This window comes from Triticum urartu, chromosome 1A (assembly GCF_056163025.1).
Source record: "Triticum urartu cultivar PI428250 chromosome 1A, HENAU_Tu73, whole genome shotgun sequence".
NCBI lineage: Eukaryota > Viridiplantae > Streptophyta > Magnoliopsida > Poales > Poaceae > Triticum > Triticum urartu.
This window is the reverse complement of record NC_141873.1, coordinates 135,667,397-135,739,485: the sequence shown is the minus strand read 5'-3', so window position 1 is coordinate 135,739,485 and position 72,089 is coordinate 135,667,397.

The window sequence follows — 72,089 nt, the reverse complement described above, 5'->3', positions numbered from 1 at the left end:
CGTTTTCTTAGGCTGAATCCGCTGGTGTTTTCCAGTAGCACCGAGCCGATAGTAGCGGATGATTGGCTCCACAAGACAGCTAGGGAGTTGACCACAACAGGATGCACAGATGCGGAGAAGGTGATGTTTGCCGCACATCAGCTAGAAGGACCCGCAACTTCATGGTGGGAGAATTTCACAGCCACTTTCCCAGTTGGCACTGTCACATGGGATCAGTTTCAGTAGGCTTTTCGTACTGCACATGTTTCAGCAAGAGCTATGGCCATGAAGAAGCGTGAGTTTCGCAACTTGCGCCAAGGAGGAAGGAAAGTTGGCCAGTATGTGGAGGAATTTAGTAAGCTAGCACGTTATGCCCCAGATGACGTCGCTACGGATGCAGCTAAGCAGGAGAAGTTTCTGGAAGGATTGAATGATGAGTTGAGCATGAAGTTGATGGTAGCAACCTTCAACAACTACCAGGAGTTGGTAGATCGTGCTCTTATGATTGAAGGGAAGCAGCAGCAGATTGAGAACCGCAAGAGGAAGTATGGGCAAGGGAAGTACAATTCAGGAGCTCAGCAGAAGCCACGTTTTACCCCTAGACCGGGAGGACATTTTCAGCATACCCATGGAGGAGGTAGCTCGCACAATCACAATGGCACCAAGAATGGTAATGGCAATGGAGGAAGCAACGGCCAGAATCGCACCAACCCATCAACCCCAGCCAAGAAGGACTTAAGCCAAGTCACTTGTTTTAAGTGTTCGAAGACAGGACATTATGCAAATGAATGTCCTGAATTGCAAAATGGAAATAGCAATGGAAGTTCCGGGAAGAAGCCGAACCCTTTTAACAGGGGACAGGTGAACCACGTTAGCGTGGAGGAGGTTGAAGCTCAGCCCGATGCAGTAATAGGTAAGTTTTTGGTTAAGTCATTTACTGCACTCGTTCTTTTTGATACTGGTGCATCGCATTCATACATCTCAAGGGGATTTGTGGATAAGTATAACCTACCAACCCAAGCCCTTAGGTCACCCATGTTAGAAACCTCACCCGGAGCAGAGTATGTGGCTAGTCTATGGTGTGATCGGTGACCATTAAGGATTGGTAACTATGTTTTTCCCTCAGACCTAATAGTATTGGAATCCCAAGGATTGGATGTGATATTAGGCATGGATTGGTTATCAAAGTATGAAGGGAATATTGAATGTACTAGTAAGTCAATTTTGCTTACCACACCAGAAGGGAGAAGGATCAAGTATGTATCCCGGCATGAGCCAAAGAGGACTCAAGTAAATTTCCTAACAGGAGTTGTGCAGGAGGAAGTACCAGTGGTAAGGGATTTCCTGGATGTATTTCCAGAGGAGTTGCCAGGCATGCCATGGATAGAGATATTGAGTTTTTGATTGAGCTATTGCCAGGCACAGGTCCAATATCAAAGAGACCATATATGATGCCAGCAAAGGATTTGGTGGAAATTAAGAAGCAGATTAAGGAGTTACTGGATAAGGGATATATTCACCCAAGTTCTTCGCCTTGGGGATCGCCAGTACTTCTAGTGGAGAAGAAGGATGGATCGTTAAGGATGGTTGTTGATTATCGAGGATTGAATGAAGTAATGATCAAGAACAAGTACCCACTACCAATGATCAACGATCTGTTTGATCGATTGTAAGGAGCTAAGGTATTTTCCAAGATCGACCTGCAATCAGGATACCACCAGTTGAAGATTCGAGAACAGGATATTCCGAAGACAACTTTTACCACCAGGTATGGGCTGTACGAGTATACCGTTATGTCATTTGGTCTGACTAACGCACCTACCTATTTTATGAACATGATGAACAAAGTGTTTATGGAGTTTTGGATAAGTTCGTCGTAGTGTTCATTGATGATATCCTGGTTTATTCGAAGAATGAAGAGGAGCATAAGGAGCATTTGCGTTTGGTACTTGGAAAGGCTAATGTAGTAGCAGACGCATTAAGCCGCAAGAGCCATGTCAATACGTTAATGACGGGAGAAATACCCAAGTAGTTAGCAGAAAATCTTCGTGAACTATGTTTGGAAATAGTTCCGAGAGGCTATGTAGCAGCATTGGAGATTCAATCAACTTTGATGGATAGAATCAGAGAAGCTCAGAAAGCTGACAAAGAGATTGCCACTATAAAGGAGAAACTGAGCAAAGGAAAAGATAAAGGATTTTGTGAGGATGAGAACGACACCCTATGGTTTGAAGACCGTGTTTACATGCCCAATGACCCAGAGATCAGGAAGTTGATACTGCAAGAGGCACACGACTCACCATATTCGATTCACCCAGGAAACACTAAGATGTATTTGGATTTGAAGGATATTTTCTGGTGGACCGGAATGAAGAAGGATATTGCAGAGTATGTAGCAGTTTGTGATGTATGTCAGAGAGTAAAGGCAGAGCATCAGAAGCCAGCATGATTGTTACAACCATTGCCGATACCCGAATGGAAGTGGGATAAGTTAGGCATGGATTTTATCACGGGATTGCCCAGACTCGTTCAGGCTATGACTCGATTTGGGTTGTAGTCGATCGATTGACGAAAGTAGCTCATTTCATCCCAGTAAAGACCACTTACACCAGTGCTAAGTTGGCAAAGATATACATGACCAGGATCGTATGTCTGCATGGAGTTCCAAGGAGTATCAAATCAGATAGAGGAACCCAGTTTACCTCAAAGTTCTGGAAGCAGTTGCACGAAACTTTGGGTACCAGGCTAGAATTCAGTACAACTTTTCATCCACAGACAGATGGATAGACCGAGAGAGTCAATCAGATTTTGGAGGATATCCTGAGAGCTTGTGCACTAGATTACGGATCTAGTTGGGACGATAATTTGCCATATGTAGAGTTCTCTTACAACAATAGTTATCAAACCAGTTTAAAGATGGCCCCTTTCGAAGCTTTGTATGGAAGGAGGTGCAGGACACCGTTGTCATGGGACGAAGTTGGAGACCGCCAGTTGTTCGGGCCTGACTTGATTAAAGAGTCTGAACAGAAGGTGAAGTTGATTCGCGATAGGCTCAAGGTAGCCCAGTCCGGACAGAAGAGTTATGCAGATTCTAAACGTAAGGAGACAGTTTATGAAGTTGGAGATAGAGCTTATCTTCGAGTATCACCACTTCGGGGAACAAAGTGTTTTGGAGTTAAAGGGAAGTTAGCGCCACGATTTGTAGGACCATATCGAGTTTTGGAGCGTATGGGAGAAGTGGCCTACAAGTTGGAATTGCCCGAAGGATTGTCAGGAGTTCATGATGTGTTCCACGTTTCTCAGTTAAAGAAATGTCATGCGGAGATGGCTGACATACCGTTGAGAGATACAGTGCCTTTGGAAACTATTCAGTTGGATAACGATTTAACCTACGACGAGAAACCTGTCAAGATTCTCGAGTTTGCCAACCGAGTTACTCGCAGCAAGGTTATTAAGTTTTGCAAAGTTCAGTGGAGCCACCACACGGAGGATGAAGCCACCTGGGAGCGAGAGGAAGATTTGCTCAAAGACCACCCTCACCTATTTTCTAGCCAACCCGAATCTCGAGGGCGAGATTCATCTTAAGGGGGGTAGGTTTGTAACATCCCAAATTTTCAATTTGGAATGTTATACATTAGATCATCATTGCATATCATATTTTATTTTTGCATTTTGGTTGATCCTAGAAATTCTATGCAACTCAATGACCCACGGAGAGAGTTGGGGATTTCGTTATTTTCATAATTGAGTTTTCTCAAATTTTGAGAATAGGATCATTTGATTTTATTTATTTTATCGTCAATTATTTCTATTACAAAAATATGAGAGAGGGAATAAAATGACTTTCCCAAAATAAAGAAATATTGAGGATTTAATAATAAAATCAAATAAGATTTTATTTCGGAGTTTTTCGGTGTTTTATTTGAATTTAGGAAAAAAGTGCATTTTTCAAAATTGCATTTAGGTCCCAGATAAATGTTCACCTTGTGCGGCTTGATTTTAGAAGCCCGTGAAAATTTATTTCGGAATTTTTGGAGTCCGTTTAGTATTTCTTTTTATTTTTCTTCCGAGCGAAAAAAATGCGAACCGACTTAACGGGTCGTGTCTGACCTGGACACCGACCTGGGAGGCCTTTATAAGCCGAGGCCCGGCCCCGGGGGGAGAAACCCTAGCCAGCCCCAAACCCTAGCCCCGCCCTAGCCGCCGCCGCCACGCCGCCGCCGACGTCCGCCGCCGTCGCCGCCGGATCCCGCCGCCGAGATTCGTCGCGCCTCATTTTCTGTGCCAAAAAAAAGAGAGAAAAAAATTTGGCGTTCGTCGTTTTTCTTTTTCTCGGATTAAATCCGTGATTTTTCTGATCGCGATTCCTGATCCGATTTTCGTTTTAGTATAACTTTTCACTCGTTTATCGGAATCAGGCGATTCAAGCGCCTAGGGATTCGTCTCGAAACCCTCTATCCGTTTAACCAACTTAAACAGGATTTTGCTACTGTAAAATTTGCCCTAGATCCAGATTACTAGAACGAAGTTGTTTTCTTTCGCCGTTGGATTTTCGTTGCTTCGTTCGATTTGATTCTTTTGCCAACCGGAGTTCTTAAGTTGAACCTTCTGGTTAGATCCCTTATTTGAGTTTTACCTGTGCATTAGATGAGTGCTTATTGTATGCTTGTTTGTTTTTTTGCGATAGAATACCCGGAGTGCGCCGCATGTTACTTCGAATTGTTAGGTTTCGCGGATCATCAGCAAGGCAAGTAACACTTTGATCATACCTTTTCTACTACCTAGTTTTATTGCATTAGATCAATCCTCACACATTGCATGATTAGGATCTAATTAAATTGTGGGATGGGAAGTAGATGAGGTAGTACCTATTACCTGTTTATTATCAAACCTTTGGGAGTTACTTCTACGTTTGCTTATTATGCCACGCTATGCTAGTAGACGTGGATTGGGTGAGTGATATCCATGACAGATGTGAGATTTGTTAATTAATGGTTTATATAAGGTGGCAACTTAAACACACATCTAGGTGGATTGAGGCACCTGGGTATTCCAGGACTTGCCTGTTTTCTTTTGGACCGCCACCCAGGCTCAAAGGGATCATGAGACTATTCATACTAGAAACTTCCGTGTGTAGCCACAAGCTATTATGGGCTCTAGCATAGTTGACTAAGTTGTGTGAACTCTTACAGTGGTAGACTAGCAGATGTAGGGGATGTAGGTGGTACGGTCTACCCGATCGTAAGGTGCTAGCGCTTCTGAAAGACTATGTCTCGGTCATCCGTCTTCTCAAACACCATGTAGTGCGAGAAACCAAACGTTGGCGATCGAGTCTTGTGGGTAAAAGTGCGCGAACTTCTGCAGAGTGTAATAAACTAATCATGGTTAGCCGTGTCCCCGGTTATGGACATCTTGAGTATCTATTACTTGGATTTTCATGTGAATCTCAACATGTTACTCTAAATTAATTGTGTTGGGTTATGTTTAATGATGATGCTTAATTGGGATTGAGAATGTTGTTGGATTTCGGGTTTCGGCAGACCCTTGAGGTTCGAACACTGGGGTGCGCGCGGAGATTTCGCTTCCTACCTACCTGCACCCCTCCGCCTCGCTAAGGTCTAAACTATGGAAAGAACAACACAAGAGACACAGGGTTTATACTGGTTCGGGCCACCGTTGTGGTGTAACACCCTACTCCAGTGTGTGGTGTGGTGGATTGCCTCTTGGGCTGATGATGATGAACAATACAAGGAAGAACTGCCTCGCGAGGGTCTGTTCTTGGCTGGGGCGATGAACTGCTGGGAGGAGTTCAACCACCTTTCTCTCTCTCTCTCTCTCTCTCTCTCTGATCGAAACCCCTCTCTAGAGAACCTAATCTCCAGAACCCCCCTTTGCTCTGTGGGTGGCTGGTCCTATTTATAGAGGCCCTGGTCCTCTTCCCAAATATCGAGCGGGAAGGGAGCCAATAATGGCGGGCTAATTTGAAGGGGGACAGCTAGTACTAGCTACCTTGACAAAAGTAGTCTTCGCCTGCGCAAAGCTCTCGTGGTGACGCCGTCTTGGGCTCCACGATGACCTCCATCTTGCAGTCCTTCTGGTCTTGGTCTTGTTGCAGCGAAATGGCAACCTTTGCCTGATGCCTCGGTACTCCGCGGCTGCGCTTGCCCCCTTTGCACCAAAGAGGAAAGGAGGACACTGCGCGGGCTGGCACCCGCTTGGCGCCCTTGGTCGTCATGGCTTACGTCACGGGCACCTCGTGAGGTACCCCGCCTTGATCTCCCCGCCTTCTCGCGAGCCAGCCTGATGAGGCCTTGCCTGAGGAAGCTCTGCGTCGTCCGCCCCGCGAGGCTTGGCCCCTTGCGAGGGTCTTGGGTTTGTGTTGGTGAAGATGGGCCGTGCTGGGCCCCCTTTGAGCCACGCTGCAGGCCGCAGGCAGGCGAGTCTGGGGACCCCCGTTCCCAGAACGCCGACAATAGCCCCCGGGCCCAAGGCGCGCCTGGACTTGGCCGTGCAGGGAGGCGGAAGGGCAAGAGCGAAGCGCCGTGGGCCCTAGCAGCCTGCGGCCTTGGGCGCCGCGTGGCGGTTGATTGGACGTGGGCGGCTCTGTTCCCCCACGCCCTCCTTATTTTGCGCCATGCTAGGCGGACCCGTAGTCGTACATAGCCGTTCCCCTTTCTGTTGCTCGAGCGCCCTCTGTCCTTCCTCCGCTCGAACTCTGAATTCTGTTTTCAACCCAATCTTGAACCTTCCCCCCCTTCCCATCGCCATGGCACTGACGAAGATGGGAAGAGGGAAGAAACCCGTGTCTCTGTCTTGCCCGCCGGCGTTGGCGGCCCCCGCCGAGGGCTTGGGCAAGGTCAGCTCGGCTCTGGCCACCATCTTCAATGAATGCGGGAGGACGACGGCCTGGCCCGCGTCCCACTTCTCCATCGACAGGATAGTCACCGAGGTCCCGTATTTTGCCGATGCCCTGTGGGCGGGTCTGGTTCCTCCCTTTTCTGATTTCTTCAATGTCGTGCTTTCCCACTATCAGATCCACATGATGCATCTGGGTCCTGAATCCATCACTCTCCTTTCGGTCTTCGCCTTTGTTTGCGAGGCTATGATGGGCATCCTTCCTTCGGTTGCCTTGCTGCGCCACTTCTTCTCGATGCGCCTTGTTGAACCTACCCAATGCTGGGCGTATGTGAGCTTTTTCGCCGCATCTGAGACGGTGGCCTTTGGGATTGACTTCAAGCTCCCTCCGCCCGCGGCTGGGTTCCGCGAGCGGTGGCTGTATGTGGATGCTGGGGTGCCTAGCCCCTGCTGTCGAAGCCAACTTCGCCTGCTGTCCCCAATTCGGGCTGGGGCCAGGAGACGCTTGAGAGCCCCCGGCTCGTCTTCGTCTGGCACCGCTTCGCGTTCTTGAGGTCGCTTGGCGTGACAGCGCCCAAGGTGGTGAAGGAGTTCCTGCTATGCCGCGTTGCTCCTCTCCAACGCCACTCCCGCCGGATGTGGGCCTTCAGCGGGCGCGATGATCGTATGAGGCTCCAGGAAGAGGACCTGACGCCTGAAGTGCTGAGGACGGCACTCTTGACCCTGACGGGGGACCCCAATCCTGGTAGCATCCAGCAGGGAGGGTCCTTGTTGTACCTCTGCCAGAGCAGGGGCGATTTTGTGAGGCAGATGCCTATCTTTGATGAGTGGGGACCGCACCCCGCCGGCCTCCAGGGGCCTCGCGAGAACCCAGTGGTGGTGACTACCCTTTCAGTCGGCCAAGGCGACTCTTCCTCAAGTGGCGGAGTAGGGAGGCATGAGGCGCCAGAGGCCGAGGGGGCTCCCAGCGGGGTGACAGTGTCGGGCGATGCTCATGAGGAAGCAGTTATTGGGGCCCATGCCGCTGAGGCTAAGGGTGACAAGCAGCTGCCCTCTGCGCCTACGACCGAGGCCACTGAGGCTCCGGCGGCTTCTCTTGGCGAGGCGATTAGCGGTGCACATCAGGCAGGTGCCCCTGACACAGATCGCCTTGACGCTCCATCTTCGTCGCAGGTTGATCCCTGCGCCCAACTCTTAGGCTGCTTCCGCGTGGACTTTGAGGCCCTCCGGAAGAGAAGGGAGGCCCTGGGCGACGATTACGCTTGTCGCCTGCTGAAGCGTAGGAAGTACTTCGCCACTGATGAGTAAGCCTTCTCCTTTCCCAGCTCCCGATCCTTCTATTGCTCTTACTGACCCTTGCTCCGCAGGCCCCTTCCGGCCGAGCTTGCGGAGACGGCTGTGGAGTCGTCCCCCTTGGCTTCGCCCCTTCCACCGTCCTTAAGCGCTCCAAGCAATGGAGCCCTTGTGGTGAGGGCGATCGACGAGGCGAACCGTCCCGAGGCGTATCGTGGCCCCGCGTACCTCGCGATCCTTCGCGAGCCTTCTCGTGGCATAGCCAGCCTGCCGTGGGCTTCTCGCCTGGTCGTGGACTGCGATTGGCTGAGGCGCTTCCTGCGCTCTTCACCTGGGGACGGGCTGGCCCCAGGCCGGGCTTCTGACGCGGCATGCCCGGCTGTCGCGAGGGTGCCAGCCCCTAGCTCGGAGGGGGAGTGCTGACTCGCAGCCCCCGACGCTAGCTTGGGGCAGATGATGGTGTGGAAGACGTGCTCGAACGTGCTCGGGAGCGTCGCGCTCTCCGCCAAGGATTCCTTCGAAGGGCGACTGACGCGGTAAGCCTTCTTGGAGAGGAGCTTGCCGATGAAGACGCGCGCCTTGAGGCCGGGGGCCTGTGCCTGGCTGCAGAGAGGCGCGAGCTGAAGGGCGCCATCGCCCTTGCGCGCCGTCAGCGCGATCTTGATGATGCAGAGGCCAATGCGTCGCTGGTGGCCTCTCGGGAGGCCCGATCTTGGGCTGCTGAGGAGGCTCGGGAAGCTGACCGGCGGCGAACGGCGGCAGAGGAGCGGGTTCAGGAGCTCCTGGCCTGGTGCCACTCACTGGAGGAGCAGGTGGAGCTGCGCGAGGTAGCCCTCGCGTCGATGAAGGTGGCCTCCGGCGACTCAGCAGAGCTCCAGAAGCATGAGGAGGCGCTGACGCTGGAAGCCGCCGAACGTACCCGTGAGTACGAGCGTCTGGAGACGAGGGAGCGCTTGGTGACGCAGGCGGAGGATGATGTTGCTACACAGGAAGCCCGCGTCCTGGAGGAGGTCGGACGTCGAGTGGCGATGGCGCATTTGAACCTCAAGCACGAGTTCGAAGAGAAGCTGGGGTTGATCCAGGCCGAAGCTGAAGGCAGGACTGCTGCCTTGAGGGCCAAGCTGGAGGAGGCAACGTGGCGGGCCGACGCTTTCCGAGCCGCTCTTGAGGTGGCGCAAGGTGAGTTAACCGCCTCCCAGGCCGAGGTGCTCCTTCTTCGCCAGCGGGTGGAGGAGGCTGAGGTCGTCGCGGGCCAGAACGCGGACGAGATACGTCAGCGGCGGATCCTAGAGCATGAGCACGGCCCCATGCTCACCACGCTCCGGGAGAGAGCCAACACAGCCTTGGGCAATATCTGTGAGGCGGCCGTTGGCGAGCCGCACGTAGTCAACTATGCTGGCAATCTTCAGTTCTTCAGTGACGTGGTGACACAGCTGGAGGCGCGGTCGGTCATGGCTGACAGGTTGGTGGAGGAGAGGAGCCGCGCCCTGCTCGGGCGTGCCTTTTCTCGCGTCTTCAGCCACCTCTGGAACATGGATCCCCACTTTGATTTTGACGCCGCCATCGCCCCAGTCCCCCAGGCCGTCCGAGGCGATCTGGTGCACTGGGTGGAAGACAATGTGGATGCTCTTATCAGGGCCTTCGCTTCAGACAACGATGATGTGATCGTGGCGGCCGACGAGGGCGGCGTGGTGAACGGCCCTGACGCCGCTGGCGGCGACGCGGACAGCAATGGCGAGTTCAGCGACGCCAGCAACGGCTCAGGTGGTGCTCCTGAGAACGCATTGGGGGATTTATCCGACTGATTGTGCATCGTTCCTACTTCCTTACCCTGCATGAATAGAACTCAGGTTTCGGCCTGATGGTAGTGAGAACATTTTGGAGGGGGAGCCCCTTATGTAAAACTTGTGTTCATCGTATTAGTAGACACTACATTGCCCATGCGCCCGCGCCAAGTGGTTGGCCTAAGCAACGCGCTGGTCGGCTAGTTTACCTTTGTCCCATGCTGGCCCTGAGGCAGCCTGGGGGAGGTTGTGGTGTCTCGAGTGTTCCCTGATTGGGTTCGTAGGATCTGCAGTAAAACACCCTCCTGAGAGGACACGTCGGCGGCAGTCTAGGCTGCGCACAAGCTAGGCCTGACCCGGCTTGCGAGGGGCTCGCGAGGGGAGGCAGCTGAGGCGAAGTGGTAACCAAAACGCGAGAAATTGCTCGAACGAGACTAAGCACCCCTTCCCCGAACACACGCAAATCTCAAATTCGAATCCAACTTGAATCCAGCGGGGGAAAGCGACAACCAAAGGGAAAAGAAACAAAAGCAAACAAAAGGCCGCGTCCGGCACCTAGTCTAGTCTTGGACGTCTTCTCACCAGTGCGGAGGTAAGTGCTGCCACTTGGTGTGGGAGGGAGCCCCAGGGCCTGAGGCCGGCACCCCTGAGACTCCGGGGCGTGTACATCCCCACTCATTATTACGTGAGAGTGTCACGGGGCGGCGAGCTTCACAGGCACTGGGCCTTCTTCACAGGTACTGGCCTTGCTTCATATCGCCAAATGAGGGCCCCGCCTTGCGCCACACTCTAGTGCCATCAACGACGACCGGAAACCAGGATGCCACCGATGGGGTAGAGCGGTCGCCAGCGGTTCCCCCGACGACCACGGGTCCTCCGCCGGGGGCAGGCCCTGAGGCACCTCCCCAGCGGAGGGCCTACCTCCTGAGAACACCTTGCTCCGAACGCTGCGGTGGTGATGTCGGATCCCGGCCCCTCTCCTGCAGCCCCCTGCGCCCTCCTCCCGAGGGGTAGGAGACTGTGGGAGCGGGGCAGCTGCTCGCTATGGCGACCTGCACCTCCTGCGATCCATGGTTAGCGTATGCATGCTCCTGAAGAATTAGCGGTACCCGATAATCGTTGCCTCCAGTGTGGCCAGTGGGATCGTCCCGGGGCTCCCGGAAAGGCTCAGCTTCTGGTGCCACGTCCCCCCAGCTTGGGCCGAGGAGCGAGCCTTGTTCGCTCTCGTGACGGTGTCCTTGGTCCATCATGAGGGGCACGTATTCCTCTGGCGCCGCCATCCCGAAGGCCACGCCGCAGTGCCCCGCGTGCCACGCGGTCCTGCCTGACGCGCCCACCATGGGGTGGCAGAGCGGCTGTCCGCTGGGTCCGCGGGTCATGTCGAGTCCTTCTTCTTCGCGGACTGGGAGCGGGGGTGAGCACCCTCCTTCTTCTTCTTCGCAGCGCCGCCACCGGTCCGGTGCTGACAGCTTTGCTGGCGTTGGAGTAGCCTTGGAGCCCGCGGGCGCACGCGGAGCCCCCGCGCGGGCCGCCCTGGGCTTGAGATGGGAGCTGGGTGCAGAAGGGGTGAGCCCCCGAGGCGGCGAAGCCCAGGAGCTCCGCCACCCGCTCCAACAGCACGTCACGGCCGCCCTCTAGCAACCTGCACTGTAGAAGCTCTCGGGCCACCGTGAGCGCGGCCCTCGAGTTCGCCTGCTCCCGGCGGGTGTACGGTGTCGTGGTCGCGGCGTGATTGGAGGCCCTTGCTGCCGACCGCGCCTGCCGCGGTGTGGGAGCTGTCGTAGCCTGCCCGTGTCGCCCGCGGCCCGCAGCGCCCTGCGGACCGCGAGATGCCTGGGGCACGGGGTCGCCCGAGGCGAGCGGTTCTGTGTGAGCGGGCCACGCCGCCCATGGATCTGGGTTGCCCGCCTGGTCTCCGGACATGGTGATGACGACGCGACGGGGCACGAAGCGGTAGAAGGTGGATTCCGGTGCACCCCTACCTGGCGCGCCAAATGTCGGATTTCGCGTTTCGGCAGACCCTTGAGGTTCGAACACTGGGGTGCGCACGGAGATTTCGCTTCCTACCTACCTGCACCCCTCCGCCTCGCTAAGGTCTAAACTATGGAAAGAACAACACAAGAGACACAGGGTTTATACTGGTTCGGGCCACCGTTGTGGTGTAACACCCTACTCCAGTGTGTGGTGTGGTGGATTGCCTCTTGGGCTGATGATGATGAACAATACAAGGAAGAACAGCCTCGTGAGGGTCTGTTCTTGGCTGGGGCGATGAACTGCTGGGAAGAGTTCAGCCACCTTTCTCTCTCTCTCTCTCTCTCTCTCTCTCTCTCTCTCTGATCGAAACCCCTCTCTAGAGAACCTACTCTCCAGAACCCCCCTTTGCTCTATGGGTGGCTGGTCCTATTTATAGAGGCTCTGGTCCTCTTCCCAAATATCGAGCGGGAAGGGAGACAACAATGGCGGGCTAATTTGAAGGGGGACAGCTAGTACTAGCTACCCTGACAAAAGTAGTCTTCGCCTGCGCAAAGCTCTGGTGGTGACGCCGTCTTGGGCTCCACGATGACCTCCGTTTTGCAGTCCTTCTGGTCTTGGTCTTGTTGCACCGAAATGGTAACCTTTGCCTGATGCCTCGGTACTCCGCGGCTGCGCTTGCCCCCTTTGCACCAAAGAGGAAAGGAGGACACTGCGCGGGCTGGCACCCGCCTGGCGCCCTTGGTCGTCATGGCTTACGTCACGGGCACCTCGTGAGGTACCCCGCCTTGATCTCCCCGCCTCCTCGCGAGCCATCCCGATGAGGCCGTGCCTGAGGAAGCTCCACGTCATCCGCCCCGCGAGGCTTGGCCCCTCGCGAGGGTCTTGGGTTTGTGTTGGTGAAGATGGGCTGTGCTGGGCCCCCCTTTGAGCCACGCCGCAGGCCGCAGGCAGGCAAGTCTGGGGACCCCCGTTCCCAGAACACCGACAAATGCTGTCAACCATTCTCAATGTTTAACAACCACCATGATAGTTAAATAAATCTATTCCTTTGAAGTAGGGAAAAATTGTCTTTACGCAAAATTGTAACCATAGAGCTTTCCACCAGCCAAATATGCATATAGTATAGCTGTTTCATTCCATTACTCTCTATGTGTTACCTTGCCAGCATATTCCATGTGCTGACCCGTTTTCGGGCTGCAACGTTAATGTTGTAGACTTTTCAGATGACGATTAAGGAGTTTTTAGGTCGTGGTTCTATACTCAGTAATGCCGTTGGAGTTGATGGACTCACTTATCTTCCAAGCCTTCCGCTGTTATCGTTATTAGATGGCCTTAAGCCATACTTATTGTAATAAGTTCTCTTATGAGACACTCGATGTAATAAGTGTGTGATTGCTACTCTGCTATAAATCCTCCGAGTACTGTGTGGTGTCAGCATTACTGATCCAGGGATGACACCGGAGCACAGAGATCAGACTGTTTGAGGTCTGGTCGCTACATGAGTCCACGGATGCCGAACTTGATCGTTTATCGATCTTTGAGTTCAGTGCCACAGACATCTTCCAGCACTCACCCTTGGGGCGATGTGCTAAGCTCATTAAAGAACCTGTCCTTGGCGGGGGACTCATAGCCGAACTATATCTGGTTCGAACTAGAAGCTAATGACAGGGAATTTCGCTCCCCACCCGCCACCCACTTTATAGCCACTGTCGAAGACTTAACTGACATGCTCGATTACGGCTCCGATGACATCGACGGTATGGACGACGATGCCGGAGAAGAAGAGGCCCAGGACCCGTCATTCACTAGACGTTGGACGGCCACTTCCTCGTACAATGTGTACATGGTGGATGCACCAAAGGAGAATAGCGGCGATGACAAAGAAAATCCAGTTGAGAATAAACCTCCTGAGACACAGCAAAAACGCCGGCGTCCTCGGTGCCGCTCTAAGTCATGTCGTTCAAAGGACAGCAATACCGGCACCGGAGAAGGCAATACTCCAGACGATGCCGAAAACAATGAAGACCATGCTGAGGTAACATCCGAACAGGAGGAGCAAGAAAACGGGCAAGCCAGCCCCGACGAACAAGCCAGGCCCAACGACTCGGAGGACGATAGTTATCATCCGCTCTCTAAGGATGAGGAAAGACTCGGCAATGAAGATTTCATCGTGCTTGAGGAAGCTCTCGAGAAGGAGCGCTTCAAGCGCCAGCTAATAGCAACTACAAGGAGCCTGAAAAAGATGCAGCGGTAGCTTCAAGCTGACCAAGACCTGCTCGTCGACAGGTGGACTGACGTTCTGGCAGCCGAAGAATACAGCCTCAGACGCCCAACCAAGAGTTACCCAAAACGAAGATTGCTACCTCAGTTCGAAGAAGAGGCGTTGGATCCCATACTTCCCATGCGTAATGCGGCCGACCGAACACTATGCGGTCGGGACAGTGCGGCGGACCGACCACCTCATGGTCAGGATAGAGCGGCAACTCAAACCGAACAGCAGCCCGCCCCGCCGCCATGAAAAAACAAAGACAAAATAGTTTGGGGTCATACACACGACCTCCGGCATACCCTGGATAGTAGAGCAGGATATACCAGATCGATTTACGGATCACGAGGACGTTCCTCGAAACGTGATGATGGCTACCTATTCGGACGTGACAAACCTAGTCACACCCGAGCCGACAACCGCAGACGGACTCCATCGGAGCTACGTCGCGACGCGGCCCGATATAGAGGCGCCGCACACCCTCTTTTGTTCACCGATGAGGTAATGGATCACGAATTCCCCGAAGGGATCGAACCCGTTAACATTGAATCATATGACGGAACAACTGACCCCGCGGTATGGATCGAGGATTTTATTCTCCATGTCCACATGGCCCGCGGACATGACCTCCACGCTATCAAATACCTCCCACTAAAGCTCAAAGGGCCAGCTCAGCACTGGTTAAACAGCCTTCCTGAAAACTCTATTGGCAGCTGGGAGGACTTGGAAGAAGCCTTCCTTGACAACTTCCAAGGTACATATGTCCGGCCACCAGACGCCGATGACTTAAGCCACATAGTCCAACAACCTGGAGAGTCAGCGAGGAAATTTTGGACTAGGTTCCTAACCAAAAAGAACCAGATCGTCGACTGTCCGGATGCCGAAGCTCTAGCGGCAACATAGCATCCGCGACAAATGGCTCGCCCGCCACCTCGGCCAAGAAAAGTCAAAATCTATGGCAGCCCTCATGACACTTATGACCCGCTTTTGTGCGGGTGAGGATAGCTGGCTGGCTCGTAATAAAAATACGACCAGCGACACAGGCCCCTCTGAGGCCAAAAATAGCAACAACAAGCTCTGACGTAACAGACACAAACGCCGAATCAATGGTAATAATACTGATGACACTACAGTCAACGCTGAATTCATCGGCTCCAAGTCCAGCCTGCGGAAGAAACCGTACAAGAGAAACAATCAGGGACCATCCAGCCTGGACCACATACTCGACCGTCCGTGCAAAATCCATGGCACCCCAGACAAACCAGCCAACCATACCAATAGAGATTGCTGGGTTTTTAAGCAAGCCGGCAAGTTAAATGCCGAGAACAAGGAAAAGGGATCACAGAGCGAGGACGATGACGAGGAGCCCCTGCAGCCAAACACAGGGGGACAAAAGAAGTTTCCCCCTTAGGTCAAAACGATGAACATGATATATGCTACACACATCCCCAAGAGGGAGCGCAAGCGCGCACTCAGGGACATCTACGTGATAGAGCCAGTCGCCCCAAAATTTAATCCATGGTCGTCATGCCCGATCACTTTTGATCAGCGGGATCATCCGACCAGTATCCGTCACGGCGGTTCAGCCGCACTGGTGCTGGACCCAATAATTGATGGGTTCTACCTGACGCGAGTCCTGATGGACGATGGCAGTAGCCTCAACTTGCTCTATCAGGATACAATGCGCAAAATGGGCATTCATCCATCACCGATCAAACCCACAAAGACTACCTTCAAAGGAGTCATACCAGGTGTAGAGGCCCGTTGTACGGGCTCAATCACGCTCGAGGTTGTCTTCGGATCCCCGGACAATTTCCGAAGCAAGGAGTTAATCTTCGACATAGTCCCCTTTCGCAGTGGCTATCACACACTGCTCGGACGGACCGCATTCGCCCGATTCAACGCAGTGCCACACTATGCTTATCTCAAGCTCATGATGCCTGGTCCATGTGGCGTCATAACAGTCAATGGAAATACGGAACGCTCCCCCCGTATCGAAGAGCACATAGCTGCCTTAGCAGCAGAAGTACAAAGCGGCCTTCTCAAGCAGAACCTTAATTCGGCTACCGAGCCCTCGGACACCGTCAAGAGGGTCCAAACTACCCTGTAGCAGGACAGCTCGGCTTGTCAGGAGCTAGACTAGCAATTCGGCCTCCGTCTCAGTCATGGTCAAGTAGTGGCATTCACACCACGCGTGCATAACTACGCACTCAAAATTCCATGGGCATCGATGGAGGCATAGCTAGTTTATGATCTGCAATTTGGCTAGACCACCCCGGACACTCATACTTTCGCTATTCCCTTTTTTTCCTTTTTTACAGGCCTTTTTTGGTGGCTTGACCATCGACTCTTTTCGAAGGATAAAAACACCAAGACAACAAGAAGTATGGACGTACTGGAGAACTCTTAGGTGGTCTCTTTAACGATCCCTTTTACTATCTTCAGGACCCATACGCAGCTCTCTCTTGGTGAAGGCATAGTAAATAGCCTTTCTGCTTATTGCACTACCTGTATAAATGCACTTTAATGCACCAACGAAATTATAATAGAAACAATTTGCAGCCCAAATTTTCACAGCTCTAGCTTACCACTGGTTCTTCTTTTTCTTTATTTTTGTATTTTCCATTCTGGTAATTCTATCAGGTAACACCTGTACACCCGGGTGCGTTTCAATTTGCTAGGGGCTCCATAGCACCCCACACTATGGTAACAAAAGTCCGAACACTTTTTATAAGTATAGTTCGGCACCCTGAATTTAGCATTATATGCATTGGCTCCGAATCATGTCTTTTTTCAATAGTTGGGTTGCCCAGCTCCTGTGCTTGCTACCTTACGTTCCACTATATCGGCTAAGGTAGTAAAGGGAGAACTACTGCGATTGTGCCTTGGTTTATCCAAAGGAGCACCTTAGTAGAGAAAGCCGAAAACTGACTATCATGATGCGGTGAGAGCCGGTCAGCTATTCGGAGGTTGCAAATCGTTGGAGATTTCTTCTACATCACGCGAAGGATCGGTACTTCCCGATTAGACGCTTGCAGCACTCTAGCTCGGATACTAGGGGCTGCTCCCATGTTTTTATTGTAAAACTCCTATGGCTAAGTGAGGGCGTTAACGCCGCATAGTCTGATTGCCTGGTTCATTGCGCTAAACAACTCCTTCAAGGACCATATAATTGGATCAAGATTGTTTAGATTCCATCCCGAACATCTCTGTACTACCTACGTGGGGGCAGAAGCCGACGACTGGAAAACCCTTAGATTTCACATAACACGGCCGCACAGGAGGAAAATTTTGAAAACATAACAAGCATTATATTGCAAACCCTCTTTGTTCTATCATACAAGGTAGAAGGAACTTGAATACATTCATTCAAAGATAGTGTCCTGCGCACATTGTGTTGCTACAATGCGAGACCCCTCTAGGACATCTGCAAAATAGCGCTCGGGTGTGCGGTGCTCCTTGCCCTCCGGCGGCCCCTTGGTCAGCTCGACGGCGTCCATCTTCGCCCACCACATCTTGCAGCGGGCGAAGGCCATGCATGCACCTTCAATGCAGGCCGATCGCTTGATGACATCCAGCCGAGGACAGGCGTTCACCGGCCGCTTCATGAGCCCGAAGTAGATGTCGGGCATAGCTTCGGCTGGCCATAGCTGGATTATCAAATCCTTCATGGCTAGCTTGGCCACCTTATGCAGCTCCACCAGCTGTTTCAGCTGATCGGTGAAGGGCACGGGATGCTCTGGCGCAAGATACTGCGACCAGAACAATTTCTGCATGGAGCTCCCTTCTTCGGCTCGGAAGAACTCCACGGCGTCGGACACACTGCACGGCAGATCTCCGAAGGCCCCTGGAGAACTTAAAATCTGGGTTAGTAAGAAATACTACTTCTTTATATATTTGCTTTGCATGCTAAACGCCTTATCCGTCATGATCTTCCTGGCCGCTTGGATTTCCTAGAGGGCACCCTGGGCTTCAACTCGGGCCGCTTCCACGCTTTGATGAGCCTTGGAGAGTTCGGTCTCTCGAGATGAAACATCGCCCTCCAGGGTCTCGTACTTCTTCACCGCGTCCTGTAGCTCTTGCTGGACCTCGTTCAGCTGGGCCTTTAGCTTCTTGCAAGCGGCCTGCTCCTTGACGGCTCTCTCCTCGGCTTCGGCCAGGGCCGTTTTCAGGGCCTCGACCTTGGTCGTTGCCCCTACACATATAATGACACTACGGTCAGTATACATCATTTACTCTTTCCGAATATATCGCGAGCCATTGCATACCTTGCTGGTCTTCCAGCTGCTTCCCCGCATGGCCAAGCTCTTCTTCGGCCCGCTCTAGTTTCTGCTTTAGTCCAGAGACTTGGGCAGTATGAGAAGTCACGGCCAGCAGCGACGCCTGCTTATTAACATCAAACACAATTGGTTAGTTTCCTGCGAAATTTAATTGAACCTCTGTCCGGCTTGTCTTTCCGAACACCAGATAGTGTCTCAGGGGCTACTATCTATGTGGAGATTTTCTCGGTTAAACGCCGCTTACCTCAAAACCTGTCAGCAAGCCATTGCAGGCTTCGGTCAGTCCGCTCTTGACGGACTGAACCTTCTCAATCACCGTACCCATAAGGATACAGTGTTCTTCCACAATGGAAGCGCCTCGTAGCGCTTGCAACGGATTATCTGGTGCCTCTGGTTGGACATAGACCGCCGGTGGGACGGGCGCGTCTCCTTCTCTTGATGGAGGCTGCTTGTCGGACTCCGGGGCCATATGGGTCTCCGGATCCGCTCCCAAAGGGGGGCTGAATCGAGTACGACCCCCATCGTCAGTCTCCATGGGGACTTGTTCCCCCATGTGTCCTGCGGCCGAGGTATCACCCTCCAGCGCCGCCTTGACGGCCTCCCGAACCTCTCCCTGGCCTGGGAAGGTCCTCCGGGACAGCACCTCGACGTCTCCCTAGGCCTCGGGAGAGTAAGCAGTCGGCGGTGTCTCACTGGCCATCTCCTTTGAGTCCAACGAGCCTCTTGATGAGGATCGCTGGGAGCTGTCATGGGCCGGACTACAATAGCATAATTAATCATGTCAATACGACAAAGAGGAGAGGTTAGATTTATGGGCATGTACGAGTCTTAGCACTTACGATGCGGCCTGAGGCTTAGTGCGGGGGTGTCGCTCCGGACTGCTGTCGACGTCACATGCGGAGCTGCCCGCGAGCGGGCCTTTCCCCTTATTGGGCGCCTCTGCCTCCAGAATTGTGGAGTCCACCCTCTTCTTCCTCCCTCCATCAGAGGGAGAGTCACTCTTCTCCTCCTCATCGTTGTCATCTTCGGCGACGAAGAAACGGGTCTTGTCTTCGGACGTCGCGTTCGAAGCGCCCTTGCGGCAGGGGCCACTGTGGACCCCCTTGGCCTTCCCCGTGGCCTTCTTCACCAGCGTCGTATAGGGCGCCAGCACTAGCATCTTTGCTAAATACGGAATGACTGGTTCTTCAGGCAGCGGAGCTGGACACCGGATATGCTTCGCCCTCTCCATCCAGTCCTGAAGAAGAAATGATAATAATAGCTTAGATATCATCCTTGAAACAAGGAAGTAAGGGATGTGTTAAAATAACATACCTCATTGGCGAGGAGATTGATGTCGTGCCCGCGGTTCGAATCTGTGGCCGGCGGTGTCTCGTTGCCCTTGAAGAGAAACTTCCAGGCGTCTTCGTGGCAAGTTTCGAAGAGCCTCTTCAGGGTATGGTGCTTCTTCGGTTTAAACTCCCATAGAGGGTGGCTTCGGATTTGGCACGGGAGAATCCGGCGAACTAGCATCACCTGGATTATATCGACAAGCTTGATATCCTTGTCTACCATACTTTGAACATGCGTCTGCAGCGCTATCAGCTCGTTTGGCGAACACCAGTTCGGGCTCTTCTCGACCCAGGAGGTGAGCCGCATTGGAGCACCGTAGTTGAATTCGGCAGCTGCGGCCCAGTTGGTGCCGCGGGATTCTGTAATGTAGAACCATTGTTTCTGACATTCCTTGATAGTCTCCACGAAAGTGCCCTTCGGCCAGGAGACATTGGACAACTTACTCACCATGGCTCCTCCGCACTCCGCGTGCTGGCCATCCACCACCTTCAGCTTCACGTTGAAGACTTTGAGCCACAGCCCGAAGTGGGGTTGGATGCGGAGGAAGGCCTCACACACGACGATGAACGCCGAGATGTTGAGGAAGGAGTTCGGGGATAGATCATGGAAGTCTATCCCGTAATAGTACATCAACCCGCAGACGAAAGGGTGGAGTGGAAACCCTAGCCCACGGAGGAAATGAGGGATGAATACCACCCTCTCGTTGGGCTTCGGTGTAGGGACGACTTGTCCCTGGGCCAGAAGACAGTGGGCAATTTCCTTCGCCAAGTACTCGGCCGCCCAAAGCTCAGTAATGTCCTTCTCCTTAACGGAGGAGACCATCCACTTGCCTTGGCCTCCGGATCCGGACATGGTTGAGTGCTAACTTGAGTGGGAAGAAGATGAGAATTTGGGCGCTGGAGCTCAAGAGTGGAAGGGCAGAGGAAGAGAGAAGGCGTGGGAGAAGAAGGGGGAATCCTTATCCCCTTATAAAGGCAGTGAATATCGAACGCCTCCCCACTCGCCTATTCGCAAGGGCTGTGTAAACAGGCACGGTTGGGTTACCCACGCCTGAATTGATGAAAATCCCGCAATAAGGAGACACGATCTCTGCTTTGACAAGGCGTGCCAATGGCAAACGCGTCTCAAGACGTGGAGCGGTAAACGAAAAGCGGTTCAAAATTATGACCGGGCAAACGTGATGTCATATTACAAAAAGTTGTCAGCGGATTGGACTCGTGGAAGATTATATTCCCTCTGCGGTTGTGTGTGGTGCGTGTGTTACAGGTCTGGACACATTCAATACGTCCGAAGACTATCTTGTAGTTCGGAAGGAGGAACCCGCCAATGCTGAAGACAGATCTACGCGCCGGATATCTTGTCATTGAAGCCACGTTCAGGGGCTACTGAGGGAGTCCTGGGCTAAGGGGTCCTCGGGCGTCCGACCTGTTAGCCATGGGCCGGACTGATGGGTTGTGAAGAACACGAAGACCGAAGATTGCACCCGTGTCCGGATGGGACTCTCCTTGGCGTGGAAGGCAAGCTTGGCGACCGAATATGTAGATTCTTTTCTTTGTAACCGACCTTGTGTAACCCTAGATCCTCCCGGTGGCTATATAAACCGGAGGACTTAGTCCGAAGAGGAGAGATTCATTATCATAGTCATATAGGCTAGACCTCTAGGGTTTAGCCATTACGATCTTGTGGTAGATCAACTCTTGTAATACTCATATTCATCAAGATCAATCAGGAAGGACGTAGGGTATTACCTCCATACATAGGGCCCGAACCTGGGTAAACATCGTGTCCCCTGTCTCCTGTTACCATCGACCTTAGACGCACAGTTCGGGACCCCCTACCCGAGATCTGCCAATTTTTACACCGACAACATTCATATAGAATCATATTTTGTTCTAGTATCGAGTTGTAATTTTTGAGTTGTAAGTAAACAAAAGTGTGATGTTCATCATTATTAGAGCATTGTCCCAAGTGAGGAAAGGATGATGGAGACTATGATTCCCCCACAAGTCGGGATGAGACTCCGGACTAAAAAAGGGAGAAAAAAAAGAGAAGAGAAAAGGCCATAAGAAAAGAGAAGGCCCAAAAAATGAGAGAAAAAGAGAGAAGGGACAATGCTACTATCCTTTTACCACACCTGTGCTTCAAAGTAGCACCATGATCTTCATGATAGCGAGTCTCCTATGTTGTCACTTTCATATACTAGTGGGGATTTTACATTATAGAACTTGGCTTGTATATTCCAATGATGGGCTTCCTCAAAATGCCCTAGGTCTTTGTGAGTAAGGATGGCAATGGGTCGAGTTTGGATCGGGTTGAACAATATTAAATCCATATCCATATCCATGAAGACAATCTTTGTCCATCCACAAAAAAATCCATGGGTGATAAATCGTGTCCATGTGCAAACCCGATGGATATCCATACCCACTAGATATCCATTGGGTCCTCTCAAGACATATAAATTACACATAACACCGTGTTAACATAAGCTCCTCCATTCCTCACCTTGTGGCAGGCTAGGCCTCACTTATGCTAAACATCAACTTATGGTAAATCAACATCCACTAACAAGCTAAGATCATTTAGTATTTTTCTAATAGTTGTGAGTGACGAGTCATTTAACAAGGAGATAAAAATAAGGGAAGGTGCGTTGGAGTATGTTACAGAGGGGAATGAATGTCAACTAATAAAAGTTATGACGAAGATTGTGCAATTTCTTTTACATGTTTTAGATAACGAAGTGTAAAATTGCAGTGGGACATGTGACCATGGGGTAGGGATAGAAAATTTTGTCCCATTAAGTCACACTATCGGTTCGGGTTTGGATATATCCACGGGAACAAGATTATATCCATGCCCTACCCACGAGCAATCGGGTCAGGTTTGGGCGGCGTCCATGGACACAAAAGCCTATCCAGACCCTATCCATTCGGGTCGGATATCCATGTCCATGGGTAAAATTGCCATCCTTATTCGTTAGCAAGTGAATTGGATGCACACCCACTTAGTTCTTTTGTTGAGCTTTCATACACTTATAGCTATAGTGCATCCGTTGCATGGCAATCCCTACTCACTCACATTGATATCTATTGATGGGCATCTCCATAGCCCGTTGATACGCCTAGTTGATGTGAGACTGTCTTCTCCTTTTTGTCTTCTCCACAACCACCATTCTATCCCACCTATAGTGCTATGTCCATGGCTCACACTTATTTATTGTGTGAAGATTGAAAAAGTCTGAGAACATCAAAAGTATGAAACAATTGCTTGGCTTGTCATTGGGGTTGTGCATGATTTAAATATTTTGTGTGGTGAAGATAGAGCATAGCCAGACTATATGATTTTGTAGGGATAACTTTATGTGGCCAGGTTATTTTGAGAAGACATGATTGCTTTGCTAGTATGGCATAAGTATTATTATTTTTATGTCAAAATTAAACTTTTGTCTTGAATCTTTCGGATCTGAACATTCATGCCACAATAAAGAAAATTACATTGAGAATTATGCTAGGTAGCATTCCACATCAAAAATTCTATTTTTATCATTTACCTACTCGGGGATGAGCGGAAATTAAGCTTGGGGATGCTTGATACGTCTCCAACGTATCTATAATTTTTTAATGTTCCATGCTATTATATTATATGTTTTGAATGTTTAATGGACTTTAATATACCTTTTTATATTATTTTTGGGACTAACCTATTAACCACAGGCCCAGTGCAAATTGTTGTTTTTTGCCTATTTTAGTGTTTCGCAGAAAAGGAATATCAAACGGAATCCAAACGGAGTGAAACCTTCGGGGGAGTTATTTTTGGAACAAACGTGATCCAGGAGACTTGGAGTGGACGTCAAGAAAGAAGCAAGGAGGCCACGAGGCAGGGAGGCGCGCCCCCACCCTCGTGGGCCTCTCGCAGCTCCACCGGCGTACTTCTTCCTCCTATATATACCTATATACCCCCGAAAACATCTAGGAGCACGACGAAACCCTATTCCACCGCCGCAACCTTCTGTACCCGTGAGATCCCATCTTGGGGCCTTTTCCGGCGCTTCGCCGGAGGGGGAATCGATCATGGAGGGCTTCTACATCAACACAATAGCTTCTCCGATGATGTGTGTGTAGTTTACCATAGACCTTCGGGTCCATAGTTATTAGCTAGATGGCTTCTTCTCTCTCTTTGGATCTCAATACAAAGTTCTCCTCGATTCTCTTGGATATCTATTCAATGTAATTCTTTTTGCGGTGTGTTTGTCGAGATCCGATGAATCGTGGGTTTATGATCAAGATTATCTATGAACAATATTTGATTCTTCTCTAAAATCTTTTATGCATGATTTAAATATCTTTGCAAGTTTCTTTGAATTATCAGTTTGGTTTGGCCTACTAGATTGATCTTTCTTGCAATGGGAGAAGTGCTTAGCTTTGGGTTGAATCTTGCGGTGTCCTTTCCCAAAGACAGCAGGGGCAGCAAGGCACGTATTGTATTGTTGCCATCGAGGATAAAAAGATGGGGTTTATATCATATTGCTTGAGTTTATCCCTCTACATCATGTCATCTTGCCTAATGCGTTACTCTGTTCTTATGAACTTAATACTCTAGATGCATGCTGGATAGCGGTCGATGTGTGGAGTAATAGTAGTAGATGCAGAATCGTTTCGGTCTACTTGTCGCGGACGTGATGCCTATATACATGATCATGCCTAGATATTCTCATAATTATTCGCTTTTCTATCAATTGCTCGACAGTAATTTGTTCACCCACCGTAGAATTTGCTATCTTGAGAGAAGCCACTAGTGAAACCTATGGCCCCCAGGTCTATCTTCAGTCATATAATTTTCATATCAACTTGCTATTTCTATTACCGTTTATTTTGCTATCTTTATTTTCCAATCTATATCATAAAAATACCAAAAAAATTATCTTATTATCTCTATCAGATCACACTTTCGTAAGTGACCGTGAAGGGATTGACAACCCCTTTATCGTGTCTGTTGCGAGGTTCTTGTTTGTTTGTGCAGGTACTAGGTGACTTGCGTGTTACCTCCTACTGGATTGATACCTTGGTTCTAAAAAACTGAGGGAAATACTTACGCTACTGTGCTGCAACACCCTTTCCTCTTCAAGGGAAAACCAACATATGATCAAGAGGTAGCATGACCTCAAGAACAAAAGTAACTACTCACAAATGATAATCATGCTCAAGATCAAAGGGGTATTACATAGCATATTGGATCTGAACATTGCTACCTCTTGAGCACTGCGTTGGTTTTCCCCGAAGAGGAAGGGATGATGCAGCAAAGTAGCGTAAGTATTTCCCTCCGTTTTTGAGAACCAAGGTATCAATCCAGTAGGAGGCTATGCGCGAGTCCCTCGTACCTGCACAAAATAAATAAATCCTCGCAACCAGCGCAAATAGGGGTTGTCAATCCCTATAAGGCCACTTACGAGAGTGAGATATGATAGATATGATAAGATAATATTTTTGGTATTTTTATGATAAAGATGCAAAGTAAAATAAAGGCAAAGTAAATAGGAAAGGAAATAACTAAGTAGCAGGAGATTAATATGGTGAAGATAGACCCGGGGGCCATAGGTTTCACTAGTGGCTTCTCTCGAGAGCATACGTATTCTACGGTGGGTGAACAAATTACTGTTGAGCAATTGGCAGAATTGAGCATAGTTATGAGAATATCTAGGTATGATCATGTATATAGGCATCACGTCCGAGACAAATAGACTGACTCCTGCCTGCATCTACTACTATTACTCCACTCATCGACCGCTATCCAGCATGCATCTAGAGTATTAAGTTAAAAACAGAGTAATGCCTTAAGCAAGATGACATGATGTAGAGGGATAGACTCATGCAATATGAAGAAAACCTCATCTTGTTATCCTCGATGGCAACAATACAATATGTGCCTTGCTGCCCCTACTATCACTGGGAAAGGACACCGCAAGATTGAACCCAAAGCTAAGCACTTCTTCCATTGCAAGAAAGATCAATCTAGTAGGCCAAACCAAACTGATAATTCGAAGAGACTTGCAAAGATAACCAATCATACATAAAAGAATTCAGAGAAGATTCAAATATTATTCATAGATAGACTTGATGATAAACCCACAATTCATCGGTCTCAACAAACACACCGCAAAAACAAGATTACATCGAATAGTTCTCCACAAGAGAGGGGGAGAACATTGTAATGAGATCCAAAAAGAGAGAAGAAGCCATCTAGTTACTAACTATGGACCCGTTGGTCTGTGGTAAACTACTCACACTTCATCTGAGGGGCTGTGGTGTTGATGTAGAAGCCCTCCGTGATCGATGCCCCCTCCGGCGGAGCTCCGGAACAGGCCCCAAGATGGGATCTCGTGGATACAGAAAGTTATAGCGGTGGAATTAGGGTTTTGGCTCCGTTTCTGATCGTTTGGGGGTACGTAGGTATATATAGGAGGAATGAGTATGTCTGTGGAGCAACAGGGGGCCCACGAGGCTGGAGGGCGCGCCTGGGGGGGGGGGTAGGCATGCCCCCCTACCTCTTGGCCTCCTCTTTTCTTTCTTGACGTAGGTTCCAAGTCTCCCGGGTCTTGTTCGTTGAGAAAATCACGTTCCCGAAGGTTTCATTCCGTTTGGACTCCGTTTGATATTCCTTTTCTTCGAAACCCTAAACTAAGCTAAAAAACAACAATTCTGGGATGGGCCTCCGGTTAATAGGTTAGTCCCAAAAATAATGTAAAAGTGGATACTAAAGCCCAATAATGTCCAAAACAGTAGATAATATAGCATGGAGCAATCAAAAATTATAGATACATTGGAGACGTATCAAGCATCCCCAAGCTTAATTCCCGCTCGTCCTCGAGTAGGTAAATGATAAAAACAGAATTTTTGATGCGGAGTGCTACTTGGCATAATTTTAATGTAATTCATCTCAATTGTGGTATGAATATTCAGATCCGAAAGATTCGAGACAAATGTTCATATTGACATAAAAATAATAATACTTCAAGCATACTAACTAAGCAATTATGTCTTCTCAAAATAACATGGCCAAAGAAAGTTCATCCCTACAAAATCATATAGTTTAGTCATGTTTCATTTTCGTCACACAAGAATGCTCTCATCATGCACAACCCCGATGACAAGCCAAGCAATTGTTTCATTCTTTAGTAATCTCAAACCTATAAACTTTCATGCAATATATGAGCGCGAGCCATGGACATAGCACAATGGGTGGAATAGAATATAATGAGGGGGTTATGTGGAGAAGACAAAAAGGAGAAAGTCTCACATTAACGAGGCTAATCAATGGGCTATGGACATGCCCACCGATTGATGTTAATGCAAGGAGTAGGGATTGCCATGCAACGGATGCACTAGAGCTATAAATGTATGAAAGATCAATAAAAGAAACTAGTGGGTGTGCATCCAACTTGCTTGCTCACGAAGACCTAGGGCACTTGAGGAGGCCCATTGTTGGAATATACAAGCCAAGTTCTATAATGAAAAATTCCCACTAGTATATGAAAGTGACAAAATAAGAGACTCTCTATCATGAACATTACGGTGCTACTTTGAAGCACAAGTGTGGCAAAGGATAGTAACATTGTCCCTTCTCTCTTTTTCTCTCATTTTTTTGGGACTTCTCGCTCTGTCTTTTTTTATGGCCTTTCTCTTTTTTGGGGCCTTCTCTTTTTATGTCGTTTCTCTTTTTTTTATATTCCTCACTTGGGACAATGCTCTAGAAAATGATGATCATCACACTTCTATTTATTTCAACTCAATGGTTATAACTCGATACTAGAACAAAGATGACTCTATATGAATGCCTCCGGCGGTGTACCGGGATATGCAATGGACCAAGAGTGACATGTATGAAAGAATTATGAACGGTGGCTTTGCCACAAATACTATGTCAACTACATGATCATGCTAACCAATATGACAATAATGAATGTGTCATGATGAACGGAATGATGGAAAGTTGCATGGAAATATATCTCGGAATGGCCATGAAAATGCCATAATAGGTAGGTATGGTGGCTGTTTTGAGGAAGATATAAGGAGGTTTATGTGTGAAAGAGCGTATCATATCACGGGGTTTGGATGCACCGGTGAAGTTTGCGCCAACTCTCAATGTGAGAAAGGGTAATGCACGGTACCGAAGAGGCTAGCAAGGATGGAAGGGTGAGAGTGCGTATAATCCATGGACTCAACATTAGTCATAAAGAACTCACATACTTATTGCAAAAATCTACAAGTCATGAAAAACCTCGATACTACGCACATGCTCCTAGGGGGATAGATTGGTAGGAAAAGACCATCGCTCGTCCCCGACTGCCACTCATAAGGAAGACAATCAAATAACACCTCATGCTTCAAATTTGTTGCATAACGTTTACCATACGTGCATGCTACGGGACTTGCAAACTCCAACACAAGTATTTCTCAATTTCACAACTACCCAACTAGCACGACTTTGATATTATTACATCCATATCTCAAAACAATCATCAACCATCAAACTTCTCTTAGTATTCAAAACACTCTTAAGGAAATTTTACTAGCTTTGAATACCTAGAATATTAGGATTTTAAGCAAATTACCATGCTATTAAGACTCTCAAAATAATCTAAGTGAAGCATGAGAGATCAATAGTTTCTATAAAACAAATCCACCACCGTGCTCTAAGAGATACACTACAAAAAAATACACTTCCGTGATGATACGTGTTTGTCATAGTAGGTCACATTTTCTGTCATGCATGTACATCCATGACGATTTTATGACAGAATCAAGATAGTCATACCTGTGCTATCATAGAAGTGTTCCATGACATTACCAAAATTATCATCACGGAAGTGTCCACTTCCATGACGATAAATCCCGCGTCATAGAAGTGCTTTCGTCAAGGGTGACCGACACGTGGCATCCACCGTAACGGAACGCCATTAAGCTATCGGGTCGGGTTTTGGATCCGATAACCCGTTAACAGCCCCGACCAATGGGGATTTTCCACGTGTAAAATCATCATTGGCTGGAGGAAACACGTGTCGGCTCATCGTTGGGACAGATGTCATCCACTCATTGGACAGAAGGCACCTATGATACGTCGACACGTGGCACGGCCCAACAGAGGCCCATTCCTGTGAAAAGGCTGGCCCGTTTGACTTGGTCAAAAGGTGGCGGGCCGGCCCATGTAAAGCCTGTTAATGGCCTGTTCACATATAGCCCATTTACAGCCCGCTAACCCAAGGCCCGTTACGCCCTATCCGAATTAGGCCCAGTGGCGTCATCTGGGCCACCCAATATGATTCTAGCCCGTTTTCACTTCTGGCCCATGTATGGCCCATGACGTCTTTCAGCCCATATGAGGCCCTATGTAACTCTTGGCCTATTAACAGCCCGTGGTGAAACTGGCCCGTAATGAACAGTGTATCACTTTACACTCATTAATGACCCGTGGTGAAACTGGCCCGTAATGAATAGTGTATCACTTTATACCCATTAATGGCCCGTTATTCCGTTGGGCCGTTTCCAGCCCATGTTATCTTTCGGCCTTCTCAGAGCCCATTTATTCTTGGGCTCATTTCCAGCGTTCATTTACTTACAGCCCGTTACTGTCATTTTCTGCTTGTGGGCCAAATTCAGCCTGTGGTTACAGTCGGCCCGTTTGTGGTCCGTTAATACGTTGGGCCGTTTTCATAGCGTCATCAAATACGACCTATTAACGATGGCCCATTATGGTCGGCCCATGAACGGACGAATCCAACTCTAGCCCGTTTACGGCCATAATGCGGTCTGTTTGGCCCATGTTTGTCCAATCGATCATACGGCCCGTATAAGGCCCATTGATGATACGGCCCGCAGAAGGCCCATTGTTTCTATGGCCCGTAGAAGGCCCATTGTTTCTACGGCCCGTAGAAGGCCCACTGTTTCTACGGCCAGTAGGAGGCCCAGTGTCACTACAGTAAATATTAGCCCATGGTTATTGTGGCCTAGTTTTAAAAAATAGGTTATTGCAGCCACTAGCTAACCATGGAAAAAGAACTGCAATGACTACAAGCAAACAAATAAACAAGACAACAAGGAAATAAATAAGCAAGCAACTAACGCTAGGCTATCATGGCTATTACACATATTACATCCACTGGGCATCAAAGTTTGCCACCAGTGCAAATATAGGGAACAAAGCAGCATATCATATACACTGGTTGTCAAAGTTGGCGACCAGCGCAAATAAATGCCGCAGCAAAACAAATCCAGAACTGAAACCACTTTGGAAGATCTCAAGAAACAATATCCTGGGTACCCATAATGCTGGCAAGATGCTTAGCAAGCTTATTAACTTTCTCTTGTTTGGCGCTTAAATTCTCCAGCGCTTGCTGTTGCACCACAAAATATGCATCTGAATTCTGTAGGCACTTCCTCAGTCCTTCAGCTTCCTGTCGCAGCACATCTGATCGATGTCTTTCAACTGGAAGTTGAGACTCAAGAAGACGAACTGATTCAGGCAGCGAGTTCGAAGAGCTTGTGCCAGCAGTAGTGGCCAGTAACTCGAACACTACATCAAGACATGACTTTTGGGTTCCCTCACTGTCGGCAAGATAGTTTTTATCAGCTTTCTTGGAGACCAACAGGGATGTCTCACTATCTTGAACCTTATCTGCATTACTTCCTTTACAATTGGATAACGAGGTACTGTTCTCCAATATTTTGTCCGCATTCTAAAAGAGAAACAAGCAGACACATCACATGTTTACCATGTTGTATATGAAACTCATTTTGGTAAATGAGTTCAGTAGTAAAGTGGACAGGATAACAGCATGAAACAAACATATATCTATGTACCATGGTCACTTTATGGTCTATATCATTCTAGTTTTTGTTGCCAAATCAAGATAGAGACACAGTTCAAATAATATTTGTTCAAGACAAAGCAGAATAGACAGAATATAAGTGTGGGTAACTATAGAGCAATAACAACACTTGTAATGTGCATGACATGAGAACATAACTGTTTATTCAATTGAAACTGAAATCAACATAGAGCAGGTTACAATAGCAAACCATTTAAAGAAACAGGTTTAAAACATACCTGTTGCGCCATTGGAGTTTCAATTCCATCCTTCAAATTTGAAAATAGTTGGTATGAGTAAATACAGTAATGCAAGAGCAAAGGAGTATGAACCATAGCTACAGAACCTGACCTGAGAACAAATCTTCTTCTCCTTTAAGCATTGAGTTGGGATTCGGAGTGGTGGTCCTCGTGCTTTGGGCACTGCAGTTCCCTTACTAACTGCTCGTGTTTGGGTGCTCTGTGGTGGAGTGGTGCTATGTCAACTGGAACTGGGTTACTATCTGCCGGGGTTGGGGTTAGAAGGGGTGTAGCTGGTTCTCTGTCCAACTGGGTAGGGGTACAATCTGTAAGAGTCTAGGTTATGTGTGGTGGATCTGGTCCTTGGGCAAGTACAACTGTGGTTCTATCTGCATCAACTGGTAGCACTATCTTTTCTGAAGACCGTGTTGTTACTCCCTTAGATGATGCCATCACGCTCTCCAATTCAAATGGCTGATAAACAAGAAAAGTAATTGAAAGTATAGACATTGTATGATAGACAAGTGCAATGGATAGTGGGGAATAAAAGAGGGCATGAAATAATTCATATTTATGTTGTCTAACCAAACATGATAGCATGACACAATTTCACATATATGATGGCTAACTAAACAGGATAGCATGACACAATTTCACATTATGATGGCTAACTAAAAAAGATGGAAAGACATAGTTCAATATATGAGACTATGTAAACAGGATGACATGACATAACTATATAATGTGTTTATTAAATAGGTTGGCATCACTACAAAAAAAATACACTTCCGTGATGATACGTGTTTGTCACAGTAGGTCGCTTTTTTTGTCATGCATGTACATCCATGACAAATTTATGACAGAATCAAGATAGTCATACCTGTGTTGTCGTAGAAGTGTTCCATGACATTACCAAAATTATCATCATGGAAGTGTCCATTTCCATGATGATAAATCGCGCGTCACAGAAGTGCTTTCGTCAAGGGTGACCGACACGTGGCATCCACCTAACGGAACGTTGTTAAGCTATCGGGTCAGGTTTTGGATCCGATAACCCGATAACAGCCCCGACCAATGGGGATTTTCCATGTGTAAAATCATCATTGGCTAGAGGAAACACGTGTCGGCTCATCGTCGGGGCAGATGTCATCCACTCACTGGACAGAAGGCGCCTATGATACGTCGACACGTGGCATGGCCCAACAAGTTTAAATGGGCTGGCCCAACTAAAGGCCCACAAGATTTTGCGGACCATAATGGGCCGGCCCACCAAAGGCCCACGAGATTATGCGGACCATAATGGGCTGGCCCAGCTAAAGGCCCACAAGATTTTGCGGGCCATAATGGGACAGCCCAGTTAAAGGCCCACAAGATTTTGTGTGCCATAATGGGCCAACCCAGGTAAAGGCCCACAAGATTCTTGCGGGTCATAATGGGCCGGCCCAGCTAAAGGCCCACGAGATTTCGTCGACATTAATGGGCCGGCCCAGCTGTAGGTCCACAAGATTTGGAGGACCCTAGTAGGCCGGCCCATTAACTGGCTGCCATGTTTTGGGCCAAATGCCGGCCCATATTTGATCCGGTCCATTAATGGCCTGCCACGCTCCGGGCCTAATAGTGGCCCATATGAGATCCGGCCCGTTAAAAGCCTACCACGTTTTGGGCCAAATTACGTCCCAGATCAGGTCCGGCCCTTTAAGAGGCTTTGGGCTCAATTATGGCCCATATCAGATCCGGCCCGTCAACTGGACACTATGCTTTTGGGCCCACTTGCTAAAGGCCCACTTAGTAATTCGGCCTCATATTAGTTTTGGCCTATTAAGGGCCCATTTAACATTTCGGCCCTATATTAATTTCGGCCTGTTAAAATCCCGCCATATAGTTGGGCCTAACTACGGCCCGGTTTGCATCCGGCCTGCTCGCAGCCGATATGTGATTGGGCCAAATAAGGACCCGGACAATTTTGGCCTGTTAAAAGCCCGTGATTTGATTCGCACAATCATGGGCCGGGGTTCATTTCGGGCTGCTGCGTAACTAGTAGGAATTAAGAACAAACCTACTCTATACAATAAAGAAATTACGGCATAGTAACTAAGAATAAACCTACACTACACAATAAAGGATTTAAGGTATATTACATCCATTGGGCATCAAAGTTCGCCACCAGTGATCATAAAGCGCAACGAAGAAGCTGATTACAAAAACTGGGCAACATTGCAACGTAACAAAATAATACTAAGCCGACACCACTTCCAAGACAGTTCAAGAAAGGTTAGCCTTGCGGGGGAACTGCTGCGCAAGCTGCTGAGCAAGGCTGTGAGACCGGCCTAGCATGTCGGTCATAGCTTCCAGGTGTATCTGTTTAGCGATGAGGTTCTCATTGGTGTTCTCCGCAATCTTTCTTAGAGATAGGACTTCAAGTCGAAGTTGAGTTGCAGAATGCCTTTTTGCTAGAACTTGGGACTGAAGAAGTCAAACTGATTCAGACAACGAATTATGTGAGCTTGTCTGACTGTTAGTCTCAAGTAACTTGAACACTGCATCAAGACAAGACTTTGGGGTTGTCTCGCTATCTTCAAGATGTTTTGCCTTCTTTACTCCAATATATGTTGGGTTTGTCTCACAGCCTTCAGCAGACTTGTGCATGCCATCAGGCATATCACCCTAAAACAAAGCAGAGAGATGACAGGTTTTGCACGTGTATAAACAAAGATGATAACTGTTCTGTCAATTCTATCCAATTTCAAATTAGAAAATAAAGAGTATGTTCAAAATATCAATAGCATAATTTGGCATTGTTCATAATGCGGGGAGCTTCACCACACTATTGGATTACCATGTCAACATAACAAGCATAGATGAAGGGCAAAGAAAATCATTGTATCTATTTTGGATAATGTGCATGGCATATTGTTCATATCATCAGCCACATCAGTAAGATAAAACAGGAGATGACAAGGTGCAAACGTGGGCTGCTTCACCACACACTGGATTATAGGTCCACAAAAACAAGCATACATATAGGGAGTATTAAGTAATGTGCATGGTATGAATAAGGAATTTGGTTTTACAAGTAAAACTTAGAACTTACGGTTCTTACGAACATGCATTTTGGTAGAAACAGCAAGCTAAACAGCAGTAAACGATAGGGAGTATGAGCAAATTAAACAGGAGTTGAGGATAAAGGCTTTAGAAGGACTGACTTACATTAACAGTTAACACCGGCTTTATAATGCCCTTCTCCATGGCAAGGGAAGGATAACTCAAGAATTTCAGTACAAAATCTTCTTCATAAGCATTACTTGTACTCCACATTGTGTAGAGAGTAATTATAGATATGATAATACTGGAAGGGATAGAGGATAATGAAGATAAGATGCAGATTGATGTTACATAATCAACTACCAATCCCTGGAAGTACAAGCATTACAGGACAAAATGTACTGACAAGAGCAATGGGCTACACTTCTGCACTGGCATTGTCTGTGTATTCTACTTGTTGGTAAGATTAAATATTGATCTGATCTTTTTTAGTAAATGGTGGGCGAGGGAGATAAGATGCAGAATGCTACAAAATGAACCAATCCCTCTTCCCATAATACAAGAGTGTTTTGAACATTGGTGTACTGTACAAAACGTTCTGATATTATGGGATGGAGGGAGTAGCTATTAATGTAAGTACAGTGATAGACCACGTTCAGTCCTTACAAGAGGACTGCAGAGCTAAACCTCTTCAAAAGCATTGGGTTGATTCTAAATTTATGTAAGAGTCCATACGGATCTTATAATGTCCACCAATTGGACGATTACGAGGCTAACATGTGCAGTGATGCTACATAATCAAACAGCTATGAAAGTAAGTATGGTCATACAGGGCAAGAGGTACTCACAAGAGCAATGCAGTGTGCAGTATAGTTGCGAGATTCTGTGGTCCCTTGAGAACGAATGTTCTTCTGCTAACAGTTTTCGTACAAGTGAGACATTAAGGCAAATGCTGAAATGTAGTTCAAATTGTGATGTGATATCATAGACAGTACCTTACGTTGCAGCCAAGACCAATGTGTAACAAGATGATTCCAGTCACCGTCGGATAAATGTAGCACCGGAGACTTTAAAGAAATTTCGTTCAGAGGCTTTCCATCGAAGTGCGCTTGCCTCAGGTAGGAACGATACTTCATCAACGAGTGCTTGAAAAGCACAGCCAACCCTTGCTCGTCATCACAATCTAGTTTGCGCCTCGCCTATTTAAAAGAATGAAATCTTGTGTCTTCTGTTAGCAGAAACATATGTAGTAATGACCATGAATAACATTAGTACATTACTTACGCGTAAGTTGCAGAGGAAGACTGGAAATTGTTATGTGTCTGCGGTATAATCTTTCCATGAAGGAAAGATGCGCACAAAGTTCCTGACAACAACATAAGCTTCGTCTTCTAAACTGGGAAGAAATGGAACATGGGTCCTATTTGCTGCAATTGGGGCTCTCTCTGGTTCGAAAAGGGATTTGGCAACTGGATTTGGTGTACTCTTTGCTGGAATGGGGGTTTTGCGTCGTACAGCTGGTGCTATGTCAACTGGCATAATCATACTGTTTGCTGCAGTTGGGGTCTGCTGAGTTGGGGCATCAGAAATGACCAGTGTAGTAGGGCTAGAGTCTGCTAGAGTTGGGGTATTTTGTGGGTCAGGTGATATTGCAACTACACCTAATGGGCTATTTGATTTATCAGGTGCCACTACCTTTTCCAAATACTTTGCTTGTGCTCCTCCACGATCAGCAATCACCCTCTTCCTTTTGAACGTCTGATACACAAGAACAACATTTGAATGGATAAATATGGTATGATGACAGATGGAATATGTACTGAAAATGGATAGGCAGGGCGTATTCACATACACGATGTGTAAACTAAGCTAATGTCAGTTCAACAAAGTAGAAGCAATGCAAAGCATCAGTTGCAAGATATGTGCGAGCAATGTAACCTTGGAAAGTTAGAGCAAGTACCTTGATGGGTGAATAAGATAGGGCATCTTCCTCTGACTCCTCCACTAGGGAGCTACATTGACTTAGGTCTCCCTCTAGCTCAGAATCACTGTTAGGATCATATTCTGAGCATGAATCTGTAGGTGGAGAGTGTTTGCATTGCATTGCATCTAGACTTGATTTCAGTCCCTTAATGCCAAGTTTGACAGCCATGACATTGTTCTGCTTTATTCTTTTCATGCGTGCAAGATCATAATCATTATGATGCTGTTCAGAATCTGAGATTCATGGAAACATAAAAAGTAGTCAGATTATCTATGGAATGCATTGCGGTTTCAACTCGGAGAGTGTCTCCCTATAAACCCCTGCATACGCAAAGTTCACCTCCCCAACCGTGCTGACCAGACCACACACAGAGATACACACCCGAGCGGCGAACATGCATTTTTGGAACTAATTTAGGAACATTTAGCTGACCAATTAAACAACTCTGTTTTAATAATATCATATTCGTATTTGAACAACTAAGCTTGTTTAGCTTGATGGGTGGAGCAGTGTTATTATGAAAGGGGGAAACTCTAAGCATATATTTTTTAGCAAAAGAGGGTTTCCCCTCTGATTTCTATTAAAGAAACCACCACGGAACCAACATGATCAATTAAACCCTAATCATGATCAATTAAACCGTATTATGGTTGTGCCATGGCTGATTTGAAGCTGCAAACCGGAGAAATGATATTTAGCATCCATTGTTTGCTTCGAACTAAGAACTAAATTCTAAGAGCTGAAAAGAAAGTAGACTAACCAAGTTAAGATCTATTTTCTGGTTGAGATCAAAAAGTTGAGGAGATATGAAGTACCACCTATCTTGCGGTGCCGTGTAGGCATCGGGGTGCGATGGCTGTCGGTGGCGTTGAAGCAGATCTACGATGGTAGACGGGTGCATCGAGGGATAAGTCCCGTTGCGGTGTAAGAGAAGGTCGTGTGAGCGGCCTCGGCAAAGAGAACGACGGCGCCGATGAAGCGAGAGGACGCGATGCAAGGCTATTGGTATGTCGCCGTGGATGAGAAACGTCCATCTCTAGCAGTGGATGACGCGGTCTTGGTAGGCGCTTCGGCATGGTGGAGGACGGTGGCGATGGATGTGGTGGAGGACGGCGGCGATGGATGGGGTGGCGGACGGAGGCTGGTGTGGGAATGGGGTGTTCTAGCGCGGACGGTGTATGAATGGGAAAATGGAGGGTGAGGTACGGGGAACCATGTTTTTGGGACGCGCCTGTCTGAAATATGGGAAAGTTATGAACTTATCCCCCATTTCAAATTTGGACGTCTCGTAGGTTGGGGATAGGACGGTAATCTCGCATCTCCCAAATATTTGCCGGTAACTATTTCGGGCGAGGAGAGGGTGTTTTGTCGCCCACGGTGTATGAACGGGGCTGACAGGTAGGGCGGTTGTGTCACGTCTGATGGAAGTTACAATCTGCCCCTATTTAAAATATTAGCCTACATCTATTTTGGACAAGGAGAGGGTGTTTTGCCGCCCACCGTGTATGAATGGGGAATGGAGGGAGAAACAGAGGTCTTTCGGACGAGCTTGAATCAAATGAGTTTTGCCGCCCATGTTTGACGCCCACCGTGTCGGAATGGGCTCAGAGGCGGTCGTGTCACGTCTAATTGAAGTTACTAACCTACCCCTATTTAGAGCAGTGGAAATCGGGTCGATGGATTGTCCGTGTAATGGGTAGACAGTAATTTCCATCTCCCAAACACTTGGCTTCGGGCAGCCGATGTGGGAGTGAAAATTTTGCTGTTTCTTTCGAATTTTGGGATAATAAGCATCCACGTTTACCCTGGTAACTAAATTCGAATCCATTTTGTATTCCTATATGAATCTTTATAGATCATTCTATGTGTTTTTATATATCTTCAAAAGGACGACAAAGATGTATTCCACTGTCATATATGAATATGGTTTACAAATGCCGATACTCAAATTCAGAAACTAGAATCCAGTTTAAGGTGAATTCGAATATTTGGAACACTTCATGTCCAACTCAAATGTCACACACAGCATAATGTGTACTCCCATTTAGATATGTACACAAGCGATGTATCAAGATTCAAATACCGAGTCAATCAACCAAGAATGTATGGAACTAACAGACATATAAACACTTATAGAGTATATGGATCAATAATATCAACTAACATACATAAGCCAGGCTGCTATACTTTTTTGGCTACAATAGCATCCTTTTTTAGCCAGCATCTTGGCCCTTTCCAATGCGTGCCACTTATGGTCCATCTATACTACTATTGCTGAATGCACATTCAGCCCGATTGGCATATTTGTAGGTCTGGCACAGCAATCCAAATGAAATGTCTCCAAGTCTTATCAATTAATACAGACTTGTGCTCAAATAAAACTACAAACAAAAAACAATTATTACATGATCTCTAAAACAAATGGTTTGATTGATTACATGAACAGACAACACAAAGGTTATTCAACTATGGAAAGAACATTTCACCTATGAATTACCAAGTAGGAATTTAATTTCCTTTTTCCTTCAGGACCTTAACAATCTGGTCAGTCTCGGCTTGCTTCGTTTTGAAAACCACCAAATATTTAATGGTTGTCTTGAGTACTGCTTGTGATTGTGCTGTTTGCTTCCTCAACATGTCAACTTCATCTCTAAGTGCAGAAGCAAAATCTCTTTCTACCACTAGTTTAGCTTCTAGAGCATCAGCAGTTGGCAATTCATAATGCACGATTGGGCCGGTGCCACTGCTATGGGATGATGCAACGTCCATGGGGACTTCGCTCTTTGATCTTGGGCTAACCTGTTTTGCCATTAAAGTTCTGATTGGATTCAGGAAAGTTGAAGTTAGCAAAACATCTCAACTGGGAGTTATAACAGCAAACCAGTTAAACAAACAAGGAATTAAAGAGTTTCAATTGGATGCTGAAAAGTAGTTATTAACATCATTGTAACCCGCTGTTGCAGCAGCAAAGCAGTTAAACAAACAAGTAGATATTTAAGTTAAGGCAAATAGGTAATTCTTAACAGTAAGTATCAAACACATAGATAGGCGCAGTCTACAATATGATTAACAGGCTATGCCATTATGTAATCAGTAGCAAACTAAATTAAGCCAAGCAACATAATTGAACAATTTTGCAACAAGTGGCTAACTAAAATTCCGAGAAGCAGGTAACTGAACTTACGCTAGTTCTTTGTACAGGCACACTGCAACTTCTTTTTCACTTACAAGGTTGTACGAAGGAGTCCATGGCATCAATTGCTTGGATACGCAGTCCCAATACTTCTTTCTTCCCACACTGCATGGGTATGTCGAATGGTTAATTTGGTAAGATGGTGCGTCCTTGATATGTTATATGAGGACGTGTAGTCAGACTAGTTGTAGCCAAACACATCACACTGGCTTTTACTGTATATTTCATGCAATTACTTTTGGCATATCGAGATCTAAGCAATCTACAATAGGATGAAAACACTGGCATCCTTCACATTATTAGCTAACTCAGTTCATAGAAACAAGCAATTCAACCATTCTGTGGGTAAATCAAAAGCGCCACTGGAATATTTTTCACTATCCAATCATACACACAAAAGGGGCGACGCCACCATAGGGGCTAGTATGGGCGGCCGCCTCAGGTGGCTGGAAAGTGTGCACCTAGTTTGAGTCGTCCAGGTTGGCCCACGCTAGTTTTGTTCGTCCCAACGCACGAGCAGGCAATGTAAAAAATGAAGAAAAATGTTTCAATTTGGATGGGCCAACAACATAAGTGCAAGGCAGGCCATATAGCAGGCTCATGGCCCAAACGAGCGCCTCCCATATCGACCGACACCAGGAAAAATCCCAATTCATTCGCTCCAGCCTCCAGTCTGGTTCGCTCCTAACCTAGCCGCCGCGGGACAGACTGGCACAGCACTTCCTCGCGCCCTTGTTGGAGGGCGGTTGCCAGGCTTCAAGCGAACGGAAGGACAAGAAGATGAAGATCCAACCCTGGGTGTAGCTTGCGTGGGAGGCAGCGACGACAGCACGGGCATGGCATCGAGCTTGCGCAAACGGACAGTCGCAGCTTGCAAGAGTAGCATGCGCAACGAGTAGGTACATCACATCCCTGATTATATTTAATTCAACTGTTCAATTTCTGGCCAATAGTTAAAGCTGGCAGTGTTGTAAAACTGCTTGTATGTAGGGAATCTATGAGAAAATGAAACCAATTTCTACTTATTTTATAATCCCCTAATCAATACTGAACTGACTGAATCTGATATATCTAATCAAGTTTCCGGTGCAAACATACAAGCTCATGTTGTTGTTGAGCCTGAAGTGTCTAATGAACAGACTGCTAATGAAGGATTTGATGCAAACATTTTACATGCTCCTGGTGATGAACATATAGTGTCTAATGAGGGATCTAATGCAAGCATTTTGCAAGCTCATTGAAGGATTTAGTGTCTAATGATGATCTACTATGTTGAGAGAGACAGAGATTTGCAGGCATTGATGACAAGCAAATTATAGTGCATTTTCATAGCTTGAGGAAATGTCGAGGCCATCTACCAGAAAGTCACTGTATCATGACAACATAGCATAAATACTTTTCTAATCTGTTGTTTGAAACTATTGGCATACTTGTGCAGGATAGATATATTGATATGCAGTTTGCGCACTGGTTATACGTGCAATTACACTTCCATATTTTCAGACAGAGAATGAATAATTCAAGCAGGTACAGACCATGTTTGTAGTCCTTGTACACCATGTTACATTTCGTGTTTTTGGTGCTTGCATCATTTAGTGTTTATAATCTGAACTACTTTGGATCATTAGCTGGTTTTCAAAGTGCATGTAGCTTCACATTTCTCAAGTTATGTTGATTTCCGGAGTGCAAGTGCCTTCGTATTTTTTAAGTTAAATGTTCGCCCCTGGTAACTTGAATTCGTGGATCAGCCACTACACACAAATCATACACGAATGCCAGTACGAATTAAATGAAATGCAGGGACTTACGCTAGCTCATTGTACAGGCTCACTGCAGCTCTGCTTGCGCTTGGGATGTTCCATGTACAAGTCCATGTTACCACTTGCTTGGATGTGCAGGCCTTGTGCTCCTTGCATCCCCCTGTTTTTGACACGACGAATGGTTGATCAAATAAGAGGAATCGACCTTGATGTTGTACCGGAGGACAGATACTTACAAGGTTATACGGGTGTGCAGGATGTGTACCAGATCCCGTAGCTCCGTCATGCTTCGCTAAAATATGGATTTGCTTGTTTCAGATGATATCTCCAGAAGCAATAAGACTTAAGGTCAGAGTTGCATAGGCGTGTAAGCTAAGAGAGCAGTGAAAGGATATCCAAACATCATCAGAACAGTGCACAAGGGAGTGATGTGTGGATACCTAGTTCGGGCCGGCGTTTGGGCATGCTCGCCTAGCTAGAGTGTGGGTCACTTCAGAGCCGTTGAGGGTGATGCACTGGCGTTGGCTGGCCGCGCATAGATGCAGATCTTGAGTGGCAGCGGAGCGCTACGATGCAGTGGACGAGACCATTGGTGAAGCCCCAACGGCCTCGGGGGGCGGAGGTGCGACGATGTGCTCGGTGAAGTAGCCCCGGTGAGGTGGGAGACGGCGTCGGTCAAGCACACCTGATGCGGTGGAACTCGGTGTCTGTGAGGCACGTCGGTTGCGGCGGCTGACATTGTCGGTGGACCACCCGGTGCGGTGGACGAGGGCATAGATGAGGTAGCTCCAGTGCGGTGGTGAAGCACGACCGTCGTCTTCGTCGTCGTCGTCCGGCACATAGGTGGGGAACGGTGGGAAAAGAGACGAGACGAGGGGCGATTCGAGGGTTGGCGGCGAATTAGGGATTTGAGCAATCTGGGCGCGGAAGGGGACGATGGAGAAGAGAGATTTTGCAGGGCTGGAATTGGGGTCGCCAGATATTTCAATCCGAAACGTGGAAGCGCGAACTTATATTGTCGTCGTCCTTTTTGGGGGGGGTGAGTGGCTGGGTGCTACGCGTCCGTCCGACACACGCGACCACCCTGATAGGACTATGCTTCGGTGCCTTAAGGCACCTGCCTTTGTGTCCATGACATATGGGCCCAACAGGTGGCTGGCCCACATGTCAGTGACCCAAAGGCAGTTGCCTTTAAGGCACCGAAGCAGCGTCCACCCCGACACGACCCTAGTTTGCCTGGTGCGCCTACATTTGAGAATGCAAACGAATCTTCTTTCATTTGCAAACGAATCTGTATGTATTACCATGCCCGTGTTTTCCTTGCAATAATTAGTCATTCGAAACGAGATACTCCATCTGTTCACTTTTGTAAGTCGTTTCAGACAACTTAAAATGAACTGTTTTGCACATTGTCTGAAATGTCTTCAAGGTCTTATAAAAGTGAACAGAGGGAGTACTATAAATTAATTAATGAGGAGTTATTTGAAAAAAAATCGAAATGGTACCCACGCTAACGTGGATTAGAGTGTGTGTCACATAATTAGTTATTTGAATTAGAGTGTGTGTCACGTAGTTAGTTATTTGAATTAGAGTGTGTGTCACGTAGCGATCTCCAATTCTAACGTGGATTTCGCATTTCACTGTATCCACGCTACTTTTTTAATACAAATTCATATGTATATGATGAACACCATGGTAGTGAGAAAACTTTTGGATGGATTCAAACATATGACCTACAAAATAGCACAACAAACTGAGTCAATGTCAACTTTTCGAAACTTAGTATGGCACGAATTCGAAATAATTACCCGTATGCCTGGCCCTCGGTTCAAATCTTACAATGTACACCGAATTGAAACATCGATATTAAGTCTCGTACTATGTACATTCAAATGTTGTTTTTAGCCCCCCCCCGCACAAACGCTACATACTTCCTGTATCGGTCAATCTTCCTCTCTTAACAACCTTAGGAAGCTATCAGTTTCCAACACACGTTCATTCTTTCTCTCCATGTTTCGATCTCTAAGTCTCTCAACTACACAACCCCTTTTTCCACTCTGTTACCAAATGTATTTACCTCACACACCCGCCATTGCACCCCATGCCGAGCTCTCTCTCTCTCTCCCCCTCTCCCTCTCACCCTCTCGCGCTAAATACATGCATTGCCTATCTAGCCCCCAACCTCTCGTGCATGCGCACGCACGCACGTTGTATATCTAGGTCACTCCCTCGAGACTATCTCACTCTTTCTTCTGCACGGCGGGCCACACTCGCTCAATCTCGCTCTCTTTATCTGAGTCTCGTTTAACCTCGTTTTCTTTCACACACAAATGATATATCTCCCTGTTCGGGCCTCGATCGACACACTCTATACTCTCTCACGCAAATTGTCTATCTAGGCCAGTCCATCCAAGCCACCACCACTCTTTCGACCTCATGGTGGGCCACGCTCACTCAATCTCTCTCTCTCTCTCCGTATGTCTCGATTGACCTCGCTCTTTCTTGGACAAAAACATATATCACCATGTTTGAGCCCAATTCGACCTATTCACATTGTATACTCTCTCACGAACATCGTCTATCTAGGTCACTCTCTCCAACCCGTCTCACTCTTTCGATCGCACGGCTACCCTATGTGATCGGTTGACCTTGCTTCCTCCCACGCACAAAATATATCTACACGTCTGTGACTGGATCATCTCTCAAGCTCTATCTTACAGCCCTCACCCTTGCCAAAAAGCTCAATCGGACAATATCTCTCCAGAGCATATATATTTGTTCAATGAATGACGGACCACACTCACTTTGTCTCTCTATCTATATGTCTCTCGATTGACCTCGCTTTCTCACACCGTATCTTCCACGCGTTGAAGCTACTACCTCTCCATCCCTCGCAAAGCCGGAGCTATTTACATTGCGAGGGGCACTCCAACCTTGGATTAATTTGTGTAGGCATTTATTCTGATCGGTTTAGATTATATTTTCGTAGCATTCGGCCCACAACTACTCCAATCACCGTAGCGGGTAATTAAGCTACAGGAAGCACCTAATATGAGCACCGGGGAGCCGTTGGATCGAAGAAGCAGCGGCACACACGAGGCTTGAATGTTTTATTTGCAAAAAAACCTTTGGAGAGTTTGGAAATTGCGCATAATTACAAAGACTACTCCCAAGCCATTGGATCTCAGTTCCAACGGTGTAAAAACTCGTATCACCATAGTACCTAAGCTGCGGGGCGGATGTGATATTCTATGCCGCTGTCATTTTTGTTTGTAAACTTGCAAAAAACATGTAACTCATGTCGTTACTTTTCTAACCGCATAAAGTGTTTGTTCAAAAAAACCATCCTACATTGAAATATCGGAACAACACACGGGGGTCCCACTTGTCATTAATCAAATTTGGACCTGAAACTAACAAATCTGAAAGACGAGATTTGAACTGGCAACCTCGACTACAAAGCGTAAGTCGATAGCCTGAAAAAACAAACGGTTGTTGGCTTTGTCCCATAACTTGATTTTATACAGTACTTGCATTGAGTAGAGTAGAGGGAGTGCCTCGTCAACATGTGCATGACCGTTATCTCACTTACTGGTGGGTCCTAGGTCTGCGATCTCAATCTCTCTTCTCTCCATTGTCTAACCTTTGCACGGGCAAACACGAAGAGCGGTGCTAGCTTGCCGTGGTGTTATTACAACTAAAAAAACTTGGAAAATAGAAGAATCTCCTAGAACAAGAGACGTTGTGGCTGGTCGAGACGGAGCTAACCACATCTATCCTCCGTGCCACATTTGCATGATGAAGCTGTGTGGCTAGTGGGCTATTTTCAACCGACTGGCTGGGTCCGGAGGTCGAACCATAGGTACTACGTCTGATACAGTATATTTTTACACGCACATTTTTCCTCCGTGCCGAGACGTGCACACCCTACCGCGCGGTTTCGGCGTCCTCGCGGGTGGTGCACACATATATTCTTCCTGACGTGGGACACCCTATTGCGTGTTTTCTGGGTCCTCCTCGGTCGTAGCGCCGAAGCAAGTAAATGAGTCGTCAAATCACGAAAGACCACCTTTCCCACCGAGTACATCAGTGAAGCACGGTGGCTAGCTAGTTGGGCTAGTTTGACCGATTAGCTAGGCCGCCGCCACATTTGTTTTTTCACCCCTTTTTTATCTACTTGCCGGCAGGTAAATTTAAATATCCACCGCGGCGTTGCTCTGGTGTTTGGGTGCGGCAGGATTTTTAATTTTTTGATTGACGGGAGCAGGCGCGACAGGATTTTTAATTTTTTGATTGACGGGAGCAGGCGCGGCAGCAATTAGTCACGATGACTCCACCTGTACCCACTGCTCCATGATGTGAGAAGTCGTCGACTGGTGTTTTACCGTGGTGAAAACCAAAAGATTCTCCGCTCCCTCCGCCTTCCCGTAGATTGCATTGCCTTTCAGCCGTTTCGCCCCCTTTGCTTCCTCTCCCCATTGCTTCTACCATGTGCCATGGCGGCGCAGCAGACCACGGAGTCTGAGGTGAGGCTCCTGACACAGGAGCTCCATGCCAAGGATGCGGAGCTCAGGGCCAAGGACGTGGAGCTCCGTGAGCTCAAGGAGGAGAGGAGTGCCATGCTCCTCCGTTATGTGCGGGAGTTCACGGAGCTTCAAAAGCGGCAGGCGTCCACCACAAAGATGCTCGAGGCGTCGGCGGCGTTGCTGCAGAAAGCGGGAGATACGATAGGCCGTCAGGGGAGCCGGCTAGAGCGCGAGCGGGCCGATCATGACGAGGTCCAGGATCGCCTCAGCCACTTGGTGAACCAAGTTGCCACGCACGTGTTGCGGCTGCGCGATGCCTACCGTCGTGCCAGTGCGACGATGCCAGCCGTTAGGCTAAACCCGTTCGACCACCCGGTCGACTTCAACGAGCTGCGGCTTCCTGACCTGGTCTCCTTCTTCACCTATATCTCCGAGGAGCTGAGCCGTCTCTGCGCGATGGTGGGGGCTGAGCTGGACAAGGAGGGGTTGCGAGCTGCCATCGCCGTTGCTGGGCGAATCCTTTCAGGGCTCCGTCACCGGAATCCATTCGTGCCATTGGACGCCGTCTTTGACGAGCTGGCTCCCGTCGACCGGGAGCGGGCTCTGCGGGCGGTTGCACCCTGCATCACCAACGTCGTGCGCCTCGAGAAGCAGAGGGACTTCGGTGGTGTTTAGGAGCCCTCTGCATGGGCATGTCCATGTCTTGGCGCAACATGACCGTTGGATCAAACTCAGACGGTGCAGATCAGTCACTGTAGCACAAAGCGTGTGGGTGTGTTTGGTTGCATTCTCATCTCAATATAGTTGTTTCCTCTTCGTGTATTTTTGTCAACCTACTAGTGTGGACTCATGCACCCTTCATGCACTCTGCCAAACACCCAAAAGTGGGTCGAGAAGGGAACTTTTGCTCCCATCCCGTGCACCCTTCATACACCCTGCCTAACACTATTTGTGCTTCATATGGTTCATGTTTCGTGAGTACTGTAGCACCGTACTCTCCGTGTGCTGCGGACCTAGTTCTGTTAACATTGATTTCACCGTCCATTCTCGACCGGACAGTCGAAAAAGCGGTACTATGTTACATATAGGAGTAGTTGACATGCGCACAACATCATTTGTTATCGTCATATCTTACTACACTAGCAACAAGATTGTGTTGTACTGACGTATGAACCACTGCACATGCCTAGTAGTAGGAGCACTGTGTATGTTCAAGTGGCTGCCATGTTTCGCACTCCTCCGTCGTAAGAGTGGAAACGCTTGCTGTAATCATTTTTTTTCTTCTGAAAAACAGTGGACACGCTCTACCGTGCGGATCCTCCTCCAGCCATGCACTAAATTACTCACTTTCGCCGATGTGTGGGACATCCAGCATCGGGGTCCACAAGCCATGCACTAAATTACTCCATAGTAGAGTGACGGTAGACTACCCCGATCGAAGCACCGCAGTAATGCCCAATGAGCCATTAAATCACAAAACCCCCTCCTTTCCAGCAGTAAGTTGGACGGACGAAGCAACCATCATTTCACTCTTCTCTCTCAGCTTCCTCTCTACCCATCCCTTGCTTCTGCCTCATCTTGTTCCTCATTTCTTCAAGAAAAGCCCGACCTGCTTCTGCCATTGTTCTTCTCTCCCAAAGAAGGAAAGGTGAGCGCATCAATGGTGTTGATTCTGGCCAATGCCCGGTCTTGCAACCCCGAGACTGATCCTATAACTCCCTCTCTTTTCTTCTTTTGGGTTTGTGATTATGGTTTCTTTTCTTTTATTTCTATTTGACAGTTTCTTGATGGACGCTGGAGCACCGGCCGAAGTGATGTCTATGGCTCCGGCCAAAACCGTCGAGGTTCATGGTATGAAGAAGTGCAAGCACCCCGCCGAGACTACCGCAGACAAGCTCAAAGCCATCACCCTGTCCAAGCCCCTCTCCAGGATCCCTCATTAAGAAAGTCCAGGTAATATCTCTTCTTGACGATCTTTTTCTCGATCTTGATCGTGTTTTTTCATCTAACACGAAGTACTAGTACTAGTAGTACAACTTTCTGGGTGATCTTGCATGTGATTTTTGTGTGCCAAATGACGGTTCTAAATTCCTCTTTTGACCAAAACATGCGAGAGGTTGACACTGATTTCTTATAGATTACTTTCAACTACTCCCTCTATCCAAAATTTCTTGTCTTAGATTTGTCTACATACGGATGTATCTAATACTAAAATGTGACTTGATACATCTGTATCTAGACAAATCTAAGACAAGAATTTTGGGCGGAGGGAGTACTTTATGAACATCAATGCTACCTTTTAGAGGGTATATTTGCCTCAGTAACTTGTGTTATGGATATTGCATGTAATCCCTCTGCTCTCATGCCTTTGAAGACATGTTCTAGTGTCTTTGTTCACTCATTTCTGTGCGTATATGTATGACAGTCATATATGGAGTATAATATCAAAAATCATCTTATATTTCTGAACGGACGTAGTAATAAAATATGGTTTCTGTTTGAATTAGAACCAGGTCCGCGGTGGAGATGAAGTTCTCAAAGTCATGTCATGTGAACTGGAAGACCTGATGATGAGTTCTACTGCTGAACTATCCAGCTGCTGTGTCCTTGTCGCCACGTGTCCTGAACTAGTGTTTTCCTGTAGCATTGTTGTCAAGCGTGTTCTTGAGGCTGTACTTGACCACAACAATTTCCTGGCTATGCCTTCGATTACGAAGGGTGTGGTTCTTGTAAAGCTTCCCAACAAATTTGATGCGGCCTGTCTTCATCATCATGTTTATGAGTGGAAAGACCACTCTGTTAGGTTCTCCAAGGTTGACAAGATGGTGATGGTGCATGTAGACTTCTCATGCTAAGTCCATGGCCTAGTCAGTTATGCGGGGTTCATCCCATAGGTCGGTGGCAAAAAATAGTCTGCAGAGTTTAGTTAGTGCAACTTTGCTTGTCTGTAGTAAGTACTATTGTTCGGTACTTGATTTGTGTTTGTGAACCCTGTATTGTTTATTAGTACTGCCGCTTTTGGTGTGTGGTCAGTCCTGAGAACGGTCTATGTTAATGTCTATCCACTCAATTCAGTCTGTATATTTTGAAGTATCCATATCATTTTTTTGTGAGGACGGTCTATCAATTATGGTTACACTCCAATATCTGTATGCATTGCAGGGTTTATCGCACCCACTAGGATTTCCAGCCCCATGGATGTTTGGTCCATACGATTTGTCACGACCTTTGGACTATCCTGCATGTGGGAGTAGGCGGGGCCCCTGCATGCCACGCGTAGTTGGACGATCAATCTTCTGTTTAGTACTTCAACATAGTGATTTCCTGGTAAGGATTCACTCGTGTCACATCAAGTAAATCTTATTGATTTACTGTCTAAATCTTATTGATTTAATGTCATGTTTTCTTTCTTTTCCTGCAATTTTACGATGCAGGTTTTGCCATGTGACATTCATCAGAGAATAAACCGTTTGGTTTGCTCTACGATGGCTATTTTTGCAGGTTTCACTTCTTATGTCGTGTCAGTAACGAAGGCACTGTGCATCACTTATATTACTGGAAAAATTGGATCAGTCTGTTGTCTGAGTACAAACTGAATCCCTATGATGAACTGCAGTTTGGTTTAACAAAAACTCCACAATTAGTCCTTCTCGCGTTTAAAAGAAATGAAGAAAAAAACTAGATCACGGTCATGGATCCTAGTCAAGTTAGAAAGATGATCATAGCAGACCAGACACGATCGCCGCTATCTCGCACAGATCGAGCACCGACAGTTGCTCTAGCACTGACAGCGGCAGCAGCTCAGTCTGATCCAGCTAAGGATTGGGCACCGATCGCGTCAGCGGATCAGTCTGATCTACCGGAGGATCGGGCATCGGCACCGGCACCTGCTCCGACACCGGCACCAGCTCTACAAGGAGCACCATCTCCGGCAGCAGCAGCGACTTCGGCACCTGCACCAACACTTGCACTTGCATCTACTCTGGCCCGTGCAGTTGCACCGGCAACAGACTGGGCTGCAGTTCGCACTTCATATACCAAAGTCCTTACAAAAACCGACATGTCCACCTTCTTGGGAAGCATTGGCCGCCCAAGTGCTTCGTTCTTTTTTCTTTCCATGTTGTTTCACATGATTCACTATGTTGATCTAACTGTTTGGGTATGTCTTCTTGTTTGCAAACAAAGAATTCCTAGAGCAACGAGGGAGTCGTTCAACAATCCGGGCGACCGCGGCCAAGTTTCTCTTACCATGCGCAGCCTTGGTGTGAATGAACCTGCTCAATATATCGTAAGTACAAAGGATGGTCGCATGATGATTGATGCTAAAGGATGGTCAAGGTTCAAATCTAAATCATATCTTGCGGTAGGGGATGATGTCAAAATTGAACTTTCTCGGCAAGGAGAGCTGGTCCAAATCAACTTTGAAATTCTTCAGTAGTAGCACGCAACTGCCTAACTGATCTATCCTCCGAGAGATTTTGATGTAATAATCTGTCATGGTGAAACAAGTGTCCTGTGTGTATAAGTAGTACGATAGTATTATTTATCACATGGTATATCATTGATAGAATTGCAACTCTGATTGCTGGTTAGGAACTATCGTTCGATTTATTTCCAACAGCTGTCGTGCTTTATTCAATTTTGTGTATTCGCCTTGCGACAGCATCTAAAACCAGCGCCGTACCGATCGCTTGCAATATGAAAAGCGCCGAGGTAGAACACATGGGCCCCCAAACATGCAGGGTCGGCCTGCGGCCCAAAGTCCAGAACCTGATTTCGAGAAGCACTAGCTCAGTGCAGAAGTGGCGTCCTCCTCCTGCTGTGGGTTGGGCGAAGATGAATGTTGATGCTGCGTTATCTCGCAATGGTGAAAGGGAAGCCCTGGCAGTTGTGAGCCGGGATCATACAAGCTTCTTCCTTAGAGCATCGGCACTGGTGTGCGAAAGTGTTACTGATCCAGAGATCCTAGAGGCAATGGCATGTTGCGAGGGGCTATCTCTGGCTCTTAACTTAAACCTGCAACAAGTTCAGATTAGCACCGATTGTTCAGCAACAGTCAAGCATATCGGAGAGGCATACTTGGGGCCCAGCAAAGTTATTATGGACGAGATCAAGATGAAGAAGAATATGTTCCAAACCATGGAGATCATACATGAAAAACGCGAGTGTAATGTTGAAGCACATGTGCTCGCAAAAGCTACTACTTCTTTGCCCTGTGGACGCCATCTTTGGCTCACAAGAACCCCCGAAATTATTTGTATACCTATGACTGTTAATCTTCAATAAAGCAGCTTTTATCCCTCAAAAAAATTATGAATATTATATTCTCAGCTGAACCCCCATAATGCCCGTGCGTTGAAGAGGGAGTATATATCTCAGCAAGGTGAGCCTATGATATAAAAGATTTGTATATTTCTTTACAGAGGGAGTATCTCTTTATCAAAAAATATATTTATGTGTAACTAGTTACTCCTGTCTTTCTACTTCCTTTCGCTGATATGTGGGGCAACCGGCAACGGGGTCCACGTGTCATATGCACAAATTAGAGTGCACAACTTCACAGTAGACACACCCCGGTCGTAGCACTGCAGTAATGCCTAATGAGCCGTCAAATCACAACCCCCTTTCCAACTTTACCAGTAAGCTGGACGGACGAAGCGGCAATATTTCACTGGGCCTGAATCCCCTTCTCCCTCGTCTGCTTGTTCAGAGAAAACCCTCTCTCGGCGATTGCATAGGGTTTTCTCAGGTAATCCTAGGATGGCAGCCGCCGCCGTTGATGCATTTTTCTTCCTACTGAATCTAGTGTGTTTCATTTGTAGTGCCCGAAGTGCGAGTACCCTACAGGTTTCTGCGCCCTCAGTGAGACGCCACACTTGTTCCTTCTCATCCTAACATAGCATTTTGAAATGCGCACAGTATGTTCCTAGAATCCTCTTTTCTATCCGGGAGGGTGGGGTTTTTTTGAGCATGCTGTGTTCTCATATTATTTTTCCTGCAGTGTATCATTTGCTATGCCAGAACACATGTACTCAAGATGCTCGGCCTTGCCATAACTGAATACACTAGTTTAATGGTCACAGTGAAGACAAGCCATGGATATAAGTTCCGAGTTGGGTTCATGAACCAAGAAGACCGCTGCTTTTTTATGGCCGAACTTGGATAAACTTTCTCAAGTGTTACGGACTGAAAGTTGGCGCACGAATGTTGATGGAAATAGCAGAACCTAGTCTCATCTTCACTGCGATCTTCCACCCCGACGTCGTTCCAATTGTTCATCCATGTTAGTTTTGTATCTGGTTCTTGCTTGTTGCCTCGATTACTTCTTAATCCACCTATTCTGTCTAACTAATCACAATTTAACTTTAGAAGTAGCAACGAATCTCTCACGAAGATGCTACTTCTAACTAATATTTTCTTATAATTGGTGGCATGTGTAAGTTTTTTCAGAGTTAAGTAGTCTGCTCGTTTGTTACTCTGTAATAACTCGGCTATTACTAATGGCACTGAAGTTGACTGGATCGACATCCACAAGTTCCTACACTTTATTGATCGTCTTGAGGTCCTTGTGGGGCGTTTCAATGGTGGAAGGCCACGTGGGATATGTGTGCCACTGCTGCACTCATTGAACAGGTCCAATTGTGTCGAGAAACTTATGGTACGAGCTGTTTTCTGTTATATATGTTGTTCATAAACTATTGCTTATACACAGTTTTACAGCTGTGATCTTCTTGAAATAGGAATTGCCGAGTTCTATTGTTCCTATACAGATGCTTGGCCATGGTCGGGTCAGACTTGCGCTTGGTCACAACATGATGTTTATGTCGACCTACTCAATTCCCCTTGGAGGTGAAAAGATACTTATTCATGGGTGGTCTCAAATAATGAAGGCCCGTCCATCTTGGAGAATAGGACAGAAGATTATGTTCTTGGTTTTCCATGGCTCTAAAGCGAATATCCTATTTATTGACCACGTTGCGAGATGAAGCCGCTTTTAGAAGGTTGTGGATGCGCGGGGTGGCGCTTGGGCCTTGTCCTGGGGCTTGGCGGCCTCACCCTTGGTTAACTGTAGGCAAAGTAGCACTGTTCGAGGCGTGCTTTGTACGGTTGAACCTGTATAAGTACTCATACCGCTTTCAGCTTTGGTTGTTAAGTGCCCCTGCTAGTTTCAGTTAAGGTTGTTAAGTACTCCTGCTGCTTTTACAGTCTGTCGTGTTTCTTCAGTCCTGTCTTCCTCCAGCCGCCAAAACCAAACCAGCGCCGGCGGGGCCGCCTGCTTCCGCCTCCCACGGCTGGCTGCGCCTCAGCGCACGGATCGCCACCCCACCGTCTCCTAAATCGTTAATGCCGACGTCCTCCGCGCGCTTTGGTGCACTCACCGCGGCGCCGCCCTCTCGCGTTGTCAACATGGTCAACAAACAACAGGAATCGGCAGAAGTACATGGAGAGGATGACAGTAGGGGCCCACCATGTCAGCGTATGGAAAAATAAAATGCTTCCTCCTAGTGTTTTCCTGACATCTGGGACCCACGACATTGTGAGCGTATATAGTCAATAGACAAGAGAACAACACAAGATCGGCTGACACCTGTTACGTAGCTACTCGAGAAGTATTTTTTTGTTTGGTATTGTTGAGACAGAGCAGGGTTTGAACTGGGCTGTGGCCCGTCTAGACCAGGCTTATATTTTATGTTCACCATGTGACCAGCCCAGCTATTTTTTCTTTGTGAAAATTAGCCTAGTTTATTTTTTCTGAAGAATACCCAATCCAGGCCTACTTATTTTTCTATGCCCTGATGGGCTGCAACTCTTTCAAGACGCCTGCAAATCTTGAAAGTAATATGAAGTGGGTTGTAAATATAAAAATAGATGACAAATTGGCAATTACTTTATAATTTCTGAATTTTATTACATTTTCAGATTCCTATTTCACTGGGCATTAACCTAATTTAAATATATCTTCAAAGTACTTTAAATCTAGCTGGACATTTCGGTATTAAAAATAGTTTGGAACCCACAGAAATTTGTGAAATTGGCCCTGGCCAACCAAAAAAATGACTACAATAAATTGCATAAGAAGTTGCCATGAGCTATATATAAATTATTAAAAAAAGAGGGAGTGGCCTGACTTGTGGGCCTGTTTAGTTGACGCGTATGCAAGATTTTTTAGTTAGTATATACATCAACAAACGATTATAGCAGACGTAACCGTTGGATGTCAATCCAACGGCCGTCGTGTTTCTTCAATCTCTGATCTTCTTGCTCCATCCGCCAAAGCAGCGCCGGCGGGACCGCCTACTCCCGCCTCCCGTGGCCGGCTGTGCTGCCGCGCAGGCCTCAACGCCCCCTACTACTCCCACCGCTGGCCAGGGCATCCCTCCACTCACCCACACCCCCTGTTATTCTGCGGCGATGGCAGCCTCACACCGCAGCCGAACCGGTGAACACTCATACTCCTCTCCGCGTGGGCATCCACTACCGCGTCTTCCCCGGCTCCGCGTCGTCCCCTTCCTATGCCACGCCGTCGTCCACCGCCGTGGTGCTCTCGACGCGGCGTGGTCAATGTGGTCAACGACCGACTTCCATCAGAAGAGTAATGTACATGGAGAGGCTGACAGTTGGATCCACGGCAGCCGTAAGGAAGTGCCTCCTTATTACGCGGAAAATAATTATTCCTCCACCTGACAGCGGGGACCCACCGGACGGGCCACCAGTATTTTGCGAAAAAAATGTTCCCGCCGCTGTCAGCTCGGACCCACCGGAAGTGCCTCCTTATTACGCATAAAAAAATGAATACTCCCCCAGCTAGCTGGGACCCACCTTGGTGGGAGGCTGACTTGTGAGCCTACTAAGTTGGCGGGGATGAAGGGCTTTGTCAACTTAGTTAATATGAACGATTCTAGCTCAAGTGGCCGTACGATGTCCATCCAACGGCCGTAGTGCTTCTTCAACCTCTGGTCTTCTTGCTCCAGCCGCCCAAAGCAGCGCCGGTCATGCCGCATGCTCCTGCCTCCCGTGGCCGGGTGTGCTGCCGTGGAGGCCTCACCGCCCCTACTATTCCCACCGCTGGCCAGGCCCTACGGCGACGGTAGCCTCACACCGCAGCCGAACCAGTGAACCCTCATACTCCTCTCCGCGTGGGATTCCACTGCCGCATCTTCCCCGACTCCGCGTTGTGCCCTTCCTAGGCCTCGCCGTGTCCACCGCTGTGGTGCTCTCGGCGTGACGTGGTCAATGTGGTCAATGACCGACTTCCATCGGAAGAGTACTGTGTGTGGAGACGCTGACAGCTGGGTCCATGGCCGCAGCAAGGAAGTGCTTCCTTATTACGCGCAAAATAATTATTCCTCCACCTGACAGCGGGGACCCACCGGACGGGCCACCGTATTTCGCGAAAAAAATGTTTGCCGCTGACTTCTAGGAACCACCAGCTACATGTTCGCACGCAAGGAAGTGCCGGACAGTCGGGACCCACCTGGTCGAAGTGTACATAGCGTTGTCATTCTGGTCGCGAACGTGTATGTACATATATACTGGTCGATGTAGAGGCGCGCACGTGTCATAATAGAGGCGCGCACGTAGCATGTACACGTACATACAATAGCCAGGGTGCAAGAAAGAAAATACGGCCACATATGTGTACATACGGGCGGGGTCTCGAACGCCTACTCGCGCATACGTACGGCTAGGGCTCGTGTACATGGCTGGGTCAGAATGGAGAAACAGCGTCGTCGTCGTGTTCATGGGGAGCTAACAAAATGCGTCGTGTTCATGGGGAGGCAATGGAATGCGTCGTGTTCATCGGGAGGGCTTGGACGGAACAGGCGATGGAAACGAGGCCTGGCGTACCGCAGAACGAAGGAAACGGCCTTGTGTTCGACCGGCCATGTTCGAAACGGGATCCTGTTCATCGGGAGGGGTCTGGCGTACCGTAAAACGGAGGAAACGGACCTCCTACGGTCGAAACGGGGTCCTGTTGATCGGGAGGGGTGTGGCATACCGCAAAACGGATGAAACAGACTTGTTTTGGAGCGCTATGGTCAAAACGGGGGTCCTGTTCATCAGGAGGGGTGTGGCGTACCGCAAAACGGGACTCCACGGGATACTGTTCATCTCCACCGTCGACCCCCTCCAGCTTCCACGAGCTACTGTTCATCCACCGTCGACCTCCTCCAGCCACCACCTGCGACTGTTCATCCACGAGCTCCTGTTCATCCAGCCTCCACCGCGCGCTACTCCACCGGCTACTGTTCAACCACCCCTCTCCACGGGCTCCTGTTCAACCACCCCTCCATGGGCTACTGTTCATCCTGCCCTCCATCGTCTACTATTCATCCTGCCCTCCACGGGGTGGTCCTGTTCATCCAGCCCTCCACGGGATCCTGTTCATCCAGCCCCAACCGGCTCGATCGATCGGGGTCCTGTTCATCCAGAGGCAACACCACGGGGTCTTGTTTATCCACCCCCACCGGGAACTGTTCATCCAAACCTCCCCCCATGCAACGCTCACTGTTCATCCAAAGGCAGCATCGATCGGCTTCAGTTAGCAGCATTAGCGAAGGAATCGCTCGATCGGGTTCAGTTAACAGCCATCAATCGATCGCTCTTGTTCAGTAATGCGTAGCCTGCAGTGCAATTGCTCGGGTTCAGTTAGAGTCCAACGCCTCGCTCGGGTTTAGTTAGAGCCAACGCCTCGCACACACGCGCGTACGTGTACGAGAGAAATGCGCATCGCTCGGCCCCCGACCTCCCACCGTAACCGGGAACTCCCTGAAATTTTTCTCGCCCTCGCTTCTACCATGGTTTTTTCCGTCATGGACGGCCCAAAGAATGTCATGCAGCTGCGTCTCCGGCCTGCCCAGGATGAAAAGCCCATTTTCTGTCATGATTTTTTCTCATAGAAGTAGGAGCCCACCACATCTATGATGATACTGGGTTTTATCACAATTATCGTCATAGAAGTGTCATATGTATGACAGAAATTTTTTTCGTTTGGCCCAAAATGTCACGGGTGTGTCTTTTTTTGTAGTGCATGCCATAATTCACATACATTCACAGATAGAATGCCATAATTCAAAATATGATGACTGTAAACACTAAACAGGATGAGATGATATAACTACATGATGTCTTTATTAAATGGGTTGCCATGCCATAATTCAGATAGATGATGTGTATGTACTATGTAAACATGATGGCATGATATAATTCAAATATATGATTTATATAGTAAGCAAGTAAGCAGATGGCAATCCATATATGATGTAAAAACTAAGCAATGTAAGACAACATGCATGACATGGGTAATATAACCCTGCCAATTTTGAGCATAGACCTCAGGGGGGAAATAGGACTGGTCATCAGTCTCTGAATCCTCCTCTGAGGAGCTCTCTGTAACCAGCAAGATGTCTGCTTCAGCAGGTAGCATTGTCTGCTCTGAATACCTTGTTTTCACTCCAGATACTTCCATCACCGCTTCAAATAGCTGATGCACAGGAAGAGTAGTTGAATATACAAACGTTGTCGACAAATGGAACACGTAATACAAAAAAATGATAGCATGATATAATTGACATACATGATGATTGGCTAAACAGCATGGCATTGCATAATTCACATATATAATGCCTTTGCAACAATATAGCATTGTATAATTCACATATATAATGTCTTGCAACAAGATGGCAATGCATAATTCACATATATGGTAATTAGACACTGAACAGATGGCATTCACACAAAGCATGTCTAAACTAATCAAATGACATAGCAATGCGAAACACCATACGCACGATATGAGCAACATAACCCTGCCAAGTTAGAGCATACACCTCGGGGGGGATAGGACTGGTCATCTATCTCTGAATCCTCCTCTGAGGAGCTATCCGTAACCAGCGAGATATGCACTTCGTCAGATAGCATAGTCTGCTCTGAAGACCTTGTTTTCACTCCAGAATTTGCCATCACCGTGTCAAATGGCTGATGCACATGAAGACCAGTTGAATGTACTAACATTGTTGACAAATGTAATATGTAACGAAAAAAGGATGGCCTGATATAATTTACATATAAGATGACTGGCTAAGCAGGATGGCATTGCAAAATTCACATATATGATGCTTGGCTAAACAGGATGGCGTTGTATAATTCACATAAACGATGAATAAACTAAACAGATGGCATTCACACAAAGGATGTCTAAACTAAGCAGATGACATATTTGATGTATAAAGTAAGCAATGCAAGACACCATATGCATGATATAACCAACATCAGCATGCCAAGTTAGAGCGAAGACCTCAGGGGGTAAATAGGAGTTGTCTTCTCATTCTGAATCCCCCTCAGAACAGATATCTTCCTCTCGATTACAATCCGAAATGCGTGGAGGGGGGCTGCCTTTGCGCCTACCATGGAGCAACGTCTGCATGAAATTTTATTGCCACACAAGGCTCGTCTCTTTTCGTCTACATGTTCAGTTCCATTGTTTACAATAACTGTCATGCATAGGAATAAAACATAGTGAGATTATGTAAGGAGCGCATGCAGAAATCCAGAGTGATGGTAGCAACATGTGGATAGACCCAAAACCAATGATAGCAGGCAGATAATGGCTTCAGTTAAAAAATACAGATAATGGCTTCTTTACTGTTTTTTTCCCACCCAACATGAAACTCATAGTAGACATCAGAGATTATCCATATAATAGATAGATACTATTGATAGCGGCCCCGATATGTACCCCACAACCATTTAAAAACTCAAGTTTGACCATTAGTTTGGAGCTGACTCAGAGTCTAATCGGTGAACATGACGATAAAGTAGCATGTAATGTTAAGCGATGCATAACGTAAGCAGACACGAAAGAGTGCGACCTCTCTTGCGGACCCGTGTAGTCCTTGAGGTCATCTGCTCGGTTGATGATGGTAATGCAGTTTTCATGGCTGCCAGCGGCGGGGAAGAAGATCTGAGGCGGCGAAAGACAGGCTGGAGGCCGGATCCCTGCTATGCTAGACCCTTCTGTCGTTGGAGCAGCTGAGCTAGGGTGGACGACGGCGCAACAGGAGCAGGACAAACCACGCAAGGTTTTCTTTGACAACTATCTGTTAGAGAAGAAATTCTGTAAGGGCTCGTTTGAATTGGAGGATTCCAACAATGCAGGGATAGGAAATAGACAGGAATAGGATAGGAATGCACGTGCAAAACAGAGAATTTAAAAACACAGGATTTCTGCCAATCTGGGTGTTTGATTCACAACAATTGGAAGATCACAGGATGCAAAGAAGCATGGTGAGATTAAGTCAAACCACAAGAAAATGTATGGTTATAATGCTATTATGCTACTATCACTTAGTCTTGTGCTTCATGAATAAGAATTTGAAAAGGAGGACAAGTGAAAATTAAAATTCCTATGTTTTTTCTTTCAAGGAGACACTAAAGGAACAAATCCGCGTGCTCAGTGGACTATATATATATATAACATGTAGAGTAAAAAAGAGATGCAACAAGTGTACAACCTCTTTGGCGAAGCCATGTCGATCTCCGCGTGATTGGGTTGGCCGGTGAGGATGCTCCAGCTGGCTTTGCTGTCGGAGGAGGGGAAGAAGATCTTAGGCGTCTGGAGATGGAGCCCGAGGTACTGCTCCGCTGTGATGGAGGGTTTCATCGTTGGAGCGGCTCCGCTGAGTTGTACGACACCGAGGCTGAAGCAGGACAAGAGAGACAACGAACAACGTTAACCTGAGTGGAATTCTAATAGCATCTCCAATACATGACGTAAAATACATAACCACAAAGTGCTAGATGTAAAATACACCAGCCGCTCATCTCTGAACTTAACTGTCCAAACTGAACGTAACTATCGAAACTGAACTTAACTAACGAAACTGAACTTAACTGTCGAAATTGAATTTTGCTGTCGAAACTGAACGCACTAGCAAGGTGAGGCTACACGTTGGTCGACTGACTTTTCATCTCTGGTCAGTCGATTTTGCAGCCGTTGGATACGAAATCAAGGGCCTGCGGTTCATCTTCAACCTCCACCCCCTGAGCCGCCAGCCACCACCGGCCAAACAGCAGCCCCCCGCCACCCGCGGCCGGTGATGTGCCGCCCCGCCCGCCCCGAAAACACTCCCCACCGCCGGTCCGCCGCCGCCCCGGCCATCCCTCTAGCCCCCCCCCCCATGCCGAGCTTTTTCTCCGGCGATCCCCATGCCACCGCCCCGCCAATGCCCCGCCATCGCCGGCGACCACCGCCCCCATCCTGAACCCTAAGATAGATAGTGGGGTACCTCTCCGGCAAGCCCCCCACCCCGCTGTGGCTGGTTCTTCCTTCACCCCGGCGAGCCCCCCCACCCCCTGAAAATCGACTAACCCAAAAGTCGATTCAGTCGACTGAAGTGTAGCTAAATCGGAGCAACATCGCAAGAAAGAGCAAGAGCAAGAGCAGAAGCGCGAGCAAGAGCAATAGCAAGGGCAGACCAGGCAGGGGACCGAGAACAAGAGCAGAGCAGCAGCGCGAGTGAGAGCTAAAGCAGCAGCAACTCCTACTAATGTGGAAGTCGCCGCCGAGGGAGCGACGCCGTGGAGGAAGTGGCCGGCGACGCTGCCGTTGATGGAGTCGCGCCGTGTCGGCTCGGGACCGAGCGCCGGCAGCACCGTGAGATCGGATCAAGAAGAAAATGTGGCGATTAGTGTACGACCTCTTTGGTGGCGCCGATTAGGCCGCAGCTTCATCTGAGGAAACGGTGATGATGATGCTCTTCCGGTGGTGCCGGTGAAGACGGCAGTGTGGGAATGGAGGTGGCGCGAAAGACGAGGGGAACATCGGGGCAGCTCCTTGGAGGTGGAGGACGGGGTGGATGAACCGGCAGGATGATGAGATCGACGACGGATCCCCATCCAGTGCGGTGGATGAGGGACGTCGAGGTGTTGTTGTGGACGACGTCGTCGGGGAAGAGGCTCCGGCTGGGTGGCGGATGGAGCAGGATGTGGGGTTTCGTCACGGGTTTTCGTGGCCTTGGTGTATGAATGGGTGGGAGGATGGGATGGGAGTGGAGAACCATGGCTTAGAGACGCGCTTGTCCGAAATGTGGGGTAAGTTACGAAAGTACCCCCACCGATTTGAGGCGGTTCTTTCAGTTTAGGGGTACCACGGGCATTTCGCGTGTCGGGATTTCACAGGAGGTGGGAGTTTTCGCGCGCGTTGTAATTTCGGAATTGCAAGGCGCGGGTTGAGATGGGGGGAGTTGTCGGAGCACAATGAGACAAAGATATATCTTAAATATTTCGGGCTAACAAGGAGCGGGTTGAAATTTCCGGACAAGCCTAACGTGTACTGTACCAAATCAATGCGCACTACAAATGTCATTCGAAACTTTGAATTCATGTTATGTTCAATTAAAATATTTCGCTACGTGTATAATGCATGCAACCTACTACTCAAATGAACGTTTTAGTGCATTCCAAACGTATATACTACCGCTTCAATATGAACTAAATTTGAATTCGTTTCTCTATTTGAATAAGATCTACAGTAATGATTTTTGTGAAGTCAAAGCATTTGAATTCGTTTCTATGTTTTAATAAGATCTACAATCATCATTATTGTCAAGTTAAACCATCGTTTGTGTATTATCTTCACAGCACACCACATGATTAGTCTCGAGTTACATATGAACTATGTGTACTATATGAACTCGAACTACATTTTTTGAATCCACTTTATTTTGATTTCAAATCACATTACATTTCTAGCTCTAGCTAGATCTTCATAATCTAAACCATGTCTCATATGTATAATGTGTTTATCACACTATGTATGGTGCCCCGCCCCCTATGCCTACAAGTATTTAGATGTGAGTTGCGAACACCACACATTACCACAAATTCAAATAAAATGTGAGAATGTTCGATATATACTATTGTTTAGATTGTTCGATATTTAGTTGTAAGCTGCAAACGCCACACATTATCACAAATTCAAATAAAATGTGAGATTGTTTGATGTATAGTATGGTTTAGATTGTTCGGCATTTAGCTGTGAGTTGCAAATGCCATGCATTATCACATTATGGTATAACATGTACACAGCACGTGTATCACCGCTATATTCATGCATGCAATGTTTAAAACACTATGATCTCCTATTCAAATATATGAATCTGCTTTCATATCAAATAATGATCTTTGTTAGTCTCTTACACCCACACAATCCTCTAACCTTTGTAGCTACCACTAACTTTCTCTCATGCATGCACACGCCCTCCTCGCCCTCCCCCTCCCTCGGCATTCTATACACCGGGCACATTCATTTTTTCTTTAGGTCGTTCTCCCAGAGTCTCCACAACTCCTTTCCGACACACACCGATCGATAAACCTCTCCAGCGATGCCTGCCTACAACATACACACACACCTTCAATCTCCTCCTTTATGTGTCCTTGCCTCGTGTCTCTCATACGGTCAGACACACGTGTAAACTCTCGCCCCTCTTTTCATCGATCTCACAACCGCACACTCCTCCCCCTATCTAGCTAGTAGTTGGGCCTCTCGCACCACCCCCTAGCTCCATTCTCTCTGTCTATCCGTCTCGCTGGGCCTTATTTGCCTCTAACAAATGGACGTACACCGACCGATCTCTCGCTATACATATAGCTAGCTAGGTCCTTATAACTCGTTTTACCCACACGTCAATCGATCTACCTCATTAGTTGTATCTCTCCCTTCCTCCGACAAACAACAATTGATCTACCGATCTAGTTAGGTTTGCTTACCAAACACATGGTTCCCCTTCATCATCCATGGATGCGTCCCGACAGATCTATCACGAACAGGCACACACAGAAACACATCCCCACTCTTATTGATAACATTGTAGTTCCACCCTCAGTTTGTCTAGTAGGCCTCTCCCACCATCTTCGAGAAGCAACTCCATCACCCATCCAGCACTCTACCCCTCTCCCTCCCTCTCCATCCCTCTCTCTCCTCTCTCTCTCTCTCTGTCCCATCATATTTCGCGTCCTTCAGTTATGTATGGATGTCGACCGATCTCCCTCAAGACATAGCTGGGTCTCTCCTTCTCAACACATATACGAGTCGTTCTACCTCTATAGTTAGACCTCTGCCTACCCCTCCCCCCACCCCTCCCCCCCCACACACACCGATACATCGAGCGCTCTAGTCATGTCTCCCTGCCACACACAAACTTGACATGTGCCCTCTAACGTTCCGGTAGGCCAGTCACCCTATATCTTTGACTTGTACACACACACACAATTTCGATGGCTCTCTTCATCGATCACGCACCCACCCACTTGATCCTCTCTTCGACTCTATCGATAGCTATGACCCCTCCCTCTCTTCTCGTGGATTGCCCAACCCTCTATGTATGATACGGATAGGCCTCCATTTCACACACATTGCATGCAAAATTTTGTTTGAGATGTCATCGACACATATTCCCACAAATAATTCACGAAATCAACCCCCCACCCCACCCCCACCCCAAAACAAAAAACACTCACGAACGCGGTTTGTATCTCTCACACACACCCACGTAGGTGGGGGACGTGCACGAAGAGAAGAGGTGCATGCACGGCGCACGTACTCCCGTCTCTTTCCCAACCACACCCGTGCGGGTACACGGTGGAGCTCATTTCTGTACGAAAAAGGCAGCCCACGTGGTAATTTGGCACGTGTACTGGTTGTCCACTTGGTGGAGGGAGGATCGTCTACCACGGGTGAACAAACAAATTGTGACTTGACGTGTTATGTTAAAAAAAGAGGCAAACCATGTGGGGTCTACCTTAGATGCAAGGCTCTATACACTGGAGTACTTTTGATGTGTCCCGTCAACTCGCAGAACGAGGAGAAGCTTTCTTAGTACGCCGTCTCCCCCGTTCCTAAATATAAGTCTTTGTAGATATTTCACCATGAACCACATGCGGATGTATATAGATGCATTTTAAGTGTAGATTCATTCATTTTGTTCCGTATGTAGTGGAATGTCTACAAAGACTTATCTACTAGTAATAGCTAGCCCCCACTACTAGGAATTCTCTATCCTCTCCTTGAGCCACATCATCAAAATTGATGTAGCCATTAGATGAAGTAAATCAGTCCATAATAGCCGTCTGATCTAGACGTTGAGAGGCTCCGCACTAAGCCACATGCAATGATGCAGAAATATCATGGCCCATGCATGTGAGTAGGTTTTAAAACACATCAACATGTCTGCATGCAAGCATGCACCGGTAGCATGCATGTAAGTGAGCTTTTAAGTCCCATTAACATGTAAAAAAGAAAAAAATCCCATTATGCAGTAGGAGTTGGCTGATCTTTTTTCCTTACGTGGGATGATCTAAATGATGATGGGAGTTTATTTAGTTTGGCTACCGCATTTGTCATGCAGTTAGGTGTCGCACAGTGATACTGTGAGGTGGGCCATGTAATCACTGAGCCTGCGTGTTTTCACTGCTCTTGCACGCCTCCGCTGTAAGAATGGAGAAAATTGTACCTCCTTTCGCCGAAAGCGTGGGACATCCAGCAGCCCTACCACCTCAGTAATAAAGACCAATGAGCCGTCAAATCACATAGTCCCAGCAGTAAGTTGGACGGACGAAGCAACCATCACTCTTGCGCCAGTGAGAGGTCGCGTCCGCTCTGCCCGGGCATGAATGCGGCACCGATTCATTGGAGCGGCGCTGTCCGTTTCAGGCGGGAAGCGCGCGCGGGCAATGGAGGGGCTTTGGGTGGGCCAGGCTGGTCAGGAGCGGGCGTGGCAGCTGTCCGCATGTCCCTACCGGACACGCCCAGAAATGAGAGGATGCACCGACTCTCGCGGCTAAAATTGTACACTACACAACATCTCTCTGTAGGAGTAGGTCGATCTGTCGCTCTCTCTAACACACACACACACACACGCACACACATGCACTTTGGTCCCGTTGCACCTTCTCACGTGACTTATTACACCTAGACAGAGGGAGTAGTAAGTATACGAGATACGGTGGCACACTGACTTAAGTCGAATACAAGTGCCCAAAATTTGTGTGCATGTTATAATAAGGATTCACTTAAAATAGTACGTGAGCAAACAGAGGGATCAATTGGATAGTGTTCCCGAGCAGTAGCGAGATGTGTGAGGTAAGAAACACCGGCGGCGCTTTTAATTTTTCTTATTAATTTGTTTGTTTCACCCTCTGACTGCTGGGACCCAACGTACTACGTGGAGAGAGGTAAGGTGACTAAGGCTGCATTATTTCTGCACCACTGTGGATAGTCTTACCACCAAAGCCACATGACACGATTATGATTGAAATCCCAACGACTCCCACACACACAGAAAAAACACGGCATGCTTGTCACACGAATGCAGGAATGTATAAAAGGTTATTTGCCTCTCGTTGAACATAACGAGAGGGTTGTGTAGCTGGTTAGCCTGTTCGCTCATCAAACTTGAGCATAATTTTTGCCAGGAGGATTCTTTGACTGGTCAAAATGTTTTCTAGGGTTTGCATGTTTCACACTCTCTCTCCAGTATATATATACACGCTGGAGCCTCAGCGCTTGTAGTTGCTCTCTTCACACTCTCTCGCCCTCTCCCGCTGGAGCCTCAGCGTTTGTAGTTGCTCTCTTCACACTCTCTCGCCCTCTCCAGATCTAAACAAGACTTCGTTGGCCTCTCTGTCCCCTCATTGCTGCTCAAAGAGCCGGCAGGATCCGTCCGCCGGGAAGGGAAGGAGGCTTAACGCTGTCGCCGTCGGCGAGGGACTACCAGCGCAACTGTTCACTTTCCACCCAGCGGCGGTGCGGGAGGGCCTCCGACCCCTTCTTCTTCGTCGTCATCCCGTCGCCCACCGAACCACGCCCCAAGAACCTTAAGGTATAATTTACTTACTCCACATGCATTACTCTAGCTGCATGTATACCATGAATCTAGGAAGTGGTTCAAAGAGGAAAGGAGTGGGGAAAATTAGTGGGAAAAGTTGTATATAGCATGAATCTAGGACGTGGTTCAAAGAGGAAATGAAGGGGGAAAGTTGTATAGCATGAATCTAGGACGTGGTTCAAAGAGGAAAGGAATGGGGGAAAGTTGTGGGGAAAGTTGTATCGCATAAATCTAGGACGTGGTTCAAAGAGGAAAGGAATGGGAGAAAGTACTAGTTCAAAAAGGCAAGGAAGGGACAAGGCTGTAGAGTTTGAGCAGGACTAGATTTGCTGCGCTCACATAGGGAAAGGTGTCTAAAGATAACAAAACTGGGACCAACACAAATATGCTCCTTGGTTGTTTGTTCTTTGTTGCAACAGACTGTGCATGACCACAGTACATCGGTAGATGCACATGGTGCTGGTGCGTCCACTGTCACGTGCAACTCATTAGCTGTTGTTAATCTAAGGCCCTGTTTGGTTAAAAACTCCCTAGTCCCTACCTGCTTGGTTCGACTAAACATGGACTAGAGGTTATTAAATGACATGATAAAAGATCATGTTACCCCTAGTAATGAACTAATAGAGACAAGGTGCGATGCGTGGCAGGGGCAACTGTTGGAAAAAGTCCCAAAAAGACTCCCTCGGGGTCTTCTTTCTTTAGTCCCAAATGCCCACTTTTAGTCCCTAAAAGTCCCTCCTGTTTGGTTTAGATGGGATTGACACGGAGTTTTTTTAGTCCCTACACCAAAATGTCCCTGTAAACAAACACCCTCTAATAATGCCGCTGGAAAATTGATGCAATGCCACAGTTAAAAGCAAATTACATGTTTAACGAATTTTATTGTTAATATAATCTCTATGTTAATATTAATCAATGCCACCGTTTGAGAAATGCTACTGTCTTGCTTTCTTTCCCATTTAGGTAAGGTAGATGCTTCTTTTTGTTGGCTTCTGTGTCATCCATCGTTATTGACCACTAATTGTTTCCTTTGCACCTCTGTGTAAACAGGGTTATCTACTTCACCTCATTGCCATTGTGACCTTTTGTTGCACTGCACAAACCACTTTTGTTTTAAGAGTGTTTTGTGCAGTTCAACCAAAACGTCACACCGACAACGTTGCTTGATTGCTTGATCTTAGTGGAACTGCACAAGAGGAGATCTTACTTCATATTTGTTAAGGCGAATTTGGTTCAGATCTTCTTCTTGTGAGTTGTTTGAATTCCGCATCATGAGAGGTCAGTACTAGCCTTCTTTCACATGATTCTGCAGTGTGCTTTCATATGTTGTGCTACTTGTACGATAATGTTGCTTGATTTTAGTGAACAGCACAAATGGAGACAAGACTTCCAATCTGTATGTGCACCGTAATATCCCATTGAAGTAAGATAAGAATACTTCACAACTGCTGGCCTGTATTTTGCCACTTTCATCAGAAAATTAAGTTTAGTACTATAGTTGTGCTCCCTAATTGACATGCCAAATCTTACATTGAAGGCGAAGCTTGTCTGTTATTGGACCAAGTGATGAAGGGGAAGAACAAGTGGAAGAAAAACAAAAATCAACTCCCGGTGCTGTAATGAAGCACTGGAACTGTGATGACACAAGTAATGATATAGTTTTGCATCTTAATTTATTGCTATGGCTGGAACGAGCAATTGTTTTGCCACTGATTTGATGCCACTCTTAATGTAATATGTAATTATCTCTACTTGTGCAAACAGGGATCTTCTTTGAAGATACCATATATTTTAGTGGAACTGCACAAGAAGATGTTGGAAACATTAAACTAATCGAGGAGTATATAGTAAGCATGGCCACCATCGTAGATAGCAACAGATGGTTCCGGAGAAGTGCTTCATCTGTATGCTCTACACAATAAGCCTCCTGACAAAGGTTGGTACTCGCCCACTTATCTCATCCATATGATTGAGCTTTGTCATCTCTATTGGTGTTGTGCTACTATTTAGATACTGTCATGAAAAGGTGGTATTGTCCTTGACAAGTGCTTCATCTGTGCTGTTTTAAATATTTCCTTTCCTTTTTTTCGAGCAAACAGGGATGCTAGCATTTAGTAGTCCTCTTGTCTTTGCACAACAGGATCATCTTCCTCTGAAGAAGAATATGGAGTACGTGAAGTGACTAGTTCCGATTATGCCAGGATGAAAAAGCCCTGTCTATCTACTCATCAGAAGGAGCAGTTGAAGGATGGTTACATTACTCCCCACAAGACCAAACTAACTTCAGCTCAGAAGGACTGACAAATCTCCATTTTTTGCTGTGATGCGCGAGTACAATGTTGTTCTAGGATTATTTCTGGTGAGTTCCATTTTTCTAAAAGTGTGCTCTACATGGACCATGTATGTGCCTGTTGAAACTGTCAATTCATAGTACAGTTTGCTTTATAGTAATCACTTTTTTGTATTTGTGAAAACAGGGGTGCTCAGCTTGATTTCAATGGGAACTGCACAAAATGTTCATGAATACATCGAATCATTCATTTCCACCACAAGAAAGGAGGTGTCGATAAGTTCAAGGCGTTGCAACATATAAGGGCGAAATCATACAAACTACGCGTGAATTTGGTTGATTTTGGTGGAACTGCACAAAAAGAACAGCTGGTTCATTTAGCACGAGGTGCCATGTCAATGTCCGAACTGATGGCAAGCCCTTCCCATTCCACAATCGTAGGCATTTGATATTTTGGAATGGGACAACCTTGTCAAATTTTGCTCATTGATTTTAGCAAGACATGCGTTTGATATTTTCGAATGGGACGCCCTTTGCTGTCAGCAGCGTCGATCAATTTTTTCTTTATTCTTTAGTTGTGAAGTAAATATTTCCTCTGACTTGTGAGTCGCTGAGATGCATAATCATCGATTGTTTTGAATGTTCTCTATGAATTGCCAGGCCTGTGTGTTTGATTGCAATGTACAGAAACGCTAAAAAGCTGCTCAGACTCTTTGTACTCCTTCTGTTCCTTTTTACCGCGCACATTGTGAAAGTGCATACTTTTTTGTATAAGATTGGTCAAAGTAGAGATACTTTGACTGCAGACAAAACTTGTATGCAGACTAGAAAGGACCGGAGGGAGTACATGTGAAACTGCTGCAAACGAGGTGATCACCCTGGGAATAATGCTAGTACATATTGTTTTGCATGTTCATCCAATGCCAGTGATACAGGAATTTGAACTAATTGAAATAAATTCATTCATACACGGTCGGATTTCATATAAACATGTCATATTTCATTACATTTCATACATTCTTCAACTAAAAAGGGGTGCGCTGGAGGTATAATTAATTAACCGAAGCTACCCACCTGTGTCCCGCTGAGCAGAACAGAAGCTTCAGTGACTTAACTGCAGGTGCAGTTGCGTAACTGACATGTGGCCTATTGGGCCCATGTGTTAGTCAGTCAACTGCGCCAGCAGTTAAGTAGAAGCAACGTTCTTCTCCAGCGCAGCTCTCCGACTCCACGTCGCCGCCAAGAAGCTAACCGGCCATCAATGGTCAACCCGCCTAGCTTGGCTTCAACTGGAGGGTAGCAGCGGTGGCCTTACTTGGACCCGAGCGGAGGTGACCTACCGTGTTCTACTCTTCCTCATTTTCTGTGTGGCGCGGCCTCATTGGTAGCGGGGCGGGGCCTCGGCAGAGCCGGCGATGTCCTTTGTCTCGTTGCCGGCAGGGTGCGGCCTCGGCTGAGCCGGCGATGTCCTTTGCCTCGTTGTTGGCGGGGCGGGGCCTTGGCGGATCCGGCGATGTCCTCTGCCTCGTTGTTGGCGCCACGGGGCCTCGGCGGAGCAGGGCGTCATCGACGCCAGCGGAACTGGGACTCGTCGGAGTCGGCATTGTCCTTTGCCTCGTCCTCGATCTCGCCAAACAACACCTTGCCCGCTTCATCGCCCTCTTTGCTAGCCTCTTTGTGGGCGGCCGCAGCCTCTGCCACCTGCATGCGGTACCGCCAGCGCTCGAGGCGGCCCTTGCGGGCAGAGCGGTACGAGTCGAGCAGCACCTCCTGCTCTGCCCGCTCTGCGGCGATCTGCTCCTCCGCCTGCAGGTGCTCCTAGAGGAGGTGGTGGTTGTAGGCGGCGTCGGCCTGCGCCTCCCGGAACTGCTCCTCACGCATCTGCCTCACCCTGTCCATATATTGGGCACGGGCCTCGCCGATGGTCATGGTGCAATGCACCGGCGAGGATGGCGCGGAGGAGGGGGTTGGCGCCGGATCGTCGACTACCATATTCTCCATTGGGACGTCGTCGTCCTCCGGCTGCCTGTCAGCCAGCCGGTCGGCAGCAATGGCTGCCATCTCCTTGTGGTCCGTCGTCCGCCCATCCCGAAGAGCGCTGGAGCGCGAGGAAGCCATGGTGGGCAGTAGTGGTGTGGACAGGAGAAAGGGAACGGATGCGGATGACTGCGGCTATGGCCGGCGCAGCAGTTTATATAGCAATGGTGGGCGGGCGGAGGGACGGACGTGTGGCGCTGGAGTAGCCGCCTCGGCAACTGCGTATCATTAATGTGGACGGCAGATGGACGGACGGACGACACTTGTGTCGTTTGAAGGCGGAGCAATCGCCTGCACCGGGAAGCGGGGCGGGCGGCGCTGACTATTTCAGGCGGAAAGCGGCGCGGGCGAGGAGATGACTTTACTTGGAGAGGATGACAATGGGGACCCACCAGGTCCATAGCCTCACGTACGCAAGTGCCTCCTTATTTTATATATATATATATATATATATATATTAAAAACTATAATTTATTTTGCTTCCTCCTGGTTTCCTGACATCACGGTCCCACACCATTGTCAACCTATGTAGTACTCCCTCCTTTCCGGTTTATAGGGCTTATCTCAAAATTTTAGTTTTTCCATTTTATAAGGCTCAATTTGGTTGTTCCCCATCACATGTTCAGACTTCAAGGTGCATTAAATCATTGCATGCAAGTATTAAGAGAAAACTGACCGATGCATGCACTTTATGCATGCATGCATTGCAATTAATGCATTCGTAAACATAATTTTTTGAGGAAAACAAGAGCATTAATTGGGTGCTGCAAACTACAAAAAATATTCCACCACTCATCATCTACCTTGGTTGGTGAGATTTTTGAATTGAGCCTTATAAACCGGAAAGGAGCGAGTAGTCAATAAACGAGAGAATTGCACAAGAAGCGGCCGACAGCTGCGACCAAGCAGATCGAGCAGTATTTGTGTTTTTGAGGTGTGAGCACTGCAGAGTTTTTCGATGTTTAGCCCAGATATTAATTTTTCTCCTCTGAACAACCACGAAAACATCGCTGCATGTATTAACTGGGCGGGCTGTGGCCCGTCTAGCCCAGGCCAGATATCCAGCCCAGATATTAATTTTTTTCAAGCTGAAAATGGCTAGTCCAGCTATACTCTTTTTAGGAATACCCAGGCAAGGTCAAGTTGTTATTCTCCGCCCCACTGGGCTGGAAATCTTTCCTAGGAGGGATGCATTAGGCTTAACAAGAAAATGGGCTTTAAGAAATAATAAATGGGATGTAATTATAAAAACTGGGCAGTAACTATAAAAAATGCACCAAACACGTGATTACTTTATAAAATATTATTTTTGGATATTGAAAATTTTAATTTCATTAATTGTTGCGAGCGTAATGTTTCATTGGATTTTTACGTAATATAAGTTTATATTGAAACTGTATTTAATCTGACTAGAAATTTCGGGATAAAAATATTTTGGATCCCATCAAAATGTGGGAAATTTTATTGAATTCTGTTTTGAACGGTTGGTTGAAATGGGTTGTACTTTTAACAAACTGTAAATGGGTTGTAGTAAATTCCACTAGAATTCAAAAATGGGCTACACATTCTTACAAATCTCAAATAGGCTATAAGTTCTCTGCCACACACTTCTGGCCTTACTAAGTTGACGCGTCCCCTAAAAAAACAGAATTGACGCGTATGCAAGGCTTTGTCATCTTATAGTCAACACACGGTTCTAGCAGCAGTGGCCGTTGGATGTCCATGCAACGGATGCCATGCTTCTTCTTCAATCTCGGATATTCTAGCTTCACCCGCCCAAAAAATGATTCCTCCCCCTGACATCTGGGGCGCACCGTTTCGAAAGCTGACCTATGGGCCTACTAAGTTGACGTACCAAGGGCTTTGTCAACTTAGTCAATATAAACGATTCTAGCTGCAGTGACTGTACGATGTCCATCCAACGGCCGTCGTGCTTCTTCAACCTCTGGTCTTCTTGCTCCAGCCGCCCAAAGCAATGCCAGTCGTGCCGCCTGCTCCTGCCTCCCGTGGCCGGCTGTGCTGTCGCGGAGGCCTCATCGCCCCCTACTACTCCCACAGCTGGCCAGGCCATCCCTCCACTCACCCACACCCCCTGTTATTCTGCGGCGATGGCAGCGCAGCCGAACCAGTGAACCCTCGTACTCCTCTTCGCGTGTGCATCCACTGTTGCGTCTTCCCCGGCTCCGCGTCGTCCCCTTCCTAGGCCTCGCCGTTGTCCACCACCCTGGTGCTCTTGGCGCGGCGTGGTCAACATGGTCAAGGAGTGACTTCCATCGAACATGGACTATACGTGGAGAGGCTGACAGCTGGGTCCACGGCAGCCGCAAGGAAGTGCCTCCTAATTACGCGCCAAATAATTATTCCTCTACCTGACAGCGGGGATCCACCGGACAGGCCACCGTATTTCGCGAAAAAAATGATTTGCCCCCTGACTGCTGGGACCCACGAGCTACATCTTCGCACGCAAGGAAGTGTGTCCGAAAAAACGATTGGCCCCCCTGACTGCTG